This window comes from Glycine max, chromosome 7, assembly GCF_000004515.6.
Source record: "Glycine max cultivar Williams 82 chromosome 7, Glycine_max_v4.0, whole genome shotgun sequence".
Classification (NCBI taxonomy): Eukaryota; Viridiplantae; Streptophyta; class Magnoliopsida; order Fabales; family Fabaceae; genus Glycine; species Glycine max.
In genome coordinates, this window is record NC_038243.2 from 8529574 (window position 1) to 8591552 (window position 61979).

The window sequence follows — 61979 nt, forward strand, 5'->3', positions numbered from 1 at the left end:
AAATAAATGGACTTTTCTTAGGTCCATACCCACTCCGTCAAGCCCGCGAACAAACAGACTGGTTTACGGGTTCAATTAATAATTACAAATATAAATAAATTTTTTTGATTGTTTGGCATGACCACAAGCAAGAGAGAGATGTGAAGTAGGGAGGCACAGCGTGCAAGAGAGGTGTGATGTGTAAAGAGGGGTAACACGCGCGAGCTAAGGAGGAGGAAGTGACCTTCTCGCACAGTGTTTGACCGGGGTAAGGGAAGTGCGATGCGGTGTTGATTGGGATAGGGAGGTCGCACCCAAGCCAAGAAAAAGAAAGTGATGTCGTGGGCCTCACAATAGAGTGAGGGTCGGGAAATGAGACATGCAGCAGCGTAAGAGTTTGAAAGGGAAGACTATGGAGTCTAAAGGCTTAACTCTCAACTCAAATACTTAATCTATATAATTTTTATTTTAAAATTAATTATCTTATACAGGCTACTCGCGAGCCCGCAAATAAAATTCATTAAGTCTTCAAACTTAACAAACTGAATTCAAGTATTGCTTATAGTTGTATGGGCTTGTAAAAAAAGTATCTATAACTCGTCGAGTCTCCAAGCTTAATGAACTAGCCTATAGACCTGAGACCTGAACCTATATACCAACTCCTAATCACTAAAAGTGACAAAACTCTCCTTCCAATTATTAATTTGAACAACCTTATATAATATTTTGAAAACTAAAATTAGCTTTCTGAAAATAGAAAGAAATACACCCTAATATGTGGGGGTTATTTTTAAAATATACTTTTTTAAAATTATTTTTAAGAATATGTTAGAAAGAAAAACTATATCAAACATATTAAAAACAATGATTAATCGAACGGCCATGATACATAGTCTCTCGCGCGGAATCCTAACCGTCAATGTGTACTAAACACCCAATCTGAGTCGTTCATTTAATCTTTATAACCTAATCTAATCCCCAAATTAGGGTTTCACTGCCGCGAAAACAGAACAGGGACTCACTCTCTTCGCAGCGGCACTCTCGGTGGCTTTCATCTTCTTGGGGTGAGGTAGGATTCTGACACCCTTTTAAGATTTAAGTCACTCTGCAACTTCTCAACCAAAATCAACATAAAACGGAACAAAAATTATAATTTTTAGGTTCTTTGTAAAATTTGTACATTTGCGCAATGTCTGCCATGAAGAATCAATTGATGATTCTGTCTTGTTTTGTTAGGGTTATAGGGAATTTTCTCTAGAAAAAAAGGGTTTTCTTTTTTATTTGTGTTTCCGTGAATGAGATTCAGAGACAAGTAGCACCTTTACCATTATCTGGCAGTGATAACAATTCTTAATTTCTATGTATTCGTTAACTGTAACCTGACATAAGTGACATGAATCTTAGTCTTAATTGCTATGTCATGCTTTATGCAAACTATTAAGTGTTGTAAGTTGTAACCATGTTTTTGGCATTGATTCATAGATAGATGGCTGTTCATTTTTGTCCCATTATGTATTGTTTAAAAGGGATAAGCATATAATATAACTTTCAAATTAATGATTTAATTTAAAAATCAGTAAATGACAATTTTATAAAAGAAAGTGTAAGAATGTTGTATCATTAGGGCTGTTGTTGTCATGACAATGCTGAGAATATTTGGCTTATTCATGCTGGATATGTTCTGTAATCTGGCTGAAATTGATGGGAGATGTAACTAGGAATTGATGGCGTCTCGTGATCAACTTGTTTCTTCATTATTTTAGAATCAGTGTGGTATTTGATGTAGTTTCAATTAATCTATTAACTTGATGATTAGGCTTGTGCTTGTTGTCTGTTTACATATTGAACTTTCATTTTGTGAAACTTAGACTACAATATTCACCTAATTCGGTTTTTTGTTTACAGTTGTCAAGATGTACACATCGAGGAAGAAAATTCACAAGGATAAGGATGCTGAGCCAACTGAATTTGAGGAATCAGTTGGACAGGTTTATTTTGGTTCTTTATAGTATTGTTGTTGCTGTAGTCTGGAGTTGCTAATCAGTTTCAACTTTCAAGTGAAATGACCAACTAATTTGTTAATAATTTGTTGCAGGCATTGTTTGATCTAGAAAATACCAACAATGAGCTGAAAAGTGATCTGAAAGATTTATACATAAACTCAGCTGTGTAAGAATGTGTCTTAATGGTTGTTTGTGTGAAGATAATAAGATCTTTGCTTGTCTCTTGACTATCATCTTTCATGATCTACAGCCAAATTGATGTTTCTGGCAACCGAAAGGCTGTGATTATCCATGTCCCCTACAGACTAAGGAAAGGATTCCGGAAGATTCATGTCAGGCTTGTGAGAGAACTTGAGAAAAAGTTTAGTGGAAAAGTATGAAGAGTCATGTCCCTTTGTTTTCAATATTCTTTCACCAGACTGTTTCTGCACATTCCTGTCAGCTACTTCTCTGAAACACTATTCTACTCCTTGTTGGGGATGCTTGTTGAACTTTTTATTCTTTTCAATCACTGTATTTTACTCCTTATTTAGCTAGTTGTTTGGCACAAGAACATTAGCCATAAAAATTGTCTCTCTTTTCCAGTCACCTACAATTTTTATTTTTTTTTAAAATGTGATGCTTTATTTTGTTATATATTAATGACCCTTAAACTTGTAGGATGTAATCTTGATTGCCACCAGGAGGATAGTAAGGCCACCAAAGAAAGGTTCTGCTGTTCAGCGCCCCCGCACCAGAACACTCACTGCTGTACATGAGGCAATGCTGGAAGATATTGTATTGCCTGCTGAGATTGTTGGAAAGCGTGTTAGGTATAAAATTGATGGTTCCAAGATTATGAAGGTAAAGATTATAGCCATGGAACTTCTGAAGTTATTCTTATAGTCTTGTTGTGTTAAATCAGCCAGAGATTTGAATAAAACATCTCTAGTTAACTAAAGTACCAAACTAATGGGAGCATATGCATCCAATATCAGAAAAATACTAATGCTTAAATTGTTTTCCTTGTCTGGATAGGTCTTTTTGGACCCCAAGGAGCGAAACAATACCGAGTACAAGTTGGAGACTTTTGCTGCAGTATACAGGAAACTTTCAGGCAAAGATGTCGTGTTTGAGTATCCTACTACCGAGGCTTAGGTTCTATTTGTTAGCTTTGAATTTCTTCCTGAATTACATATGGTGGATGCTGGTTTTGTTAAGTTGGCTTTAATTCTGGATTTTCTTTAGTTACTTATAGAAAATACTGTGTCCTGGTTTATCAATGTAGAATTTGATATATTTTCTTGTAACATCCTATGAATCCGTATTTTTAAGATTTTGTCAGTGTTTTGTTCTGGAATGGAAGCGAATCTGTTTAGAAGTTGTATTCTTCACCATCTTAACCCCATGCCTAACTGCCTAAGGCTATGGTATAGATTGGTGGAAGGAGGTAAAATCAAGTGAAATGAATATTAGATCGTGAATAGCACCTTAGACCTGTTAATGTAGGTCCAAACTGGCAATGACAGGATAATTCAGTTGAGGATAAATGTTGATAGAAGGTAATTCTTTGAGCCATTGACACAAGCAAATAAGTGAGAATTGTAGATTGACATGGCTACATATGGTTTCTTAGTTCAAGATTTATATAATGATAATAGAGAATTGCAACATAGAACTCATTTTGCGAAAGGGCCTCCAAATAAACAAGATAGGAGGAAACTTAAGAAGAGTGAAGAGAGAATGAAAATCACCTTCGATTTCTTATGCGAATTGCACTTTAAAATGTTTACGAGAACGGAGAAAAATAACACGTTGGACAATGGATATGTTAATTTAGGTCTAAATCGAAAATGAGGTTAACTCAATAAAGAAGAAATATAGTAATAGAAGGTACGATTATTGAGATGTTGACACATAGGTAAATGAATTGGCGTGGCACCTAATAGTAGATTGACGTGGTAATGTATAATTCAGGATTTTTATATTACAAATAAATATACACATAAGATAATTTAAGAGTAAACTATATAGAAAAAAATTTTAAATTGCTGAGATGAAAAATAGACATTTCAAAATTAGAGAACAAAAAGTGGACAATTTTTTTTTTAAAGTAAACTTTGAAAATTTTAGAAGAGTAAAAAACATATTTTACCCATAATTTATTTAATCATGCGGAGGGGGAAGGGAATTAATAGAAGTTGCTCATTTACACAATATCCCCGTAAGTAGAGAAAAGAAAGGAGAAAAAAAAACTCTCCAAATTAACTATTAAAAAAGGTCTTGACATAAATAGGTTTTCTCAAAATTTATCTTTTTACGGATTAAAATTACGATTGATTCGTCTAACCAACCCCATTTAATAAAAGCACACTTCTATTTGTCCCGTGAACCTAAGGAATATTTTCTTGCAAGTTTTGATTCAATATGAAGCATCTCCTTCTCATTCCCTATTTCCATTTTTGAACCCCAAAATGGAGACCCCTTTGAGCTTAGTCCCCACTCTAATGATATATTAAACTGTCATTATATTATTGACTCATTTAACCAACCTATTTAATAAGAGCAAACATTTCTATTGTCCCGTGAACCTCAAGGAACATCTCTTATTCCATATTTGCATTTTTGGACCCCTTAATCCTAATAGAGAGATCCTTAGTCACCAGTCACCACTCTAATTGTCCACCCATCCGTCTTCCAAACTATAGTTAAATTTTTTTGTATTTGATTAAAGTTGTGCATTTAATAAGTAACATTAAAATTGCAAATCTTTCATGAAAATTTGCAGTCTCAAATTTTCTCCATCTGAGCTTTTCTCCAGTCTTTGATTAATTATTTGCGACTAGTCTATAGTCCGAGTAGGCCAACTCTGTTTTTTGGAATGTTCCAGAAGAATCATTGAAAGATGAGTTTCATATCATATTACAATTACATCCCAAATTAGTTCAATTATAATTTATAACATAAGCCCTTCATTGTCCGTCACAACCGATGATCCTCATGCTTGTTATCAACGAATTAATATTCAAAAGTAATAGGTGATTTTCAGAGTGCAATTAGAGTGTAATTAACAGAGAAATAAAACAAAAAGGAACAGAAACTAAATAAAAAAAAATAAGATAGTAAGAGAGAAATGATGATTTATGGAAGTAGTTATAGGATTAGAATAGGGAAAAAAATGTGAACACTAATCATATTTTTGGATGAAAGGATAGAAAATAGGAAGAAAAGAAAACACTAGATAATGATATATTTTATTTTGTGTGGTAGGAGAGAAAGAGAAAAAAAAATGAAAAGAAAGATTGATTACTATAGACAAAAATGAAAATTTTTCTTTCCTTCAATCCAAACGGAGGGTAAAACCTCATCTCTCTCTCTTTTTATATATAGTTATAGGTTATACATAAAATACATCAAACTATTTCTACTAATATAAAATCGATATTACAAAAAGAATACCCTTAAATAAATAGAGATCTTCTATTACACCCTATACAATATGAATGGAGATCATCTTCCTTCATCAAAAGAAGAGGTGGATATAGAATTTCTAGAATAATCCTCTACAAAACTACCACTACCACCTGAGACCCTGGTAGCACTACTAGCATTGGTATTGGTCAAAGCAGAAGTTGAGGTTGTATTCCAACGTCCTGCACGACCTTGAATTCCTGGTTTTCCTGGTCTTGGCAAAGTGAAGGAATCACTTGAGAGCATGAGATTAACATTATTCATGTCAGGTCTTTCAATTATGCTTGCTTGACAGCACAACAAACCTAGCTGAATGCACATTGCTGCCTCATCACCATTATATCTACCAAGGGTTGGGTCAATTAAGTCCATTATCTTCCTTCCTTGATAAAGCGACCACGCCTACAAAATATAATGGAAAAAAAAATGAAGGGTCAATGAAATGGTCACATATTATGCTTAATGTTCATGTAAATTCCCTTTGACCACGTAAGTCAATGAATAGTGATTGATATACACATTGTTCCATAAAATGCAGGTTTTGTTGTCCAGTTCATATGGAAGATACTCTATGGTGCCATGTCAAAGCAAAAATTTCACTTTGTTCACCAGCAAAGGGATGAACCAAATCATATATATGATTGCAGATGACCAATGACAAAGGGTCTTACTACCTTAGCACATGTAATTGCGCTAAGCCGCTAACCTTATATATAAGAGAATGTCAAGAACAAGTACCATTATATTACTAGCGACACAACAGTGACAACACACTTCCATTTTATTAATCCTTAGCATAAGCTTAGAAAATATGCATTTTTCTAGTTATTAAAAATGCATATTACACCAGCTGACCGGTTAATTTATAACAAAAATCTCAGTTCATGAGCTTAATTAGTCCATACTAGATTCACATTCATGCTTGCCATCTGATCAACTTACATAGCTCAGGAGATCTGCCTTTTCTGAACCAAGCTGCATATCATGGTTTTTTCTCCCACTAACTATTTCCAACAGCAGGACTCCATAACTGAAAACATCTGTCTTCACAGACAGATATCCATGCAATGCATATTCAGGGGCCATGTAACCACTGCATTAATCAAATATAAAAAAGCCATAAGGATACCTACACCTGAATAACAAACAACAAGAAGGGAAGAATCTACTCACTGTGTACCAGAAATCCTAAATGTCTGCATATAACTGTCCTCCCCAGGAAACAACCTTGCCAAACCAAAGTCCGAAATTTTCGGATTTAATTTCTCATCCAGCAATATGTTACTAGCTTTAATGTCCCTGTGAATAATTCTTTCCGGGGCCTCTTCATGCAGGTAGAGAAGTCCTCTTGCCACACCTGTAACTATTCTAAATCGCGTTGCCCAGTCCAAAGATGAAGACCTTCTCTTATCTGAAAATTATGTTATAACTGTTGTCAATCAATCACTGCCCACAAACAACTACAAAACAACGGTAAATAAATAGATAAATAAACGTCTCTTCTCAATACCAAACAGAAAGCGATCAAGGCTTTTGTTAGGCAGATACTCATATACAAGCATCTTTTCAGGCCCTTCTGCACAACAACCCAGTAATGTAACCAAGTTCTTGTGCTGAATTCTGAGTAATAGCCTGACTTCATTGGTGAATTCTCTATCTCCTTGCCTAGATTCCAATGACAGCTTCTTAACCGCCACTTCTTGACCATTTGGCATCAATCCCTGCGCAAAGCATGCATAATTTAATTAATTACATAAACATTTAGTCCTGAAATTTTAACAATAAGGTCTAATTACTGATCTTTGGCAATCTCATGACTATAATATTTAAGAATTTAACTATAGTAAAGTGGTATGTTACTAATGGAATTAATTTGAAGGGGAGAAAGCAGAAGAGGGTACCCTGAAAACAGGACCAAAGCCTCCATGACCTAGCCGGTTGATGTCGGAGAAGAAGTTGGTGGCGAGTTGGAGAGTGTGGAGGCCGAAGATTAGGTCGAAGGAGTCGCCGGGGTGGTTGCGATCTATGTCGTCGTCATCGCCGTCGTGGAAGGCTGCGCCGCCCTTGTGCAAACAGGGGCACAACCTGCGGAGGAAACTCATGGAGGACAAGGCAACGTTGTTAATTTTCCGAGGTGTCAGCACAGACTGTGAGGTTGACTTTGTCCGGTCATAATACTAGTAATATCTAGCGCTAGTCGAGTCCTTAATCTCAATGTTTAGTTTACCAAACCAAAATGTCTTGTCTATCACAACTTCATCAAGTATACGTTGCTTAGTTGTGTTCTCGTACGAATTTTCTGTCAACTACCATGCAATCTACCGGTAATTTTAAAAATAATAAAATTAAGTATACATAAAGTAGAAACTATATACTTAAAACTTAAATAAAAGTATTAAAAAAGAAAATTTTAAAAATAATTATATTAAAGTAATTCAAATAATATTTTTTTTATTGAAGGATAATAACACTACTATTTTACATGTACAAACATTATTTATATTTATAAATACTTGTATAATGTAAAATGTTATTGTTTGTATATTATTTAAATCCATCTTAATTACCTAAACTATTATTTTATGTTAGAATGTGAGGGGAAAAAAAGGAGTGTGTAAGTGTAAATATAGTTAATAATGTATTTTTTTATTTAGCTAAATATAAAATGAAAAGATGATTTCTAAGTTCTAAAAGTAAAGCTTTTGTAATAATAATAATAATAATAATCTAAAAGTAAAGCTTCAAAATATCATTTTCGGTCTCCTCTTTTTACTTTTTAAGTTTTATATACTTCCCCTCAGCAAACAGAACATCAGAATATTGCAAGTCTGCGATGCTCTTTTTGTCTGCTTCTGAATTCTTTGTTGAAATGCGTGGTCGTAGTTAAATAAATAATCAATTTTCTTAATGATGATATTGATTCAGTCAAACATGATTAGTACGTTTGGAAATAGTAGTTGCCATACGGCAATTGCCCTGATAAATTGTTTTCCGATGCATGCTTTTACAAAAAATATCAAAAGTTCCTGTGACACATTTCGATAGAAACTAAAAACATCCAAGGGAGGTGCATGCGAACACAAATAAATTTTACTTATAATATTATATTATGGCTATTTGAGTGGAAAATTACCTCATACAATGATCTTTAAGTGTGTGTAATAATTTAATTTACATGTAAAATTTACTTATTTGAGTATTAATAATAATCTTTAACTCAAGGATTAATTAACTTTACAATTTTGTATGTTGGGTGAAAAAAAATGGAAAGAGAATATGCAAGTAGGAATTTAGAAAGTATGTGATTGGATGAACGTTATCAAAGATTTTGAAAGGAATTAATCAATTTTACAAAATTTATTTCCAAGTGAAGTAATTTATATTTAAATATTTTTACTTTGAAAGCAAATTTAATATGAAACTTAGTGTAAATTCTTCAATTTAACTCAAAAGTTGCTTTTTATCACTTCGAATGAAATCAATATTTGGAGGGAAAATTAATTTTATCCAATAATAACTAAACATATATATTTTTACTGAAATTAAATTTGATGAGAAGCAAAACTCAATTTTGATATTTTGTACTGTAAAACCAAGTACACACTAATTCATTTTGTCCCAGTTCATTAGTCTTTTGTGAACTTCCTTTGACCCATTTCCACAAAGGGTGCTCCTTTTGATATCAAAGTATATATATTGAAACAAAAAAAATACATAATAATGTATCGCATTTTTTATATATTGAAAGAAAAATAAATACACAATGAACAATTTTTTAGTTATTTTTTTCCTTCAGAATTTCAACTGGCGGGACCATTGTTCAAAGAGTTATTTTATAGAACAATTTCTTGAGGCACTGGAATTTTTTTATTAGAGTTGATAATTTTTTTTTCATATACACGGATATAAAAATTAAGCATATGTTTGGGTCTTCCTTCAAATTAAAGCACCTTGAACATACACCCTAAACATACATTTGCAAAAGGAGCCCTTTGTAACTTTGGGATTCAATGTACTTATAGAGGTGGCTAACGCGGGTTTCTAAACATTGACTAAACCCTTGCCTTCTTTTTACTTTTTTTTTCTATTTGTATTCTTTTTTAAAAACAAAAAAATCTTTATGTGTCAACACATTTATTCAATTTACTGAAGTTTTACCTAAGAAAAATTGTACAAGATTCTTCAAAACTGAAAAGATCAAATGAATTGATTGACCGTTCGCGAGGTTGATTATCTCATAAAATCATAGAAGTTTCAACGATTCAATTCTCAATCCAATAATCAAGATTATTAGTGAACGAAAGAATGCAATTAGGCTATGTTTCAAAGTGATAATTCTTAATTCGATGGTTAAGATCAGTAAAAAAAGAAATTGATGGTTAAGATTATTAGTCAATGAAAGAATTCAATTTGACTATCTAATTAAAATTATGAAAACGTTCATTGGGTCATACGGGGTTGTTCGTACTTCTTTCTAAAATTTATTTTGATAGGAAGTCGTGTTTTTCCTTTCCTTTTTCTTTCCCCTCTTTTTTTTTTATACATTTTAGTGTTTTTTTTATAAGAAAAACTATAGTCCATAAACCATATATAAGACTCTCAAGAGTAAGTTCATATGTAAAGTAAGTAAATAAAATGATTTTAAAAAAGTAAATAAATAGAAGACATTTAATATTTATGTGATTTAATTCAAGACACTCCAAGACCCTTTAACTCTAAATTAAATTCTCTCATTTAAAAAATTTCAGCATTCTCTCTCTCTCTCTCTCTCTCTCTCTCTCTCTCTCATTCCTGTTGAAAGTGATTCTCAACAATTAAGTAAAAACATATATCTCAATCCTTTGAAACTATTCTCCATCTTTCCCCTCCCCCCCCCCCCCCCCCCCTCTCTCTCTTTCTCCCTTTATACATTCTTCCTTACTTGTTTTAAAATTATTATATTGTCTACCTTTACAAGAAAATTGTTGTAAAAGTTTAAAAGGCATAGAATAAAATGCAATCTTAAGAAAACTCAAATGGTGTTAGTATACTAATATGTAATTGGTTTGAATGACACTAGATTTGGGTACTTTAAATAAAATTTCAAGTTTAATTTTTATGTATAAAAAAATATTATTAAATGAAAAAACTTATTAAAGATAATTAATTAAATTTTTCATAAAGATTAATTATTGACGAAATTAATATATATTTTATAACAATGTTATGATAACCTAAAAAATGGTGTCAACATAATTTACTCTTTTTTATCTATTAAAAATAAATAAAATCCCCATAAAACCAGCATGATAAAGTTTGCCTTTTTGATAATAATCTATAAAATTTATATTCATGATCCTTGGTGTATGTTTTTGGAGATGAGAGAGAACTTTTTTATAGAAATAATGAGAGAAAAGATTATTATACAGATAATATATGATAGATTTTTGAATTGGTATAGAATTAATGATATCTAAAAAAAATATTTATACTCTTGTTGTTGCATGATATTGAGTATTGATCTAGTTCAGAGGGAGATGTGGACGTTTTCAATTGTTTTGCCGAGGTTGTTACTTATTATTGGATGGCAACGTTCTCCCATAAAAACTCTAATTTCCAAGTCATTAAACCAATAAAGTAATTACTAGTGTTTGGGACAAAATGTATCTGAAAAAGATTATGGGTGTATATATCATGTCTAAAAAAGTGAGATGTTTGATGATTAACTAAGGTGACGCGAAACTTATATGATGGTTTGGGGATTAAAGGAGAAGGAAAAAAAATAATTATAGGTTCAAATATTTTTTATTAATAAAAATTAATAAATTAATAATTAAAATTTTAGCTCTATTAAGAGAAGTAAAATTGTGACTGATATTTCATTTTTTTTTCATCTCTTCAGTTTAGTTATCATGATCAATAACCAAATTGAATCCTATCATATGATCGAAATCTATGCCATATTTAGAATAAAAACCAATACTAATTTTATTATATATTTATAGTTCAATAAGCTAAGTTAATAATTTTCCACTCAAATAATTTTTTAATCCTCAAATCTGAACATTAATCTGTACCAATCATAACTTAAAATATTTTACTGAACTCCAGCATGTTGAAAATTTATAATATAAAAAAGGGTGAGAAAATAAGGATATGGCGACGCGGGAGCAGCCAAACAGAGCCTGAAGCAACCCCGCGTTGCCATATTTACCCTCACAACAATCACAAATTACAAATACTTTGCATTCATTCACCCTTCTTCTTCATCCCCTCAACTCGATCTACGCCGACATAGATGATCGATCACTGATAACTTCGTCCTCCCTCACCTTGCGCAGTGTTGATGTCGTTGTTGCGTTTCTAGGAAGAAGAAGACGACGACGAAACGCTGCGTTTCGAGAAACGATGAGGTCTTCTTCTTCGGACAGGAACAGGATCAACATCGCTGCCAGTGCTCAGAAAGTCGATGTCGATAACCGAATCTCTCTCCGATTCTACTACCGCATCGCCGATAACATCCTCCGACAGGTCCTTCTGTTCATCTTCGTGCTATTTTAATGTCTCATCCATGAATTGGAAAGAAGAACCCTATATTTAGATAGATAGAGTCTAATTAAAAATATTGTTTTTGTCTTTTAAGAAAAACTTTAACAATTTTTTAATAAACATGCTTTCAATTCATAGATTTTATTGTGCGTGGAATGGAAGGATGAGAGATTGAGAGAGTGAGAGACAGTGCAATCTGCACTGCTGAATAGCTTTTTATGAGATACTTTATATCATAAAATGCAATTTTAAATTTGAATATTGTTCACGTGGATTTGGTCTTTGAATGAGGGTGCAGAGACTTTGATGCCAAAATACCAGAAGAGTAGTGGTATCAATGAGTGAAAAAAAGAAAAGCGTACTTGAAAGGGGAGGGGTTCCCCGGTGTGCATATAGAGGTTTTGAAGGCAGCATGTTTTGATGGGTCATAATGTGCCATATGTTCGTTAACTGTCGGATGCTCATGCTAAGAATCAGCAATAGGCAAGTGGATCACACTTAGGTGATGATGGGATGCAAGGTCCATACTGGATTACTGGTGTTAGAGGTCCATGTAAGCAGTTAACCCTGGGGTGTGGTCAGAAATCGGTCATGTCCATGGTCTACTCCGAGCTATGTAGTTGGCTGGCAATTGTGCTGGGGTGCATTGTTGGCCAGTGGTAGGCCGGACTGTTTAGGCTTGGTCCACGTCTGGAACAAATACGTAGGCATATTAGGTTATGTTCATCAATTTTTGTTAGTATTTAGAATTTAACATGAGATAGCAAATGAGATTTCGAGATAATGTTAGTGATATAAAGACTGACGTGCATGAATGTCATTATCGTTCATTGCAGTTATTTTATAGTATTATGCGGGATAGTTGAATAATTATGCATTTTCTTTGCATATTTTGTGCATTTACTAATTGTCACTTGTGCTATTTTTTTTTCTATTCCAGAATTTATTGTCTTGCTTTAGTTTTGATTTATATCTGGAAAAGTTCACGTGGTCATGATGTGTTCTTGATTGTTTGGTTGCTCTGCGTGACCCTAAGCTTCAACTATTGGTTTTAACATTGCAGGCCGATATCTTTCGTGCAGAGAAGAATATTATTGACCTATATGTCATGCTTTTAAGATTTTCTAGGTAACACAAGGTGGCTCATATAATTATTTGACACATTATATTTGTCTTGAGTTTAATGGCTTAAAATGGCTTGACTTTATTATATTTGTTACTTTGTCATTAAACTGCATTGAGGGGTCATTCCTTTTGTTTTGTTTTAGTTTGGTGTCGGAGACAATACCACGTCACCGAGACTATAGATCATCTCCACCAAGGCAGAAAGAATCATTGAAAAAGGTTAATTCTTGACACTCTTCTCCAAATGAAAATTTGTTGTTATAAAATCTTATTTTCAATTTGCCACTGTAGAAATTGTTAATTTCTTTGAATGAACTGGAGAACTTGAAACCAGTGGTCCAACAGAAGATCAATGAGCTTAACAGCAAACTTGCATACCAACAAAATGGACAGGGAAAATTTAGTTCAAATAATTCACTGGATTTTTCTCCCGTGAAAAAGCAAACTTCGGCTAGTTATGGCCTAATAAAGGTAAAATTTGTTGCATGCAAATTTAATACAATAAAGGTTTCCATTCATAAGCGATAATCTTTCCCTAAAATCTTTTCTGTTTTTTGCTCCTCCTGAATAAAAGTCTTGCATCCATATGTTATTGTATATTTGACCAGGCTGTCAGGCCTACTGCTGGGGAGTTTGTTTACCAAGGATCAAGGAGCCAACCTTTCTCTTATGTCAGGCCTGTGGAAGAGCATGCACGAAGACTGTAAGTATTGGATTCATACTTTCTAATGGTGATACGTATTGCATATATTATTGCGGTTTCTTTTATCATAGGAATGAAGTTACATGAAACTATCCTTCATCTTTTGGTTGCTTTCTAATATCATATGATAAAACTTCTGTTTGAAAGTCAAGTGCTAGATGGTCTTGTGCAATGTTAGTAGTGTGACTATCTACTTATCTGAATTTTTGTTATGAGAGTAATTCAGATTTGCTTGTTTCTTTTACATTACTCTGTTACTTTTTCAATATAAAATTTGATCTAGTTAAGTAAGCATGAATTGAACAGTTACAATATTTCCTTTTCCTGGGTTATACCGGCCATGGGAGAAGAATTGGGATCAAATCGTGAATCGGAAGGCCTATTTTCCGAATCACGAATTGAACTGTATCGTGAAGCTTAGGATTCATGATCGATAGTAAAGAACAGTATCGTATTGTGATTTGTACGATACTGATAACTATGATACTACCAGCTGGTTGAAATTCAATTTATCTTGTAGCAAACAGAACAGAGTATTTGGGGTCTATTAGCGGATACATTTTGAAATCTTAAGATGTCGGGGGATATGATTTCCTGTTTCTGAATTTCATTGAAAACCCTTGAAAAAAGTTATGTCAGTCAAAAACTTTAAAAGTAAAAAGAGATTTTTACATTTGTAAATAAATTAAAAAAGCATATATACCAAAGGATTATGGATTCGGCTCATCTTTGCCTTTGTATTCTCTTGATTGTAATTCAGTACACCTAGTACTGTCTTTTATTATAAATTAAATTCTATTTTTGCTGTGCAAAAAAAACCAAAGGATTATGGAAATTTTTGTTCAAAAATGAGTTAATGGAAACATATATATATATATATATATATATATATATATATATATATATATATTTTTTTTTTTTTTTTTTATCTTCAAGAACTAGCAACCCAATAAAGCAAGGTTCAATGGTAAATTCAGTTTAAGAATTGCTTATCACATTTGATCTAGTAGCACTACTCAAAATAAAATTTTAGGCCATGCCTGTCTTTTCAGTCATTTCATATATTACTTCTCCTGCATTTTTTGGAAAAACATTGCTGGACTAAGAACTCCCTTGCATTTTTTCTAACCTTTTGTAGATCTCTAACTCTTCCACCTCCAAAGGAAGAAACTCTCTCTAGACATTCTATCCTTGGTCCCAACGGGCTAAAAGGGCAGTGGAGACCACCTATCATTGATAAAGGGGTATACTAGTTTTTATCTGTATGTTTCGATTCTATTCTATTTGAAGATTGTCCTGACTTCTCTCTCTGAATGTGGATGATGTAGATCAAGTATCCAAGCAACATAGATCTGTCTCCTGTTGAATTACCAAGGTTATTGTCTATTTTAAGCTTCTACAGTGCTTTTCTCTATTTTGGCCTTGTAGTTTTTCTAAGAAAAAAGTGTTGTATGTCAATTGTAGCCTTTTTAAAAAGGATGTAACTATGTTTTAAGTCATTTTTTAAAAGGATTGTTTGGTTCATTAGAGCTCAATGTTTCAAGAGAGTGTTGTCCATGATGCATCTTTAGCTGGTTTATCTATTTATTTTTATATTGATTATGTCCATCTTACTCTTGGAACATACAGCCTACAACATTCCTTGGAAGATGAATCTCTGAAAAAGAAGGATAACAGCATTGCAGAACACCATAAATCAGAGTTAGATTCAATTCTAACCCAAAGTGAGGACTGCCAGCCCCATCCCCAACCTCAGCCTCAGCATGATCAGGAGCCTCCTTCTCTTATTTCTTTTGAGACAACTGAAACCTCTGCTCGAATAGAAGTTATCAGACAACCTTCTCCTCCACCCGTACTTGCTGAAGTACAAGATTTGGTCCCTGCAGTGTCACCTTGTGTTAATGAGGCAGGATGTAAGACAGAGATTCCATCATCAGATAGTTCTGTTCATGTCGAGGCTCCAATGCAATTGCACATTGTGAGTCAATAACATTTTCTTTTTTTATGTATGATTTTAGATTGATACTTTTGGGAGGAGACATAGCTAAGTTTGTGTTGAGTATTTAGTTTCTTCAAAAATAGTTACAATTTCTAAAATATTAATCATTGACAATTTGACATTATCCTCTGTTCTAATAATTGTTTCTAATTTGCAGTCAACTGCTTTAATGGAGAGTTTTATGAAGCTTGCCAAGTCAAATACAAAAAAAAATTTAGAGACTTGTGGTGTCCTTGCTGGTTTGCTTGTAAGTTTTTCACTTTTTCTTTGTCTTAAAGTAAATCTATAAGCAAAAATAGATCCAAAAGGGTTTTGGGATCCAAAAATTGAATTTTGCATTAATTGACTAAAAAAATTATTAACTACGTTTTGTATGGTTATGATCTTGTGCTAACACGATGGCACTTTTCTTTTAACTTTTTCTATTTGTTATGGATCAACCTGTCATATGCATGGTATATTTATATGTACTAGCTTGTAAAATTTTCCAGAGTTTAGTTGGGCTCCGATGGTTTAGTCTCTCTTGTCTTCTATATTTTATGTTCAACTGTTAGATACTGATTGGAATTTTGTTTAACACATGATCTGCAGAAAAACAGAAAATTTTATATTACTGCCCTTATAATCCCAAAGCAGGAGTCAACATCAGATTCTGTAAGATTTCTTTCACTATAAATCTTTTGGGAGATATGTATTATTATTATTATTTATTCTGTAAATGTTAAATTTATTATTGTCCTTCCTGAGCAGTGTCAGACTACAAATGAAGAGGAAATATTTGAAGTGCAAGATAAACGGTCTCTTTTTCCCCTTGGGTGGATCCATGTGAGTTTTCAAACTTTGTGTTTGGTGAAACTTATTCAGGTTGTGGAATGTAGAATGAAATTTATCACTGGGTAACTGCAGTCTCACTTGATGTATTGTAAAAATACAATGTTTATCTGAATTTCTTATATGTTAACTTTGTTAGTCTTCCATTTTTGTAATGCTGAAATATATTATTCTGAATTTCCAGACACATCCTACACAATCTTGTTTTATGTCATCAATTGATCTGCACACCCATTACTCCTATCAGGTGAGTTCATTAATTTTAATTAATTTTTATGGACATTATTTGCTTTGCCTTTGGATATGTATAATATTTGCTGTTTTCTTTGTAAATGGTTGAATTGAAGAGAAAACTGGAGAACTACTAATGATGGAAATGTTTTATACATTAGTTATATCTCTAAATTTCTGTACTATTTTTTATGGAATCCTATTATTGTAACTAGCCATCCTAGAGTCAGTTTTTTTTATCTTTATTTACCGAACATATTAATAATTCATATAGAACAGTTAAAATATATATGCAAAAATCGTTTTCTTTACCTTTGCTTTTTAATCAAACTCTTACACATTTGTAACGCTTCATTCTTCTATTGTTTCTTTAGATTATGCTGCCAGAATCTGTTGCAATAGTTATGGCGCCAAGAGATAGTTCGAGGTAAGATCACATCTCAGAGATGTTTTGATGTATGGATGATAACAAAAAAACATCTCGATAACAGAATTAAGTTGGTGATATCAAATTGACAAATTCCAAAAATTATCACAAGTTTGCTTTATTGAAACATGACCTTATAATTTAGGAAACCTAAGCCGTAATAAAACTTGGAAAGGAAGCGAAAGCATTTTGGAATAATGTAACATACGTATTTTGGAAATGTTAGCAGAACTCTAATTCTATGATAGTTCCTAAAAATACTTAATAATCCATGTTCCAAGCAAAGAGTAAAATATTTGCTATGAAGAATACATTTAGAAAACAATTTTAGTCGCTTCCCTATTATTTGGCATATTATCATATTTACGCATAAAACTGGAGATAGGTATCTTATCATATTGACGCATAGAACTGGAGATAGGTATCTTATCATATTTACGCATAGAACTGGAGATAGGTATCTTATCATATTTACGCATTAAGAGGGTATTGAATTTCGAACATTCTTTCAAATTTATTTGAATATTTTGGTCTCTGAATATTAATGTGTTATCTGTCATTCAGATATTTTACCTACATATTTTGTAACTACTCTTTGTCAATTTGCATGTACTTCTACAGAAACCATGGCATTTTTCGGTTGACAGCCCCTGGTGGAATGTCTGTGATTAAACAATGTGATCAACGTGGCTTTCATCCACATAGTCAGCCTCCAGATGGTGGTCCGATTTACAAGACATGTACAGATGTATACATGAACCCAGATTTAAAATTTGAGGTAATTGATCTTCGATGATAAGAGTTATGCTCTCTGTCATTGTTTATAGACCAAGCTTTTCTCCTATATAGGTTTTACTTTTACCATTAATTCAGCCGTGGCCATAAAGAATGGCCCGGCTGTGTTTGTAAAAAGAAATCTTGCTGGTTAGCTGTTTCTTTTTTGGGTTACACTGATTTGAGCTTTTAACCGCTGTGCTGCATGCATGGTCATTTGTATTAATATCAAACTGTTTTACCCATTGGTGTATATCAAACTTGTGAAGATCTAACCGGTTTTTGGTGATTCTGTTTTTTTTCCTGCTTAATATAGGGATTTGTGATTTGATAACAATTTAAAACAATAGTCTTTTTTAAATAAAAGAATTATATTAAGTTAATTTGTTATGTTTATAGTTAATTTTACTTTTTTTAAGTATATATATTGCACAAGCTGGCTGTTTTAAGTACAACACAGATGTAAACTAAGAAAATATAACCTACCTATTTTGCAAACTAAACCAGTCCAACCTGTTAAAAATGTAAGCCGACAAACCGTAAACAGGCCAGGCCAGGCCATTTACCCACTCAAGTGTTTTTTTTTTTTTTACAATATCGACCAATTAAAAAACGGTATATTGTTCTTCCAATGTTATTTTCATTAATCTTCTTAATATTTTATAAGAAAATAAAAATATTCAATATCTTAAAATATTAATACTTGCTTAATTTAACAAATAAGAAAGCTAATAAATTATTACAAAATTTAAAATAATATGATTACTTAAAGAGAGATGGAATAACATGCAGTTCTAGAGTCTTAAAACTTAATGCTAAAACAAAATTACTATTCTCCCATCATATAAGCTAACAAAAAATCATCTGTGGTTCTATATCTAACTAAACATTTTTACAGCTTTGTACATTCTCATCCTTCCGTCTGTCATGGTTAAAGTCTAGGAATCCTCATAAGTCCAGTTGGATGGATGAGACTTGGTAAGTTAAGAACATACGAATGCCTGGTACAACGTGACAATACCTGCATATTGAAAAGATGGAGCACATAAAATATGATCGAATGATTGATGAAAGGTTGGCTTTCATGGATTGAATGTATTGTTCCCAATCCACCACCAGCTCCCAGTTAAAACAGTAAACTATGGAAGTACCGTTGAGGTTGTAAAAAAATGTAACATACCATGCTTCCAACCTCGGTTTATCAAAATTCTCCAGCATAAACAGTATACATGCATGTTTTAGTTTAGTATCATTGAAATCCTCCGACATCTTGTACATTAGTGAAACACTTTCCACTGAAATATCCTACAAGCATAGGTTGATGAGCTGTGGGGTTAAATTAAGCCATAAAAAAGCTTTCTCCGAAAGCAACAAAAAAAAAACAAACCGTGAAACACAATTTTGGTCTACCCGAGCAATAGCATTTTCACAAATATCAGCAATTCAATTTCAAAGAGAATAATAATTATACTAATTTAAGTAATGCAATAATGACAACATAGAACAAACGGTTCAATAAATAAGGAAAACAAATCAAAATAAACAAACATGAAAAGCGCACACATACCTGGTGAGATGTCGATGGAGGAGCAGCATCAAAAAGAGAGACAGAAGAACTGGCTTTGCCAGCCAATTTGTGAAGAGCTGCTGAAGCATTACCCTTCTGCTTTACGCTTGTAGATTCAAGAATATCCAGCAGCAATTCTAATCCTGAATATTTTGCAGCATATTGATTGAAAATACTTTCCAAGTACCGTGAGTAGGAAATTACAAAAGTGTACAGATAATTTAATACCATTGTTGTCAACATAGTTGTGAAATCCGGTTTGGCTTGACCGGTCGGACCGGTCCAACTGGGACCTGGTGGCATAACCGGGTCGGTTTCGTTATTTGACCGGTCATGCATGTGATACTGGATGGTCCAGTCGGTTTTGTGAAAACCTGGTGACCCAGCCGGTTTTTAAAACCCGGATTGGGTTTTACACGTTAAAAAAAAATAATGGGAGTGTAGAAAACAATAACAGGAGTACAGAAAATTTATCTGCACTCTTATTGATTGGAAAATTGGACTTATGACTCATTTTATTTATTAAAAATTGGACTTGTGTTTTAATTTAGATAGTTGTTATTTACACTCTCTTTATTACTAATGCACTTCACTTGTGCTATCAACTTTAATATTTCATTTGTTATTTTGAATTTTGGAGTATAAAATAATGGATGAAATTTTCTTAGTCAAATAATGTTAGTTATATACTTATATATAATATATACACATATTTTTAAATTTTTTTAATATAGACTAGATAAAATCGAACCATTTATTGATCTAGTGGTTGGACAACTGATCCAGTGACCTATTACTTCGATCAGCTCAATGATCGAACCGGATTTCACAATTATAGTTGTCAATGAATGTAGTTTTACAATTATGAGGAGAACATAAATAAGCAAAAGCAATAGCTACACGTCTTTTTTCAGCAAAGCCCATTAGATATATTAGGCTTTCAGTACCTGCCAAAGAGGAATAGAACTGAAAATCATCAACAATATCGTAAAAAAGATATGAACAAAATACAGTTAAAACAGGTTATAATTCTCATCTATGACTAAACTAAATCAGCCACATAGAATTTCCAAGAAAACTCACCTACCCTTGCATCTTCTCCTCTAATCTTTTTAATGTGATGATTCCTGCACACTCTTTAGTAGGCTGCAAGTTAAACGACAATCACAAGCAGCCCACTTAAAAAATTGGTGAGAGAAAGGTGTTCTTTAAGTGAACATTAATAACAACTAATTTTTCATTAAGAAATGCAAGTATGTTAAAACTGAAAGTCTATTGCTACAATTACAAAGAGTAAATGAACATACTTGATCTTCGAAATGTTCACCCTTCAATGTTTGAAAACCACCAGCCTTAATAATATCTGCAACAATGTCCTATCATAGAAAGCTGTTACGTCAGTGGCAGAGTATAGCACAATATCACTGCGTATCAATGATTTCTAAAGGGCAACATGCAATGTTGACCAAGTAAAGAACAAGGAAGCTAACTTCACCTCATTACCAGCAAGACAATAAAGAGTAAAAACAGCAGGGAGTTGGAAGGGTGCATTGTTTGACTCAAGAAGATTTAGCAGTCTCTATACCTCCGTTATGAGCAATACTGGCTTGATTATGTGAGTCCTAACATTTGAGTTTTATGTTCAAAAAAAGGTTATGCCAAAAAATATGGGACTAAAAACACGTTAATTTTACAAATACTACAAACATATTTAAGTTTATATATATTTACCCAATAAGGGAGCATAAATTTTTGCACCATTTGTTGCGATTTATATACTATAAACTAGTATTCTAGTCAATGTAAAGCATAAGATAAATATTTATTTTATATAAATAAAATTGACTTAAATATATATTTTATATCTAAAAAATATATCATTTTAAAGTTATTATCTAAAATTCATTTTTGATCAATTATATATTTAAAAAATTTGTATTTTCAACATAGTGTTTATTATTAGTATCATTCATAATGCGACAAATAGAATGTCACGTTATCAAACCTAATTACTTGACATGTAATAAAATTGAAGTCATATCATTATTTTTTATTTAATATATAAATAATAAATAATGACATGGAACCGTCCATCCATCATCTTCTTCCTCAACTCCAAATCCTTCGACGAATTCTCTCTCCCCATGAAACAATCCATTGCCTCCTCTTTCTTCTTGACATTCTCTGAAATACTTCGCACGGAGAAACAACTGCAGTCCTCCAAAATCGCGGCGTCTAGTTCCTTTAGTAACCGCTCTTGCCCATTCAACATGATCGTTAAGCCGTAGCTGAGCATATCTTCTTCCTCCTTGTCGGGATCGGAACCCTTGGGGATGCAGAAGGAGAAGAAGTAGTGCAAATAGTTGACTTTCACGACGGTGGCGTCCTTCGTGAGCAGCCATTGAATCTCGTCAGCGACGCACGTATACACGACGACAGGTTGTCGCCTTGTCAGAGGCAGATCACGGAGAAATCGTCACATGCGAGCTCGACACTATAGTCCTTGCCGATGAGGTTGAGGATCGCGGCGAGGATTCGGAGGACGGCTTTCTCGGTGGCCTCTGGTGGCGCAGAGGGGGATCCGACGACAGTGGCATCCTCAGGGAATATGTTTTCAGCGAGGTCGTTGTAGTTAATGGAAGGGTAGAGACTGGGTTGCGAGGAGGATGAACGATTGGGATTATGGAGTGGCAGTGGAGCATCGGGGTTAGAATTAATTACTCACGTTTTCCAAATTCCAATCACATTTTTTTATTTATTTTATTACCTAATAAACTATAAATTGGATTTTTAAAATAAATTAAATAATAAATAATGACCGATGACTTTAATTTGATTAAGTGTTAAATGATTAAGTTTGATGACCTGATATTTTTAATCACTTAACAAAATGAGACTAATGATTTATAATATATTAAAACAAAAGAAAATTTTAAATACCTAAATCATCACAACTCATAAGTGAATTTTAGATAATAAATTAAAATCAATTTATTTTCCAGATATGATAAATATATTTAAACTAATAAAATTTATAATAAATAAATACTTTTGAATATATAAATTATATTATAATTAAAATTTGAATTAATCACCTTTGCCAACCTCCAAAGTGCAAAAGTTGACACTTCCTGAAGTAGTGCATTTGGAGACTTAAGCAAGTCAACCAATAGTGGAATAGCTCCTCTTTGTGAAACATGAACCTGCGTGAACCACAAAGTATGGAAGTCAATAAAAGGATTTCATAACACAGGTTTATCATATAACAAGTTTGCAACACAAAACTTAATCCACCTTACAATCTGAATCTGTTGCAAATTGGCATAGTAAAAAGGCTGCCATTGTTTGGATCTCCGAACAGCGGGAACTACATTGAAATTACGAACTTGCAAAGATTAATTGGGGGAGAAAAGTACAAAATTACTAATATGGAAGTAGTGGCTTACTTTCAGAAAACAATAATCATGTTCAATAAACATACCATTCATCAATAGGTTGCTCACAGGAAAAACCATGACCGAAGTATAATGTTACCTAAGTAAACAAAGGACAGGTTGTAAATCCCTGGCTAGAAGAACTTCTTTCTTAATATTTGGAGAAGAGTTGACCAGTTTTCTAATCACATCAACCTACAAAATGCACTAATTCAGCTAGTGCCAGTAATTTAGAACTCTGCAAGCAGTAAACTAAAAAATACATGGGATTCTGTGAATTCATAGAAGCGTCTTACCGCCACGTAATGTATTGTAATATCCTCTGATCGAAGCATTAGTACAAGAGTGGGTAATGCCTTGCATTCAACAATCTGCAAAAAAATTTCATTGTTGTAAACAACTACAACAACAGAATGCATCACACCAATTTACAGCAGAAGGTCAACTACCTGATTTTTATTGTCATCATTCTGAAAAGCAAGAGTTCCCAAGGCCATTGCAGCTGGAACCTGTACCTTGGTGTCCTTGAATTCAAGCAATTCAACAAGAGGATTATTTTAAGGTATGTAAAAAAAGAGAAAAACCTGAGAAGGGTCTGAATGATGGTATTTTCATAGGCAAGATGGTTTATTGCATGAGCTACTCTGCTTAGAAGATGAATAAGTGGTTGAGAAATGGTACTGATCTTGTACCTCCTTAACAAATCTACAGGCAAGGCTCCAGCATATATAACGAGTTGCCCATGATCTGGCTTTTTGATGATAAAGATAAGAAAAAAAAAATTAGAATTAGAGTTATAAAAATCTGAAATAAGAAAAAAGAGAAATGGATTCAGAAAACATAATAATTTTCCTCTAAACAAAGGGCCACACTGTTCATATAGTAGTACTAGAAAATTAGTGTTACTAAAAGTGTAACACTAACACATCCTAGGTTAAAACATTTTAAAATCCCAAATTCTATTATTTGTTAGATGATTTAGAACAGTAAGATACTAATAAACAAGCATTCATTCTATTACCCAAATTGAAATCATTTTACAGATTAAGATAATTCCAAAATCCCAATTTCAAACAAAAGAATCAAAGCTCCATTCATTTTCCACAAAATTGCCCCCCCCCCCCCCCCCCTCCTCCTCCTCCACATTTTCAATTGAGAGAGAGAAAGAAAAGCGTAGGGCTTAATTACTTTAGTGGCAATAGACTGATGGATTAAGGCACATCCTTCCTCCACCTCATGCTACTGGCAAGGTTGGTCATACGGCCCGAAGATTCTTCACCAGAGCAGGCGGATATTCCCAGCATAAGGAAGCGTTTGGTTGACATGAAAACAAAAATAAAGAAGAATTTCTTCTTCTTCTTCTTCTTCTTTTTTTTTTTCATTTTTTCTTCGATCAAACAAAAGAGAATATTTACTTATCCGTGTTTTCATTTTTTATTTCATTTTCCCAACCAGATATAAGGTTAGAGTATGCTTGCTTCAGAAGATAAAAATATATAAGATAGAAATAGTTGATTTTTTTTTAATTAAAGTAAAATATAGGAAGTGTGAAACTTATATAGGATTCACAAAATTTTTTCTTTATATTTCTTCCTCAACTAAAGACATCCTTAAATACCAATCAGTAGAATGGAAAAAAAATAAAAAAAAGTTAAATAAAATGAAATTTTTGAATCAAAATAGAGTACAAAAGTATAAGTTCTCGCCTCATTTTACTATTTGTTTCTTTTCTTTTTCATTCTTTCTATGCAAGCGAACAAAACCTTAGTGTTTATTCTGATTTTTTATACGCTCATCAATATTAACATTGATTTTGATAAATGAATTGTATTTAGAATCCAACTTTAATATTACTCATTTTATGAATCAAGAGCGGTCGAAACCAAAATATTATGATAAAAAAACATTGAAGTGAGGAATGTAAAAATTATGATAGAAAGTAAAGATGAATTATGTGGTATCATAGCAAAATAATTCCATGCTCATGTGGCTTGATAAACCAAAATGTTCAAACTGATGTATAAATTCCATAACTTATGTTCAATCATATGAACTAAATCCTCTTGTTTTAAGTTTTATATATTATAAATAGATTGTATTTATCTTAAAATTACAAACTATTTTTATTTCTAATCATAAAAAATATTCTTATTTTCTGTCACCTCACTTTTTTGTACTTTATTGATCTAACAAATTATTCATTAAAAAAACAAATTAATCTAAGAAATTATAAGTTTGTTGTAATTGCAAACAAGGTTATCAAACTTGAGAATTTATTTAAACTCATCAGAGTTTTTATAAACTCGACTCAGACTCCTAAGAGTCCACTTCATATAAAAATAATAACAAAATATCTATAAATAACATATTAATTAAACATTTTAACAATATAATAAAACAAAATAGTAAATCATAAATTTCACAATAATACTTAAATAATCAAGTCTAGTATTACTGTTAGATAATAACTTGCAAATGTATTCTCATCAAGGGTTTGCTGTTATTAGAGAACAAGGGTTTGATGTTATTAAATGTGAGAATTTTTTTATTCGAGAACAACACACTAAATGAAGGTATGTTGCACACTAAACAAACATAAAATAATCCAAAATAACTTACATTTTGATCTAATTTTTTTAACTTATTGTCTCGTTGACTCGGTGGTAAATTCGAAAGTCTACTTACTTTACTTAGAATTTATAAAGTCTACTAAAAATAGACTTTACACACGAGTCAACTCGTAAAGAGTAAGTGAACTTATAACTCGTAAGAGTTAACGAGTTAACTTGAGAATTTGATAATCATGATTGGAAATGTGATATGGACAAACTGTCTAATTAATTTCTCTTAAAAAATTTGAATTATTACTTTTAGTATCATCTCTCTTATTAATTACTTTATTACTTTTTTTTATGTACTCAAATTTAAGATTTTACTCATCGGAATAGTGGCCCTCGATACTTGCCTTTTTTTCTCCCATTGATAAGCAATTTTCTTCACAAATAATAAGGTATCTTAACGTGCACCACCATGACCACCTAGACAATCTATTTATAATACATAAAAGCTGAGCTCCTCATTATTATGTTGTCAAGTAAGCAAAATTGATGATTTGGAGAAAGAATAACATTTTCCTTTTGTATCTATCACTTTTCTTTTCCTTCTTTCTTATTCAATGTTACTCACAACATAACAAAACATATATAAAAATATTTCAATTCAATCTTACTCCTCACTATTACGTTGTCCCGTCAATAAAATTGATGATTTGGAGAAAGGAAAACATTCTCATTTTGTATCTATCACTTCTTTTTTCCCTCTTCCTTCTTCAATGTTACTCACAATATGACAAAACTTATATCAAAACATTTCAATTCAATCTTTCTGACCTCCAAATGCTTCTCATGTTCACAATCTTCAATGTTCTATATTACATTCTATAACCATTTTCTTTTACATTTTATATACCATTCAATTTTTTCATATTAGTAATTTCTAAATCCTAATATATTTTCTGCTCTATAAATATAAATGAAAATAAATATTTCACATCAACAAAGTTCATGATCTAAAATTAGTTTTCAAACTAATCTATAAAAAATATGTTGGTTAAACAAAATTGAAATTTATTTATTTTTCACACTAGTCTGTAAAAAATATATTTCACATCAACTTTAACTATTAAAAATATAAATTTATTTATTATCTCCAATATTACATATCACAAAATGATTTTTTTAACATTAAATAATTTAAACAAATTTTATATTGATTAAATTTATTTAATATTTTTAATTTTAATCCAATTTACATTTTTAATTATATTGCAACTGGAAACTCCACCAAATGTAGCGATAGAATATGATTTCAAATTCAATAATATTTGACAAGAGGGAAACTTATACACGATACATAGTTTAAGAATTGTCTCAACAAATGATGCATACAAACTTGTCAAAGGAACATTCAAAGGATAATATATAAAAGAGTTCATCACTACTATGCTGTCACATATTGTGAAATTGAAATTATTTTTCTAAATTTATTTTTTATATTAAGTTATCTCTCCCTCTCTCTCTCTCTCTCTCTCTATCTCTCTCTCTCTCTCTCTCTATATATATATATATATATATATATATATAGTCCATTCAGGAGAAAGACTATATATATATATATTTCAAAGTTTAAAAAAGAGCACACCAAAAAAAATAATTGAACAGGTCACCACCAACAAAAGGAAATAAATACAAAAAAATTATTTAAATGAACAATTTTCGATGTTTTATTCACATCATTTTTATGTTTTTAATCATTATGGTTGACTATTTTTCTTTCATTAAATATATTTCTTTGCCTACTTTATTATGTCAATTTCACTTTATTCTTGTATTGGTCTTAAAAAATTTATATATAACACTTATTTTTATCTTTACGTTAATCAATTTTAGTTGAGTGATCAACCTCTAATTTTAGAATATTTTTTATAAATATATTGATGATAAAAAATATCTTAATTTATATATTTTTTTATTTTCTTTAACAGAAAATAATATAAAATATTATTAAAAATTATATCTTTAAATTTAATTTATCAAACAAATAATTTATTTATAAACCCATGCATCGGACGGGTCTATGTGTAGTTGAATTATTATTGTACGCGAATGATCTATTTGCCGTATGCATGATATATTTTCTTCTGTTTGGGACTCAGGGTCCACTAAAGCAATCACAGCCAAGTCTGGATATGTATGGTTTATCAACTATGATGAGGATAGGTCTCACTATAGAGTATAGAGTGCATGGCATTTCTAGAGCATATAATATTATAGTTTTGGTTACATTCATAACATCTTTGCTTGCACCAAACAACTGTTTCTGCCTTTCTGGTGATGCCAATTCTGGGTCGAGAGATGCTTTAGGGGGGCCTTCAAATAGTGGTTGGGTAGGGTCCCATGTTGTGGCAAGTATTGAGCACCCCAAATAAGGGCTTAAGGACTGTTTTGTCATCAAGGTCATTAGCCTATTCGTTCTTCCAAATTGAGAGATTGCTCACATGGCAAGTTGACAAAAATGGGTTATCTGTCTTGGTTAAAAGAAGAAAATAGTAGTTATCTGTTGGAGACTTGGGGTCCATCCTCAAATGCAACCCCCACATCCCATGCTATATAGAGTATATATGCCCATCAAGAGGCTCCAACCTATTTTTCTTTTCACCCTTATTAATTTATCTTATACTTAAATATATTGGATCAGGGGTAGACATAAGATATTCCCACAACTTATGAGACTAATCTCTAAGGATGTAGAGTACCAGTTAAGAGTTAATTTCTCTACCTAATACTACTCTATCAACATAATCAGAAGTTAAACCTTGTCATATGCTTAATGACTCGAGTGCTCACAGCCATGAGACTGATCTCTAAAGAAGTAAGTGTCAGATAAAGAATGACTACTCTATCTATACATATTACTCTATTCCCATAATCACAAATCAAACCCTGTCATATGCTTAATCACTCAAGCTACTGGTAACTTGTGTCACACTTTGTGGGTTCTTATACCTAATATTTTAATTTTTAACCACATTTTCCTCCAGTCACTGAAAGGAGGAAGACATCATTCTTTCTATGTATCACATAACTGTAAAGTGCCCTTTTAATCTTTAGGCTAAAAAAATTAAAAATGTCTCTGTCATTTATTTATCAGACCAAGTCACCAAGTAAAAGGGGATAGATAGCATGTCACGTAAACTTACAATACTCTTTAATATTCATTAATTAAGGTGGCGTCAATTGTCAAACTACACTTCAATGTGACATTTTCAGAAATAGGAAGATTGTAGATTCATTTTAATTTTCTTTCCGGTCCTATACCTATAAGTTTTGTAGTTAGGTGGTAATAAGGTACTATTGAGTGGACTAGCACCTTACATCTTATACTTTTAGCAGAGTTGATCCTTGTCAAGTTCATCATCATGTGAAATTTGTAAAGATAGTAATAATCGTACCTAATGAAGACGAAGAGTGGCCAATTGTAACATTTTTGCAGTACTAACCCTCCACTATTTGTTGAATATATTGGTAGGCAGATGGGAAGTTCTTTTATGGCATCTGCTTCCTAGTAATAGGAGATCCAGCTTTCAATGATTTTGAACTAGGGGAAGTTTATTAATTAATTAATTGATTTCCTTGGAACTTTAATTTGATCATGCTTCAATAAATCAAGCAGATTTTTGTTTACTTTCTAAGATAACGATAATACTTGTTGCCTTAAAACTGATGATAAGATGTAAGAGAAAAGAATCAGGATTATATTGTTGGGGTTGAGTTTCTCATTTTCTTACATACTTTTCAAAACCCATGTTCCGTCTTTTCCTTTTTAATCACATCATCAATCTTATTTCTTATTTTCTCTCTTTTTCCTTTTACTCATCTCTTGCCTTATTAAGGGATGTGTGTCAAACATTATTGGATAGGAAAATGATGAACCTTTACCCCATTTTTGGAGTGTATGAGTCAACGGAAGAGACATAAGAAAAACTAATGAAGAGAAAAAAAAATGATAGATGTAATAAATGATGTGAGGCGAAATAAAGAGAAAGATAAGAATAAAAATGAGATAATAATAATAATAATAACTCAATTGGATATGAATATGTTCATTAGTTTTATTGGAACCTCGTACTTGAGACACATGATTTACAGGCTTCTAAATTGATTGATCAGTGGCAAGAAGAGCAGAATTTTATGAAAACTACGAATCACCCTACCGTATATGTACAATTTAACTGTAGGGAAATTAACCCAAAAAGTATTGCAGTCCGATTCACCCAAATCATTTGATTATTTTAATTCATTTTTAATTTTGTTATACAAAATGGTCATGGGAAAAAGTGTACTATTTTTATCAACATGTGCTTAAGAAATCATTCTCATATATAAGAAACAAAATTAGATGAAAGATCAATATAATCTTGATTGAAATGTGTATTTGGCAGTACCTTTCTCTCTAATTGATTTTTGTTATTATGATTGTTTAAATTAGAGATTAGAGATGAGACAATGTCCCTTTATCTTTATATAATATGATATGATAGGGGAAAAGAACAAAAGGTTTAATCAGTAGTTAGGATGACAACACCCAAAAAAGTCTATATCTTATAGAACAAGTCTTGATGGTTGGCTGTTTTATAGACAAAGACTCCAAACATTATTCCTTCAAATCAGCAGAATTAGATTGTGATTGAGTCACTTTCCTCTAATCAAGCATCACCTTTACTGATTTTATAGAGTGCAACATTTTTTACAACAACTTATCACATAACATTTTCTCTTTTAAATCATATGCTTTGTCTTGCTCCTATGTTTCTACTCTCCAACAGTAATAGACAAAATCCTCAATTTTTTCTTTAAAAGAAGAACATTAAATCTCCTTTGATCTTCCAATTCTCACAGAATCTCTCTTCACCTCGAAAATTGAATAAATGCTTATACACCCTCTCTTTTTTATCTTCTTATATCTGAAAGATTATGAAAAGATTTTTTTCTGTTCCTTTGTCTTCAAAACTTCTGAATCAAAAGCAACCTCATATTTTCAATCCTTAAAGCCATATTATTTTTCTGTTCACCTTTGAATTCTTTCATTTTCCCACTTTTGTTTTCATCCTTTTGTGTCTGTGGAAGGAACCTGTGTGGTTATGTGCTCAGAAACAGGTCCTCCCCGTCTCTCTTTCTCCCATGATCTCTCTGAACTACAAGTTTTACCAATGAAACAAGGTGTTCCTTGTAGTGACACACTGTTGCATGACTCAAATTCTGACTTTGAGTTCAGCACAAGCACCTGCCTTGAGTTCGAATCATCTTCAGCAGATGAACTCTTCTCTAATGGGGTGATCCTTCCAATTCAGATGCAAGACAAAACCACAGCTAGAAAACTCACTCATCATGTGAAATATCCTCACACAAAACTTCCTCCTCGTCCGTGTGCCTCAAGTGTTGACAAAGTGAAGAAAGAAACCATTAGAGAACTCCTAGATGTGAATCCTGATCATGAGAAGAAGCCTCATTCCAAATCCTTTTGGGGATTCAATAGAAGTAAAAGTCTCAATTGTGATACAAAGAAGAACTTGGTATGCTCTATACCTCTTTTGTCAAGAAGCAACTCAACAGGTTCAGTGGCAAATCCGAAGAGAGTGAGTTCAAACAAGCATCCATCAGCAGCTAAATCATCATCATATTCGTTTTCTACCTTAAATATGTATCCCATGCAAAAATCTCCTTCAGGTAAGAGTTATGGAGGGTCTTATCCCAAAGGCCTTAGGATTAATCCTGTCTTGAACGTACCAACACCTTGTGTTTCAAAGGGAAGTGCACATCTGTTTGGTTTGGGTTCATTTTTACGTGTTGGGAAGGTTAAGAAGAGCAAGAAATGATTTGTTCATATTCTATCATCATCATCATGTCATGAATTCATCTTGGTTCAATTTCATAATCATTGTTTGCTATTGATCAGACAAAGAAAGTGAGAATTAATAAAGTCTAGTACTCTAGTTACTAATTAGCATGGTAATCAATGGAATTGATTAAGCTATACGAAAGATTGAAGATAATGATTATTAGTATTAGAAATTAAAAGACTATTGTAACAGATTATGGATCTTCTGAATGCATGTCCATGCACATAAAAGGGTCCACCTTGGGAGACAGAACAACGGGAATCCATCTTTAGTGTTTTGTCCCATTTTGTTTTCTTCTGTGATTCCTACCAATTCCTAAATATAGAACCTTGTGCCTTTTGGTACTTATTTAGATAAGCACTGGTTTTTATTTTATGAGTAATATTGCCCCGTCTATTTAACTAATATTTTGTCTCCAATTGCATAAATATAACAAGTAAGGTGTCAGTTTCATGGGCAAACAAACAAATCATTGATGAAACCTTGTGGAAATTTTGGTATATGAATTAGCTTTTCCCTTACTTAACCTACCTAATCATGGACCATCCTTTGGTTTATCTTAAAAGACATTAGGCACATGTAGTCTTAAGAGTTGATGTGTTTCACATAGAAATATATTGAACCGTCCCAGTTTCTTGTGTTGTGTATTGGACAGGCAGAATTTGTGTCCATAAATGCTTGGTTTCCAATTTCCAAATGGAGAGGTTTCATAAGTTTCTCTAGTAGTTGAACTTCTAATGAATTTTGTTTCACATTAGAAAGCTTAAAGTAAATTAAGTAATGTCAAGTTTCACTAATGCACTTTTATAATTCCTGGTGGTTTACACACCACTTTCGAAATCATATAAATTAATTTACTAATACAAGAAACTTCTATTCATTTACTTTTCTTTTCCATGATGTGCGGGGTTTTGCATTGGCGCAATAATTACCAACATTGATCAAGTTAGGCTTTTTGTGATGATTTTTTTTGGAGGGTACATTTGTAAAGGAATTTGAAGTCAGCGGATTATGGCATTCATGATTATATTAGGTAGTCCTAAACAAAGTGAATTATTGGGATCGTGAATAATAAATGTTCTTCAAAGCCCGAATGAATTTTCAGTGCAAGGTTGGAAAAGATTAATCAAATTGTGAGTGAGGAAAAATGAGAGGATTGCACGCAAATCTTCAGTTAACTATCAATCTTGTAATTCAATTGGGTAGAGGTTGACATTCACTTTAAGTACGAAAATCAATAGGGATTGCTCATAGATATAACGATAATTTGGTCTAAAAATTTCAATATTTGGAATTTACATTGATTCCAATTAACCTGAATTGAGCTAGGAAAATTCACTCAAGAACCAAAGTTAAATAGATAAATAGTGATAACAAAACGTTTTTAAGATTGCTCTTAATTTAAAATTGATAATCTCTATTCCTCCAAAATTTTATTACTCAAAATACACTTACTCCAACATTTTTCTAAAATAATTATCAATGCTATTTTTAGTGATTTAATAAATTAATTAAATTTTTTATGACAAAAATAATGTTCTTCATTTAATTAATTTATTTGATCATAAAATGTTTTTAAGATAAATAATTAGTGATTGTACGATAAAACATATATATTTTAGTTTAACTTAAATTTAGTATGCATAATATAATATTAGCAAAAATTTATTTAATAGTTTGATTACAAGACTTAATCATAGTATTATAATGGTGATTCCCTCACAAATCAATTAATAAATTATTTTTCAGTAATTTTTTAAACAATTGGTTTGAAATTCAATGAATCACCATAGCGTGTAGATTAATTAGTGTGAACTATTTTAGTTTAATCAATTGTTTCAAGTTTAGTCTCAAGAGGAAGTGTTTGTCATCCCTAATGATACTATTCAATTTGAATATGACTCTTTCCTATAAAAGATATTTGTATAGCCTATAAATAAATAATTTTAATCACTAAAAATCAAATCATTGTTCAGACATTAAATGTTATTTTGTTGAACTTAGAGATAAAAATTATACTCAACTCAATTACTTATATTAATGGATAAGGTATTTACCTATTAAATAGGGTTGGATCAGGGTATAAGTGACTAGTGGCGGATCCAAGACCCTAAATTAGTGGGGGTAAATTATAAAAAATAAAATTAGTGAGTTCAATTATATAATATAAATAAAATAAAATATAAAAATATAAAATTTTATTTACAAATTTGATAAATTTTAAAAAATGAGGGGGTGCAAGTACACCCCCTCATTTGAACGTAGGTCCGCCACTGCAAGTGACTATTAAACAAAATATGGATATGTGTGGGTATAGGTACTATTTGAAATACTTTATGGTTAGGAATTGGAATATCCTTAACGGTATGTTGCAAGAGGGAAACAAATAAGATGGATGAAAATATAGAAGAAAAAAATAGTATGAATAATTGTAGGTGAGAAATAGGGTAGAAATAAGGAATGTTTAGTTTGAGAGGAATAAAAAAGAAGAACACAACAGACAAATATGAGAAAGAATAAAAAAAATTACAAGATAATCAATTGTTAGGAAATTGAAAATTGATTTTGGTTTTTGAAAATCAATTAATTTATTGTTTGCAGATTTAAATGTTAGTAAACACTCTCAGTATTTGTAGACATGTTGTTACATATTTTACTTGTTCTAATATCATTTTAGATTATGGATGTTGATCAAATCCAATCTCATAAAACTATTTTGTAAAGTGAGAATTGTTTCTCACTTACGTATACTATTTCGATTTTATTACTAATTGATGTGAGACTAAATCTCCCTTAAGGCCGCAACTAAGACCATCACCAAAAGAGGTCACAATTAAAGCATACAAAGATATTCATTAGAAATTTAATTATATAATAATTATATATTCACATATAAATATCAAATTCACATTTTAGATAGGGGTGCCAAAATCGGCAGTCTGATCCACACGAGTTGGTTCGCTAAGGGCTAAAACTTAAACGGGTTGAGTAAGACTGACTCAATTTTAAATGAGTCACAAAAATTATAGCCCAACTTGGCCACCACGGGTTGGTGGGTTGGCTCACCAAATTTTTTATAATAAAAAAAATCCAAAAATAAAATTTAAAAATTAAAAACATTTTTTCTCTATTTTTTATATTTTTAAAAGTAACATTTTTTTCAACCAAAGGCATTCTAATGATTTAAATAGAAATACAAACAACAAACAAAAATCTTAAATAACCATTTAACACTAATGCAAAAAGAGGTTTCTACATCAATTCTACGACATATTCAAAGATATTTTGAATCGTCTATGTAGTCAACATCGTAGAAAGTAAAAAATTTTACGATGGTTCATAAAAAACCCATTTTAGAAAAATTACATATTCTAAGACGGTTCTCAAAAAAATAACCTTATTAGAATTATCACATTCTAAGACGATTTTCAATGAAAACTGTATTAGAATGTATTTTTAAAAAAATATATAAAAATGGGGAATTCTAAGATGGTTTGTCAAATAACCGTTTCAGAATATCTTTTTAAAAAAAGAAAAAATAAATTTAAAATTTTAAGATAGTTTTCCAAAAAACTATCTTAGAATATCTATCATTTAAGATGATTCTCGAAAAAAAATCATTTTAGAATGTTTTTTATAAAAAAAAATTAAAATAATTTTAAGATTTTAAGACGGTTATGTAGATATTCTAAGATGATTTTTGAGAGAATCATCTTAAAATGTCTTTTTTTATATAAAAAAAAAATTTGAAAACCCAGTTAGTACTTTTGATTTTCTACCGGGATAGAATATGTTTTTTTAGGACATTCATCTGGTCCTCATCTCATGGTCTCTTCAAGAAGTCTTCCACCATCCATCCCAAGAATGCAAATGGAACAAAGCTTAATTCTATTCACAAGTTTGTTTCTAATCTAGCTTTTTTTTAAAATATCTATATCAAAAAAGAATTTCAATCAATTTTTACAAAAAATTATAAAAAATTTCAATAATCTTGCATCACAATTTAAGTTTTTTATATAATTTAAATTATTTATTGTAAATTCAAAATATAGTTTATATATTGAAAGACATACATTTGTTATGAATTTTAATCATAATATAATTTATATATTAAAAATATTCATTTTTAATAAATTCTAATTATATAAAAATAATATCCTATTAAATACTAGTTAAATATTATTCCTTAATCCACTAACGTTAGTTTAGTTTCCAAAAGGTTAATTTCACACTATTAATTATTACACCAATTTTAATTTGTTATTTTTTTTAACAAATCATATATGCTATTTGTTTTATGAGTACATATCATATACATTACGATGGATCCTAGTTTATTTCCCTAACTTTATGTAATTTCAAATTTCAAAATTAACACGCACACGCTAAGCATACCATGGTACACAATGTATGAAACTAAGTTCTAAAGACGATATAGCCATATAAAAACTTCAACACTCACTTCAAAATATTCTATTAGCAAATGTTGTTTGGTTCTTTGGGTAACCTCAGATGGTAATACTTCCTTCAATGTATCCACCTATTTTTCTTCCAGCAAATACATCCACAAGTGTTGTCAAAATTCCTGGTCTAAAAGCACCACTAACATCTTGCAGTAGTTGAAGTTGATCTTTATTGATTCATTGACTCCTCATTTCCTGATGTAATAGAAGTCAAAAAAACAAAATCAGAAGATTTACTATGAAGAAAAAAATAGGCTTGAATTAAATTTATCTTTTTCTAACAATTTTGATAAACATATAAGAGCATTGAATTTTTCAAGAATAATTTACATGGCCTTAAGAGTTGAACAAGAGATTTTATATTTATTCTGTTATGTATTCAAGAAAGCTAAGCTCTCGTGAATTCAAAGAGGTGGTTAACATGATTGATTGATGCTACAACACCAAACATCTAGGGACAGATAGAACATCTGCAAGAAGGAAATTTTTGTAATCATAACATGCCAGTGTAAGGAAAGCATATGCGAAAGCTGACATATCTACATAATAGCTAATATGATTGAATGCAAGTGAAAGAGGTTGAAATGGTAGAATCATTCCCTTTCTTGGTTCTTGGTTCAAAGAACTGGCCATTTCTGAAGATTCTTTCACTGCCATGTTTGTATCATCCTTAAAAGCAATAATGTGGAAAACACTTGACAAGTGAATGCCAAAATCCAACAAATAACCATCCTCCCATTTTATTTTACTTTTCCCCTCACAGTTGTTACAGTTTGGGTTTGGATCTTATTGAAATTATCCCTCAGTTGCTCGATGGTGTGATCTCCAGCACAAGGAGTGGAGAGAGTTAGTGGTAATGCAATATGAGAGTAAAGCTACCTATTGGAAGCTCTTTACAGTTTTGTCGATGCTACGCTCGACTTCAGGCAATTTCTTGGGCACGCCGACAATAACGACCAGTTTGGGCACACCCAAATCGAACATGGCGTTGCAACTCAAACCTTTGTTTCTTCATCGACCATTCACTGCTACCCTTGCTGAATTGAACAACTTGGGTGTGCCGAAACACAAAGATGAAGAGGATCTCACACTAATAGCGCCTCTCATAACTGAACTCTGAAATTGAAACGCAGCTCATCATCATCATCGTCTCCATCTCCTCCGCTTCCTCTACCTTTACCTCTGCGTCTGTGGCTAAGATATTTTAGATTTTTTTATAACCTAACACCGTTAAGGCATTAGCCCCAAAAATAAAATAAAAAAAAAAAGTAAAAGATGAATACAAAATAGTATAAGACGATTTTTATTGGGCAAAGAGAGGCACCGTGGAGAAACAAAGAGTCAAGAGTCACCAGTACTCAGACTGCGCTGATAGGCTGCTTGAGACGGTGTCGTTTCTGTTGAAAACCATGGATGATTTTTGGAACGGGAATGGCAACGTCAGTGAGGCAGAGGCGGCATTGGAGGCCATGAAATCAAAAAAGGAAGAGATGCAAAAAGAGACTAACGGGAGGCTTTACCCGACGCTGAAGGAGGGAGAGGAAGGCGCTGTGGAAACAGTCCAGGAAGGCAAATATAGTGACGAAGGAGAAGGCGAATATGGCAAAGAAGGAGAAGGAGAATGCACTCTTAACCCTAGTTGACATTTCAATTCGATGACTATGCCTTTGCCATCTTTGAAGATTTTTAACAAAGGATTGAGGAGACAAAGACGGTTTTCTTTAAAAAATCATAGTTGAACACTTTTAAGACAGATTTTAATAAAGCAGTCTTTGAACACTCGTATTAAGATGATTTTTATAAAATCGCAGTTGTATGTTTCCTATCATTTATAAAATTATCACCGTTTGATATTTTAAAATGGTTTTTGAAAATAGTCTTAGAATGTGTGTGGTAAAAAATTATTTTTGTAGTAGTGTAAGCATCTAATAAAATTATGAAAATAACCATTCAAATTAAATATCTCAATTCTAAAATATATAAAATACCATTCAAAAGTCTTAAAATCCTAAAGTTTTAAATCCAAATATTAGTCTTAGTGATAGTTCAACAACATCATAATACCAACTTGTTAAGACAACATAACCAATCTATTATTAATTTATTATTTTGTATTAGCTATTCCTGATTTTTTTTCTTTGCTCGTGCTATTTACACATCGGTTTTACTAAGTATACCCTCATACCCCTCCTTTCCACCTCTCAAGTATCCATTACACCCTTTCTCTTATAGAAGTACACTCCTTTTGCTTTCTGGAAATGTCTTTCTATATTTCATATATCTATTCCAGAAATGTATCTCCAGAATTATGATTCATAGTTCTAGGGGTATACTTCCAAAATAGTTATATATTTTTTAATAAAATATTACTTAAGAATTAAAATGGTTGATGAGAAACAAAAGAAAAGATGATAAATGCTTATACCCATGTTTGTTAATTTTATTTTCATCCTATCATTAGTATTCTTTAAATTCTATCTCAAATCTTATTTTCATCTTATTTTTATTATTCTTTAAATCCTAATTTTAAACTATTTTCATCATATATTCATTATATAATACTGCATTTTTATCATTATTTCATATAATATTTTACATTTTCTTTCATCTAGTACTGCATTTCAAGGTACATTGAAACACAGTGTCACATGAAGGAAAATGAAAAATATTGTATAAAATAATGATGAAAAATGGTATTATATAATGAATATATGGTGAAGATAACTTTAAAATTATAGTTTAAAGAATAATAAAGATAAGACGAAAATAAGATTTTAAATAGGATTTAAAGAACATTAATGATAGGATGAAAATAAAATTAACAAACATGAGTTTAAGATAAACGTTTATAATCTTTTTTATATATTTCTTGTCAACCATTTTAATTCTTTAAGTGATATTTTATTGAAAAATATAGACTTATTCCGAAAGTATATCTCCAATACTGTGAATCATAGTTCCAGAAATACATTTCTAGAATAGATATATGTAATTCTGGAAAGACATTTCCAAAAAGCAAAAGGAGTGTACTTCTTTATGAAAAACGGTGAAGGGTATGAGGGTGTACTTAGGAAACTGGTGTAAATATCAAAATTCCTTCTTCACTTGATTGATTAAAAAAGAGGCACAAATCAAAGCAACAAAGGCTCCAAAATTAGTGGCCCGACACGATAGATAAAAGGGAATTGCTATATCCAGTTCCTCTTTTTGCTAATACACTCCCATTTTAATTTTTATTTTCAAAAGTACCCCTAATAAATACACTCCCTGTACCATGACATCATCATCATCCAACCTACGAGCCCTTTTTTCCTCTTGCCTCAAAGTCACCTGTTTGAGTCTGGTGTGATGATTCCTATTCCATTTTAGATAGGTTTGGAACCTTGGTGTACAAAGGGACTGTTTCTGTTGTTATTGATTTAAAAATGGGCTGTTAGCATCAAAGTTATACAACTCATCGACAACACCATCAGAATGATGGCATGAGGCATAACTCAATTTGGCTTGTTTCAAAGGAGCAGTCAACAGTGATCAAAGCTTGCAAAAAGCTTCAAGGAGTGTATTCCCTGGCTTGGTCACGGGTAGGAGAAGCAAGAATGTTGTGGCTTTTGCCTTTGAAATGTGAGGAGCACTTGGTTTGATGGAAACCACGTACAGAGAGGGGGGTGTAGCTGGGAGAATCCTCCTTCGATGATCATAGGGTGTGTATTTTATTGGATATTATTGGAAAAATAAAATAAAAAGGAAAGTGTATTAGTAGGAAGGGAGTGTAAATAGAAATAACCCAAATAAAATCATAAAATCCACCAATTCATATATTGACCCGGTCGAGGTAGTAGTTCAATGGTCCAACTGATAGATCAATAATTGATCCGGTTTAATCCGATATATATTAAAAAATTCAAAAATACATATACATCTATTATATATAAGCTAACATTATTTGAGTTAGAAATGTTCATTTATACTCTAAAATCTAAAATAACAATTAATAATATGAGATATCAAAACGATGTCGTAAAGATGATCTATTTTTATTTTTGTAAAACTGATTTTGTCGGACCAGTTCAACCGAGATTTGGTGACCTAATCTATTGGGTTTGACTGGGTCATTTCAAGTCAATTGCGTGACATATCCAACAATGGAATCGGCCCGGTTAGACCATCAGGTCCCAGTTGGACCGGTCCAATCGGCCGTGCCTAACCGGATTTCACAAGTAGGCTAGTGGGACTATGAAACTCATCAGCATATCCTCAATTAACTCGTAAGTTAAAGAAAGCAGAAGAACCCTTGTACTGGATGATTGAATAAGCTGTTTTTAAAATAAATAAAAAATAAAAAAGTTTACCGAGTGAACTTTTAAAAAGGAAAACGATTATTTACTTAATGAGATAAAAAAGAATGGCACCTATTTAGAGTGTTTGATTGAAAAATAGGATTATGGTGTGAAAATTAGAGTAAGTACCTTTCCAATTACGTAAACTTTCTTAACTAAACCAAGCAGTGGGTCATTATGATAATTGTTGATCCTTTAAGAGATCTAACTTTCCTGTAAATGGAATGTGGCCTCTAACAAATATGCAATGTCTGAAAAATAAGCATGTTGAACTAACTGTTATCTTCGGCTTAAAGACTAGCTTTGTAGGTTCATAGACTCATAGTAGTAGAATCCTCAAGAGATATACCACTTTTCGGTTTATCCATGGCCCAATTGGTTTAAAGACTAGACAGATATTTGCTCATCATTTTTGTTTTACATTTTTTTTTACTTTTATTCCAATGCAAATATAATATAGAGCCGACATGTCAATGGTCCTACTAGGAACCATTCCCTGTAGAGGGAATTTGATGTACAAAAGTAAAACGAAAAAAAGATCCAATAATTAATCATTACTGTTAATTGAATAGTATAAAACCTGTCAGATGCTGCCTAATTTGGACGGCCACAAACACAATTATTTCTCAACAACCCATTTTGGCAAGTTCAATGCCAACTAGGACAATCCAATGCTTGCTGATATTTGACATCACAGTATAGGTACAGGAGATCAATATGGAATGAAAAATGCTACACAAGAACTCTGATCACTAGCAGGTACTTGAATTGCTAGATAGTGAGAGTGAAAAAGGCTGTGTAACATGCCAATGACAACAGAATTCAAGAATTATCATAGCCACAGTTGCAACTGCAACAGGCATATTATTTGACCTGGAATGAACTCACACCTAGGTGAGCAAAATATTGAGCAAGTTTATGAATGGCAGCATAATCACAGCAAGTATTTTTTTGAACAAAATTTCAACTATTTTCGTGAGTTAAACAACTTGTGCAAATTTTACCTGTCCCTTCTTGGGGCAACTGGTCTTACCTCTGATGGAAAGGACCCTCTTAAATCACTTTAACAATGGCATTGCTTTCCAAATTTAAACAGTCACAGATGTTACTATTACAACTAATTTTTTCATTCATTTCATTTATTTGTTCTGGAGTTGCATTTGGCTTCAATATTGTCACAAACTTTTGTGCTAGGTTTTGTGGAAAGAATAGGAACTTTAGCAACAGAAGTGGACAAGTTTTGGGAGATACATTACAAATCTTTCAGTTGGCATTTTTTGTAAGTTTGTAACTGATGAAGTCAATCAAACCATTGTTTCCCTCCCTTTATTTCATAAAATACGAAGGAGAGAGGATTACCTTTCACCATATTTCTTTCAAGAAAGTCACGCCATTGCATTAATATGCATATTATTTTAGCAGCAAGTCACTGTTGCATGCTAAGGAAATCTCTGTATGCCAAATTTTCTCTATCATTATACCTTTTAAAACTAGTACCACATCCAACTTCCCATAGTACTATATTAATAGTAGGTTAAATGAATTCTAATATTGGAGATCTTAGATTCATGAAGCAGATTCACGTAGTGCCTACAGAAAGAATGGCTCAATAAATTTTATCACCAACACCATTCAAGATTCTGCTAAAGAGAATATCGAATTTGCTCTGTGATGGGTGAACAAATGACATCTCCAAATTTTGTGCAACATCGGAAGATTTACTACAATACAACAAAGGGACTGTTTACTATCTTAACAAGTAATGCGGGGTTAAATAAACAATTGAGAAATTAAATGGTGAACAGATGATCTTCAAAGAAATGCACAAAAGAACGTTGATTCATAGAATCTGCAAGCTACAACATTCAGACAAGTACAACTAATTGCAAAATTCCAAAATTTCATGATTATTGAATTAAACCTTTGATTTACATAGATGATTTGGAATTTACCATTATTTATGTCACAACACATAGAAAGTCAGCAAGCAAAAATAAATGGGGGATCCATTCAGAGTCACAATCAGTGTTTGCCATTCATTTCAGCCCCTGCACAGCATAACCATTGACCACTCATGAATTCTAGTTAAAGAGCAAATTGAAATTCACAGTTGCTGTTACACAGATAGAGAAAGAAAAGCTATCACCAAAATTCACCTCACTCAGGAACATCAGCCACTTTGTAGGATTCTGCAGTGATCTCAGCCAGCCATAAACCAGGAAAAAGTGTCTGCAATAAATTGAACCAAAAAAACAATGTGAGAAGAGCAAAATGACAACACTGAAAAAAAACCTAATTGAAATACACTAACAATATAAAGATTTTTTAAGTTATAATTCAATCACAAATAGCTATGGTAGGTTCGCTGACTATTATAATAACTAGTAACTTCCTTAAAACTCAGGTTTTCTACATTATCATTTAACCACAGATTGGTAAGTGTTCTGGACCAGCCTTCAACGGTTCAACCTACTGCCTTCCTCCGCTCCACCGCCTTACATGTTGGCCACGAAAGCCAGATTCAGGACATTGTTAAGTCTTGGATTCAGGAGTGACATTGAAGCAAGTTCGTCTTCTTTGGCCGACCTTTCTGGCCAACATGTGTCTTACCGAGGACCCCAAACTGACCTCGACCTATTCACGCATCTTGTGTGCAGCCTAACCGTCTTGTCACGTGGCCCCCGTAATTTGCGGTAACTGTCTAAGCTTTTACCGTGCACTCGGCATGTATGCCACGCCTTCATGTTTGCATCTAACCATTCATTCTCACTCTCCTCTTACGGTTTCGGACTTGAGCATCAAAGTTCTTGCAGGTAGAAACACCCAAGCTGGTGAGTTCCTCCTAGCACCGCCAACCGGAAACCACATTGGTTGGTGTCCAACCAGCTAGCAAACAGTGAATTTACCGCCTTTTATAATAATTACCTTAAAAGTCAGGTCTTTTATAACATCATGATATCATCCAAATACCCAGATTGCCATGTATAGTAAATTTGTTGACTATTCTAATAAAACTACCTTAAAAGTCATCTCAAGAATGAATAATGATCGGTAGGCAGCATAGAACTTATTAAACTGAAAATGCATGAGCATGACAATTAAACTAAAAAAATCCAGAAACCATGAGAACCTAAAACAAGATATATATGATTTCAATTCATAAATCAACAATGGAACCTCGAAAGCATTAAATTACTTAGAACTACTTACATTCAACTGCCTCTGCACAATCCTGGGCCTCTTCTTGGGCCTTCTGGGGGGCCTAGCTCCGAGCAGGGCCCAGAAATCCTGCTCCACCTCCTCCTTAGAGAGAGAAACAGAGAACTTAACTTTCTCATTATTATTATTCCCCGCCACCACCACCACCTTCTTCTTCTCCTTCACCGGCGGCGAAGAACACCTCGTGTCGAAAAGCCTTCGCTCCTCTTCGTTGTTCTGTGGCGGCGCCTTGCACGCAGCTCTTCTCGTCCTCAAATTCCAAGGCATCATCGCATTATTCGCGCCACCAGCAGCACCACCGGCAGCAGCAGCTTCTTCTTCTCTGAGACCCCCCACCTCGTCGATTTTACGCTTGTTGGTGATTCGAACGGCGTCGTTCTGAGGCGCGTGGAATCTGGAGGATCGGCGATGATCGAGGTCGGCGTTGACGCAGCGAAGTAACCGTTGGGTGCCCCATTTCAAACAGGGCAAGGAGAAGTTGTGCAGTGGCTTCGATCTTTCGGGGCCCGTGGCCATCGACGAAACAATGATCACACACTAAGAGAAAAGGAAGAAGAAAGAAGAAAAAAAGCAGTGAACTTTTCGATTCCTCGTTGAATTTTTCTTATGATCGTGTGTGAAGTTTTGTGGGTTTCTTTTTTTTTTTTCCTCTTTGTGTGGTGTGCTTTGTGGGGTTTGGTTGATGAAGGAATGAATTGAATTTGCAGAGTTTTTTTCGATTTGAGAGAGAATGGAGAATGGTTTGTTGTGTTATGTATGCATTATGAAAGGGAGGAAGAATGACATAGACAAACACAACACAGACAAGAGAGAGAGGCTCAGACCACCGGATTCAGATTAACGTTCGCTAACCATAATTCTTTTTCATTTAACCATTTATTTCATCTGCAATTTTTTTTTTTCACGTTCAATGTAGCAAGAATGTCGATTAATAAATAGATAACTTTTATTATAATTTATTGAATTATTTCATATGGATTTTTAAAAAAAAAATAGTAAACTTATAAAATTGATATAAGATCCATTTGAGGATGACTCCTTTGTTTATTGTGTTTATAGATTATGATAGTGTTTTATATCAATAGGATATGATAAAAAAAATCCCCACTGTCCGTGTTATGTAATATATTAAAGGTTTAGTATTATTTCATAATTTTTATATTTTTATTTCTTATAATTTAAAATAAAAGTGGTTTTTTTAGTTCTTATAGTTTATATTTTAAATATTTTTTAATCTATGTAATTTAAAAATATTTTTGTTTAGAATTTATAGTTTATATTTTAATTCTCCATACTATAAAGACTAAAAGAGAATTAAAATATAAATTAAAGGATTAAAAATATTATTTTTAAATTATAAGGATTAAAAAAGTAACAATCATGAAATGATAGAAATCAAATAAGTAATTTAACTTATATTAAATATTAAAATAACTATAAAAAATAAAAATATATTTTAATTTACATATAATTTAATATGTTATATATATATATATATATATATATATATATATATAATAACTTTGACACCTAAATTTAAATTATATTTAATTAAATTATTATTATTATTCAAATATGTTTAAAGAAAATATTTTAATAATAACATAAATTTAAAAAAACTTATATAATTTGTTTAAAATTTTAATAAAAAGTAATTGAATAAATAAAATATAATTTTTTAAAATCTAGTTAAAATTATAATGTTTTTCTAAGTTTCATAATTTGTAAAAATAAATTAAAATTATTTTATTTAACGTCCGCTTCGCCTAAATACTTTTTTTTATTATTTCATCTGCAAATTTTTTTGATTGTCAATGTGGCAAGAATGTGGATTAATAAATAGATAGTTTTTATTATAATTTATGGAGGAAGTATGTTAATGATATTAAATTATTTTTTTATGAATTTTTTTTTAAAAAAATAATAGACTTACACGGTTAATCTAAGGTCCATTTAAGGATAAGTATTGTATTTTGTTGTAATTTATTGTTGTTACATCAATAGAAGAATATGATAGTGCTGTATTATTTTATATCAACATGAAATAAACTTCTCTCTCTGTAATATATTAAATATTGAAACAACTATAAAATATATAATTATATTGTAATTACATAAAATTTAATATGTTATGTAGTGTATATATATATATAATAAATTTTACACATGAATTTAAATAATAGTAAATTAAAATATTATAAATTAAATTATTATTATTATTCAAATTTCTTGTAAATAAAAATATTTGAATAATAATTAAAGTTTTTAAAAAATATATAATTTTTTTAATTTTAATATAAATTAATCAGAAAATAAAATATAATTTTGTATAATTTAGTTACAATTATAGCATTTTTCTAGGTTTCATAGTTTGTAAAACTAATTTTATTTTGGAAAGTTAAATGTAATTTTTATGAAATAATAACTTTTTCATTTAAACATAATTTATATTATATATCCTATTGTTATCCGATACATATCAAATATTGGATATGATTAAAGTTTATCAAATTATGTTCTTATTTTACTCTCATATTCTATACTATCTTGACCCAAATAAATTCTATTGATGCATGCTTTTTAAAATAATTGTCATAAAAATAACTAAAGTGACCATATAGAAAAAAAATTAGATTATAAATGAATGCATTATTCATTCATATTTTTAACTTTTAATATTGTGATTTTTATCTTGGAAATATTTGTTATCATTTCCTTTTCTTTATTATTTTTTAGGTGTGTCATGTGTGAAAAGGGTTAGTTAAAAATTAATTGGTTCAGGTTTAGAAATTGGCTGTCTATGTAATTGTTATTATAAAAAAATGTTTTTAAAATAAAAGAGTGAGATTTTTATTTTTCCATAGTTATTTAGGTATTAGGCCCGGGAAAACAAACAGAAAAGAATTGAAAAATATAGAATTATTTTCTACTTTTGAGCATGATGTAGCGTCGATGCTAAGGTTTCGCCATTTTTTAAAATCTTTTATTGTCCAAAGGTTCCGTGGATTGAGTTATACTATGTTTGGTTGTTTTTGGACTTTTAAGATGAGGGACAGTAAACTTTGTATATTTAAATAATAAATTTTAAAACAATTAATTTTGATATAACTCATACGAAATTTGTATATTTTTTATAAATAAAAAATATTTATTATTAAAAAATTTAATGTATTAATAAATTAAAAAAAAACATATTTAAAAAAAATAAAAAAACACTTATGGATCATGTAATCCGTATGAGTTAACTCATACGGATTAAATAATTCCTATGAGTTAACACATATGGATCACGTAATCTATAAGTGTTTTTTTAAATTTTTTTTCAAAAATATGTTTTTTTAATTTATTAATATATTAAATTTTTTAATAATAAATATTTTTTTATAGAAAATATACGAATTAAATAATTCATGAGTTATATCAAATTTAATTGTCACAAAATTAATTATTTAAATTTACATGTGCATTAAATATACATTAAAAAGTTTAGTGTTATGTATTATTTATTTTATAACATAATTGACCTATTAGTTCAGTTGGTTAAAATATTGTACTAATAACCTAAAACTCACATGTTTGGTTCTTGCTTGGGCCATTAATTTAAAATTAATTCGTAAGATATTTTTTAAAAAAACTTTCAGATTGGGTTTATACGGATTAGTTAATCCATAAGCCTCATAGTTGATCTGTATGAGACCCACAGATCCGTGGGTCTCATACGGATCAGCTGATCTTCGTATCCTTTTACGAAGGACAAAATGGAAAATTTGCAAAACTGTTGGGTGTACCAACAATTTTGTTGGGTGCGCGTAGCAGTCCCCTAAAATGAGATGTATACATTTCACGGCCCAAAGCAATCAGTCTTAAAATGCAACCTTTGTTCTGATGAACAGTTACCACTCTTTGAAACTTGACCAAAAGCTATAATAAAAAAAGGATGGATGAGTTTGACCAAGCTAGAGCTAATGTAATTTTATTGTTAAAGAATTATAGAGCAAACCAAATAAAACCGTTTTCATCTTATCACTACATTTTTTTTATCTGAACTCAACAGTTTGCATATGTTCAGTTTTGTTTATTTTATTCACCCAAAACGTTCAGTATATATTTTACCACAACGTGCTTTTGAAAAAGATATGTAAATTGCTACGCCAAAATCATGGCCGTTACAAATGTCCAAAATTTTAATGTAACTTCTAACACGTGACGACTATACTGAGATTTCAATCTAAATTGATAGAATAACCACACAAATGTGCTCAAAATGATATTCTGTTGTTTATTAAGTAAACCCCATAAAATCATTTGGTATATATCGTCACATCATAAAAAGAAAAAGAAAAAGAATCTAATGAAAGCCGGCATAGTTCATTTAGTCTCCCTTCTCCCAACGATTGCTGTGTAAAGCAACGCTAGTGCGCACTTTAAATGAACTTTCAACTAAAACAAGCAGCAGCAGATAAAGAGGAAGAGGTAAAGTATCCACTGCAAAACGAAGTTTGGAAGAAAGCTTATCTATACACGACAACTATGGACTTGGTTTGGTGCTTCTATGTCCGGCTTACGAGAAGACAGGTTAACTCATGAGAGGTCTCATTGGAAGTGACTCGCATTGTGTATAAAATGAAAGGTAACCAGTTTCCTGGTTTGGGGAAAATTGGATTGGCTATACAAATATTTACAAGCTCTGTACTTTCATTACAAAAAATAAGCATACTAAAGGCAGCTAGAATTTGCTGCCTCACTCTTGATTACCCGGGTATTGTATGAGCCACAAGATCCACATTTGTGATATAACCAGTGGAAGCGTGAAGTGCCCTTTCTATCACAGTCATGGCAGAGTATATCCTGCATTGCAATTATGAAAATGAGTAAGAAAAAAAATACAAGAGTTGAAAAATCACTACTGCTAGTGAGCTAGCTGTTCTTTCTATTTTATTTCAGTTTGTTTTGTTGGAAATCTTATTTTGATACGATGATGAAAATAACACCAAAAAAAAATGCAGCATATGGTCAGTACAAGGTATTTGAGGTGGTTCATTCTATTGACATTGGTTATGAATCGAAGAGGAAAAAAAAGACAAAATGTTTTCATGTCATGAGTCAGTGCAACTTCAATTTCCTAAGATGAGGAGGAAGTTGCATGACTACCTTTGTTTAGAGCAATATGGCTGCTCTTGCAGCTTTTCTTTTTCTCGCTCAAAAAGCTATTTTAATTGTGAGAAAATGTCAAAATTAATTAAACATAATATATCTTCTTTGGTCACATCAAAATTTAATGTCATTTTATTCAAAATATTGGTTGTTGAACGTTGCACAAAAAAATTACAATATGTGAAAAATATTGGTAGAGAAACCAAAAAGAAAATGGTATTCATGTAATTATTCCCACCATCACTAAGTAAAGTAAATACACCAGTCATTATTTGGGACATGACTTTTATACACACACAGAGACAAGCTGGACATGACCTTTGTATAATAATTATTCTTTTCTAAATAAATAAAAAAAATCATAAGAAATAACTAGGTAGGCGAGGGCAAACAAAATTCCTCGAATGCTTAAAAAACACAACATAAAACACACTTTAATTTCTCATTTTTAGATTAAATTTACAAATTCTTTGAACAAATAAATATTTAACAGATAAGTAATACCTGATAGCGGTCCCTGTACTCTTCAGGAAGCTCCTCAGCAGCCAATAAAGCATCAAGCATACCAAAGTAAACCTGGATAGGTAAAGAAACAGCTAAGTGAGCCCCCAAGAGTAGAAGTGAACTCCCAACAAAATGGTTCCCAAAGGAACTCCCTCTCTCAAGCACACCTTAAACATGGGATAAAACAAAAATTAACTTTGTACAATTACCTCTTTAGTTAATTTAAGGTATTTTTAACATGTGCATTGTAAATTTGTAATTATATTATCTATTCACTGAAGCTTCTAATCAAGTGCCAATGGGATAACATTTACTCTTAACACTTTTTTTAGTTATCTCAAATTCCTAATAATGTTCCAACACATGCATAGAATAGAATTGTTAAGGATCAATAAAGGTATTGAATTGTATGCCTATCAACAAAACAACTTTGGAGGATTCAACTATTTAAAAAGAAAATATTCTTACCGCCATATCTCCCAGTGATTTGCTGCAGATTGGACATGTGTAGTGGCTACAAGTGTATGCCTAACATTTTACAACAAGGTATAAGATTGAATCCAAAACCTTCTTTCAGACTAAATCGAAGAAGAAGAATGAAGATTAAAGACAAATGGTTCAAATGCAGGTTTTCACTTTCTATGTTTTTTTTAAGCCTGCAGTTACTAAACCTTTAAATGGGCATGACATACCTGAAAGCAAGATGAATGCATGTAATGCCCACAAGGTAAAGCTCTCACTGTTGCACTTGATGTGAACAAGTCGTCGCAGCAAATTGGGCAGTTCATTTCTAAACCTTTCTCCAGGCACTTGTGAGATGCTGATTTTATCCCCAGGCAACAATTGCATTTCATACAATGAAAATAATCAATCCCAAGCCCTTGTCCAACACGGCATATATTGCAAAATGGGCAATGATAAACATTCCTGAGAAAGAATGATGCAAAGTTAAGAATCAAAATACAATGAAAAATAAAATTAATAAACTAACAAAGTTGACAGATTAATAATCAATTAAATCAGAGAGGACAAACATTTTCAATTGTTTCTTGCTAAGACAATCATATAACATTAAACATACCAAAGTATTTATGTTTAATAAAAGAAGAAATTTATTGCGATGAATGTTTTGAAAATTCTGGAGCATGAAGAAAATAATGTTATGAAACAATTTAAGTCCAATCAAGAGAAGGATTAATGGTTACTGTAAACTACGATTGTGCTAACTTCAGAAAGAAAGTACCAACTACTATGGACATTAGAATGCAAGTATGCAAAATACAGTAAGAAGTAAACGAAATGTACCTTTCATCATCAAAAAATTTGCAAATGTTGCAATAATACTTTGCCATTGTAAGTCCATTACATGAAGGTGACATGCATATCGGCCCAACTGGCTGTATAGTTAGGCACTGCATACACATCATTTCCAATGTTGCTTTTCTGCAATTATCAAACAGATATTTAGAAATACATGCCAATACTAAATATTAAGAAGTCCATGAAAAACTTACCTATCCATTGAGTGATCACTTGCATTGTCATGACAAAATCTGCAAGTAAATAACTTGCCACAACAAGCAGCTCGAAGCTTGCAATTTCGCTTATAGTGCTCACAGCCAAATATTTGTTTCTCTGGGTCTCGAAATGATGGTGAGCATCCTTCTATTTGTTTACTAGACTCCCCAGATGGAGCCTTAGGTAACTTCTGTTGGGAAGCTATCCAGCGACTACAGTAAACAAAAAACTAATCAACATAAGCCCGAAGACAATTAGTAAACTGCTATCAAATGAACATGCAATTTATTATGTTGTAATTATATAACAACAAGGTAACTATGGTCATTGGAACCAACCTTGTCATTAGATTCTGCACAAGGTATGCCTTTCTCCTTGGATCAAGAGTTGAGTCGCGATAAACCTTCCGGATTTCTGACTCAAGTTCATTCTGATTCATACGGAATATGTCTTTCCAACCTGGCTTGAACATCTGCTCATTCAGGTTCAAGCTTTCTTGATAATCACCACCTAGTATAAAACCATAACACATTATATGTTTAGTTATCCATCCAGCAATTTCTATGAATGAAAGAAAGTAAGAAACTAAAAGCAATAGAAACCTCTTTGAGAAGTGCTACGCTCTGACGCTTCTGTCTGTGATGTAGATACAGGACTTTCTTTCAAGCATTCATTTAGCCATTCATTGAACATGGTGTTTTTAGTTGCCTGTTTCCATGTGTCCATCATTTTGTTTTGTTCATCCTGTGTAAGTGCAGAAGTTACCCACGGTAACATTGATTGGAGAACTTCAGCACCCGTAGTTCCAATTATCCGGCCCACTATCTTGTCTTGTTCTTCCACAGTGAAATGTTTTCCAAACAATGGCCAGAGCTCGAGCTCTTCCCTAAAAATATGTTGATCCAGGGTCACTCTAATAGATTTGCACATCCCTTGAAGCTTAGTTGCAAGCTCATTGTACTTTTTGATATTATCGTCATCATTGGCATCAGAAATTCCAAAATCATTTTCACTTAAATCCACTGACATATGGGCCCTTTGCAAGTTTTCATGAAGGACAGAAAGCTCAGAAAGAACGCATGAAATATCTTCAAATAATTTTTCTTCTTGCTTATGATCCAGCGTGTAAGAATGGCTCACATTATGAAGTGCCTCTTTGGATTCGAGGGCAGGAAATACTATATCATCTTCAGCATTACTATGAGCTCTGTATAAACCCCACAAAAGCCGGAATCTTCCACTAAATTGCCGAATAATTGTTTCATCACCATCACAAAGCTTTCCAGATTCAATGTCTAAATACTCCAAGTCTTTGCGTATGGCTTTATGGAATTTAAATATGGTATCAATTGGTCTTTCTGTAGAACCAACTTCACATGAACTGTTGTCTGTTTCCCATATGAAAAGACTAGAATTAAGGGATGGGGCAGAAGCTGTGAAAGACAAAGAGCGTAAGGACTTGGTTGTAGAGAGTGAACCCAGCCCCAAATTATTCTTGTTGACTCCTAAAGCTGGCACACAACAAGACTGGGCACTACAACATTGTTTCTGAAAACTTTCACTTTCTGAAGTTTTAGAGACGTCTTCATTCTTGTGCACCTCCGATATGTTTCTCTTGACTGATCTTTGTTGGGTCCCATCTGATTCAGCTAATACTGAGCAAACTCTACCAGACAATGCAGAAGCAGGTGTACAGGAAGAATGGACAGTATTTTCTTCAATATCAGTAAATCTCTGGGCCGGACAGCAACCTGATACACTTGAAGACAAACACAAACCATCTTTACGAGCCTTGCAAGCCCAACCACAGAAAAGTGTGACTAAAGCAGAATCTATTGCTGGAGCTGGAACAAATTGACAAATTGTCAAATATAGAAGACATGAAAAAAATTCTTAAAAATATAATTTCCTTCAGAAGCAAATTCAAAAATAGACATAGAACCTGTCGATTGCATGTTTTTCAAAAACATCTGTGCTTCATCTTCAGTTAATGATCGAATCAACCATGGCAGGACACGCTCAATCAATTTCAAAGGCATCATGCATAAGCTTTGATAGAGAAGTTCACGTTGCCTTTTGAAGCTAAAGTGCTTCCGTGCAAGAGGAAGAACCTACAGAAATGAGGAGTTAGGTATATAGAATAAATATGTTAAAAGGTAGCTTGATAAAGAAACTATTTTGTCAAACTCTTGTTATATATATTCAACTTTGAATTAAGTAGAGAACTTCCCTTCCTATGTCAAACTTTTCTATCAATATAATAATAATAACAATGAAAATAATAATAATTAGGTAATACAAGAAATGCTCATGAGGGCGAGCCCTGGTGCAGCGGTAAAGTTGTGCCTTGGTGACTTGTTGGTCATGGGTTCGAATCCGGAAACAGCCTCTTTGCATATGCAAGGGTAAGGCTGCGTACAACATCCCTCCCCCATACCTTCGCATAGCGAAGAGCCTCTGGGCAATGGGGTACGAAGTTTTTTAATACAAGAAATGCTCATGTTTATCAAGCTTTGATAAGCTGTGATGTGATTTCTACACATAGGACAAAAAAAATACCCCAACCAATTTATTAATCATCCTATTGTAACATTAACATTTAACAATGTATTTGCTAACACCTTCACATCTCAAAATAAGGAACTAAGAAAATTTATTTCATGACGAATCAAGAATCACCTGAACTTCTTCATTATGGAAATGTCTCTGTATTGTTTCCAATATATGATCAGCATGTGAACACAATGTTGAATAAAATTCAGTTTCTGAACTAGATGTTGCTCCTTCACTTTGAATACTTTCAATCAAAGACCGGAACTCATTAAATTGGCTTTCTTCTTCAGCATGTTCTTGAAAGAAAGAAAACTTTCCATCTACTGCTGGAAAAATAACCTTGTCCTCAGCAATACTGCATTCATAGAAATAATAAATTAACCATCCCTTGTTGCACATTCTAACTCACATAAAGAATGAAGTATAGAGGATAACATTTAAGAATGTAGCTAACCTTTTTTGTTTGACAATCATTTTTTCAATCTATATACTATAGGATATCATGAGAGGATCCTCTAGCAAAAAATACTATATCCATATTCCATGGCAGCTTATCCATTCATTGTAGTTGTCACACACTTCTAACACTAAATAAAGAATGCAGTACAGAGGATGGCATTTAAGATAGTACTACACTTTAATCTTTTATGATAATTGTTTTGTCAATCAATATGTTATGGGACGTTAAAATAAAATATGATCATGACAAGTTCCTCTAATAGAAAAATACTATATCTGCATTCTATGAAAGTGTCTTGACAACCATTGTTTCACTCCTTTAGGATGGATTATTTTTCTTCTTTTATTCATTTTAGTATTACTAATTACTAATGTTATAAAGGGAGCCCAGAGACTGAGAGTATATATACACAGCCTTACTTCAGCAAGTGAAAAGGTTGTTTCCAGAATTTGAACCCAGGACCTCAAGGTCACAAGGTAGTAGTAACCTTATCATCGCACTAAGGCTTTCCCTCTCAATATTACTAATCCAAATATTGGCACATTTTACATAAGTTGGAGAAAGTGAGAAACAACAAATGAATTCTTGTATTAGCATCCCTACAGGTTGCACTTTAATATATAAGTGGGAGAAAGTGAGGAGCAATAAAAGTTTCTGTGCTTCCAATTGAATTTTCTGTAATCATTGTTTCTTCTTTTCCTATGTGAGAAGTGAGAACAAGAAGATGGAATAAGACTGAACAGGGGAATAGTAACAGTTAAATTAAGTTGATTGAAAAACAAAAGAGATAAGCCCTAAAAGAAATTAAAACAAGCAAAATTTGAATTGAAGCAAGGCAAGATGCTTCCAAGACAGAATCGTAAAAAAAAAGAAAAAAAGATACCTGTGAAATATGCAAACTTCAGCAATGAATTGCAACCTTTCATTGAAAGCTGACAGGTTAGTAAAATCTCCAGAGAGTTGTATCTTTCTAGTCTGTGCTGCTATCTCATTTAACTCTTTTTTTATTGCATTATGCCAGAGCAATATTTCATCTATAGGATGTGTTCTCATGGTATCAGAAACATCTATAATAGATCCAGAATATTTCCTTTTCCCTGTTGCTGTGGACTCACATGCACATTTTATTTTCCCATTCTGATGGGTTAAAGGATTAAGACTACATCGCACCTGAGAATGATCTAAACAATTTTCAACTGTGTTAGCACTACTTCCCCCTTCCATCCAGGTGAAAACAACCTTCAATAAGCAAGAATATAATCAGATACATTACCATGATGATCAAATGTACATAAATTGTGTCTAATGCATGAAGTAGCATATAAAATGAAAAGGAAAGAACAATTATGTTAAACAACATACAAAACTACACCTTTTGAAGAAGCTTTTCCTCTGGCACTATCTTGCTTAAGCACTTCCGCAAATCCTGAGATTCATCAGGTGATATAGATGTTGAAAGCCATGGAAGAAATTCTGTCATCATATTCACAGGAATACTGCAGAGAAACTGCCAAACTAAAGATGCCTGTTCCTCAAGAGAGAACTTCTCAAGAAGCAGTGGAAATACCTGAAATCATCCAACAAACATAAATATCAGACACATCACAATCGGAACAAGATTTTTCAGCCATTTAAAATTAAGGGAGTCATTACCCCAATGAACCATTTATTATATTGTTTTGTAAACTACCTCAAGGTCAACACTCAAACATGAATATGTAAGCATGCCACACATGATAATTGTTTGAATTTTCTGCTTGATAACCCCACCAAACAGATGCACAATTCTTAAAAAAAATTATCATAAACATACACAAATCTGCATGCTTGTTTTTCTCCTAAATGGTATTCTCATGTCAACAAATAAAACAAATTAGCAAAATTTAATCTGAATTCTGTCATATGTGATACGACCAGCTACTCTTTTTTTTTCTAGACAGAAGATATAAAGTTATTAGTTGTAAACTAAGTATTCACAGCAAATGAACGGTGTAGGAGAAAAACCTGTAATTGCTAACATTAGAGACAGCATCTGATCAATCTATTGCTAATAAATTTTATAATATTGATAGTATTGCTGAATCACTATTTACTACTTGAAGACCTCATGGTTGGGTTAAGAGAAATTTTTCAATACCAGAATATTTTAACCCATCAAGTAAGCAAAGTATATATAGAAAAGGGAAAATAAAATTTTTGTAACTATGGCACGTAGAATTCAGCACCTGGCCTAAAATAACCAAATAGTAAATAGTAGGACTTTTAGCTTGTAGGGACGAAACAAAGTCCACCATTCTGTTATCTTAAACTTTGCTTTTATCTCATAATAAAATTCCAAGGGGAAATCAATGAAAGAATTATTCATTAGACTTATACCTGCTCCTCTTCCTTAGCCATGTGTTGACTAACAGACGTCTGCAGAGCTCCTGTGCAGGATGCTAACTCCTTTGGGAAACTTTCGTCATTATGGATGGAAGAGTTTAACAGCTCAAATAGATGATCAAAAAGATCACTTTCACCCTGGTGTTCGAGGGAGTATGTTTGTGCTACATTCTTCACTCGTATATCTAGAGCTGGAAAAATCACCTACATTCCAGAACAGATTTCCCTCAGAATGTTTGAACAAAGCAAAAAAAGCAGGAGTGATATATCCATATTAATAGAACAATGGTTTGCGAAAGTAGGAAAGATCCTGACGAGAAGCATATAGCCTTAAAATCAACAAAAGAAGTCATTGGACTCCATCAAGAAATCTATAGGATGTTCTGCAAAAGATATATCAAATACAAAGGGAACCATTAGAATATAATCCGTAATTAGCAAAGTTCACAGCATTCCAGTCCATATATTTTAAAAACATATTACAAGCCCTACGGTTACAAATGCCGCAAAAAATTTTAGGCACGCGGAAAGCCCAATCATTTTGCATCAACCATAACTAGAAACGGAATAAATTTATGCGCCACTAGCTGATACAAAAGCTCAGTTCAGTCATGAATCGGAATACAATCAATTTGATTGCAGCTATTTAGTGACATCCAGATAGCTCAACCACCACAGACGTTACATAAATAATCAGTTAATCACTTCACATAGTGCAACAACCAGAGCCGCATGCACGGTTGAACACTACTTGTGATAGTAATTAATTAATTAACAATCTATAGAGAGAGTAAAGAAAAAAAAAGAGAGAGAGAGAGAGAGAGAGAAAGGAACTAGGAACCATATGCGGATTCTCTAATCTATATATACATCTAGTTCATCTTATTAAAATCAAAATATGGGGGGGGGGGGGGGGGGGGGAAGTAACGAGAATAACGAAAAGATTATATATTTATATGTAACTATATACTAGAACAACGCACTGAAAATTAAATTAAAGCTATCAAACATCAACCATCACTTTCTAAACCATATTCATTCCTCAGAGAATGAAACTCGATTACGCAATCGAATATGAACAGAAGAAAAATAAAATTGAGAAGGAATAATAACGATTCCGAAACTTGCACCTCATCTTCGGCATTGGAATGGTGTCTGTACATCGATGTGAGGAAATGGTAGCGTTGGAAGAGGGGCTGGATGTCGGAGCAGTTTCCGGTGGCGAACGCCATCGCCAATCGGTGCAGCGCGTCGAGCTCGTTCCGAATCGCCTTGTGGAAGAACGAGAATATCAGAATTGGCGACTCCGACAGCGACCGGCCGAATCCGCCGCCGCCATTGGCGGAGGAATCCACCTTGCTCACAGGATTCGCCAGCACCGCTACTCCGCCGCCGCCGCCGACGCCGTTCAGCCCCGTCAGCGGCGTCGCCATGCGCTTTCAATTTTTTTCTCCTCCGTCGGGAAATTTTCTCGCGGCTCAATTTTCCGGGAATTTTTTTTCTCTCTCTAGGTCTGCACTGCAGGGCGCGTCGATTGGTTAGTTAGAAACGGCGTGTGCGCGCGCGTGTAAGAGAGAGATAGGGTGTGTTTGTTTCGCTCTCGCTGATTGAAATTGCAAGAGTTAACGTTTTTTGTTGTTTCGTTTCGTTCTAACTTCGGAGCGGAGAAGAAGGGGCTGTTTGGTTAGTGCGATAAGATTAAGAAACCTGCGAGGTGATGTTTTCTGACTGAGTGAGGTATATCATGATGTTTATATACTTGTGATTGCCACGTGGCTAGAATGCGCCACATAGGATGATGATGTCATACTAGGCTAACGAGTCACGACCAGGATTGCTCACATTTGCATTTTTCTTCTAGCTACAAAACGGGAGTTAGTATATTTTATTAATTCTTTTAGGTTTGATGTCATCTATATTTATCTGTTCTATAATTTTTTATTAATTAAAATACACAAGTTTAAAATATAAGACCTTCATTTTTCCCATTATTTCAATGAGATGTTTTTAAACTAAATTACATACATGAAGATTTTCTAATTTCAATACTCACTAAGCACCATTTTGGGATCAAAGATAAAATTGTGATTAATACATAAATTGAATTATGTAAATAAATTTTACTTAATAAAGTCAATATTGCAAATTTGGCTCTTCAACGACAGTTATTGATTGGAATAAATAAAGCTATAGTTTTCCATTTTTAAAAAGGTGTTTATATGTGATTTGTCTATCTACAAAGAAAGTGGCACTCAATAATTAATATTGACATGAAAGAAAATTAATATTTTGTTCAAATCAAATCAGTTAGCGCAATAAATTTTTAAATGATTTATAAAATATTTCGTACTATAGTTTTTATTTATATATTTTTTCGTACAAGAGGCAAATAATTAAGAAACAATCTTTTTGAATCTGTTGAGAAAAAGGAAGGAAGAATAAATTTTGCCTTTGCCCCAAATCCAAATGAATAATCAATATAAATTGCTATTATATAATGAGTGTTTTGTGTTTTATAACTTTCGTATTTTTAGTATTTGCTTCATTGTTTAAAATACACTCAACATTTTAGATGATCAAACTCTAAACACATTCAAAATATTGTCGACTTTAACTCACATATTTTTCACAATTTTATTCCTAAAGGCATTTCTATTGGTAAAAGGAGAATGTTTATAAAATATTTTTAGTCTCAATATTTAAATAATTTGGGACATTTTTTGTGAAGAGGAGTGGTAACAATATCCAACACACTCTTTTTACTAAACACGTAACTAGTGGTTTAAATTTATTAAAAAATTAAAAAAAATAAAATTAAATAAGTCGTGAAATCCATCAAAAGTGTATTTTTCTATGAATTTCATTTAGTAAAAAATATTTTAAAAATATGTTAGAAGATATATTGTTAACATTTTTCTTTTGTGAATCAGAACAATAATCCCTCACTTGAGGCTAAGGGAAGAGAGTTTTGTGGTTCCCCTGAGTTGCCTAGGTCATTCTTCTACCATTAATAATTCGATCTTGATTTTATTACATGGTTAAGCTTAATGCATTTGTTTTATTATCCACTTACATGGATCTTGCCATTTTGTTCTTAAAAATCATTTCAATGAGTCAAGGGAGAGAGTATTTATAAATTATCATTAATTTTCTATACATATAAATTATCATTAATTAACTCAAATATTAAGAGACGTAAGACTTTTTTAGCATACCAAAGAATAAGCCATCAATTTCATTTCTAAAACATTATTCTGTTTCCTAAATAGTCCTTAAGGTAAACGAATTGCATAAGTAATCATTCAAATATTATAAATCATATTAAATAATCTTCTTTCAAGTATTGAATATATATATATGTGTGTGCTTGTGTGTATGTATAAAAAAAAAAAAACAAAGACGAAGAGAGAGTAGAAAACTGAGTAAACAAAATTTAAAAAACTGTTCAACGTACCGACATGTATAAGACGTTGACCAGTTTTTACAATATTATTGATTAAATTTTAGATTGATTTTAATAAAATATATCAATATAAGACTATACGTTGATAAATGTTTAATACTTTATAAATTATTTATCTAATCTTATTATTTTAAGAACTATGTAGGAAATGGAATAATGTTTAGGAGCCAATTATATAAACAATTTTTTTATGTCATTACCGTATTAAAAAAAATTGTGGAGTTGGGTGGGGGAAGTAAACCGAGACGTAAACCTGTGAAGGAAGAAAAACAGGGAAATGGAAAAAAAAAAAAATATATATATATATATATATATATATATATATATATATATATATATATATATATATATATATATATATATATATATATATATATATATATATATATATATATATATATATATATATATATATATATATATATATATATATATATATATATATATATGGACAGTATTTGTTTATAGTTCGTAATGGTTCAACGGGTTCGAAAATTTGTTTAAATGATATGAACGGCAAAAAGCGGATAACTATATGAGAGGTTTGTGTAATAATCGAAAGTGTTATATCCGTCACGGTTGAAAACATGAGGCTGGAAGTCGCATTAGAAGACAAAATTTAAAATTGAATGAATTAAAGTAGTGTTACATTGTTCCACACCATACATCATCACTCACATAAGTTAACAACTTGGAATATTCATTGTTTATACTTTATATTATAGGGGGGAAATTAGCATGAGCTTAGATTTTTATAAAGAATTAAAAAAAAAGTGTTATTCTGTCGGTTATTAGAGTAAATAAAAGAGTTTTAGAAGAAAGAATATTGCTACCTTTATTTTCTATATAAATATATTGTTTTTTATTTTTAATTATTGTAATTATAGTATTTGATTTTGAGATTTTCTAATAAAAATCCGCATAAAATTTTATTCTTAATTATACTTAAAAGCTTCCTTCTCATCTAGAAAATGAACTAAAACTATTGAATACTCAATATTGATTTTTTTTTTTTGTGTGTGTGTGTGTGTGTGACCTCTTTTAATTTTATAAACTACACGCATGTTCCAAAAGATTCTTCAGTTATGCTTAAAAAGGTTCAGTTATTGTTATGAATTTATAATTGGAAAATGTTCATAATGTAAATATTTTCTATATTTTTATAAGAATTGTCACAAAAATTATTAACTTTTAATATAATTGTATTAAAAGTTATATTTTGGATAATTATTAATTTACTCAAAATTCTTTACAACAGTGTATCAAAATTAAACTTTATTATTACTCATGGAAACGTATTTGAACTCACTTTTATGACACAACAATAAACAAATATAAAAAATTAATTGATTAAACATAAGTAAGTAATTAATGTTCTAAAGTTAAAATTGAATTGTTTAAAATATTATTTAAATTTGATCTTTGGTGAAAATATTTTTTTTATAATATTTTATTTATTTCTGGATCGAATTGTGAATAAGTTAAAGTCTTTTCCTTTAATAGATAGGAGGGTTAAGAAAAAAAAGAAGTAAACAAATATAAAAAATTTCTCTACTTTTATTATCGTAAAATTCAAATAATTATACTTTGCAAAGTCTTACTTTTATTACCTAATAAACAAGAAAAAACCTTGCGTTGTTTTGTTTGACTTGATCTCTAATATAAAAATACATATAATAGGAAAGTTTGGAAAACCTTCTACATAAGGAATCGATTGCATATACTCGATATTTTAGTTTAGAGAGGGAAGAAAAAAAGGAGCCGTGATTGTCATTATAGAATAGCATCCAAAGAAATGGACAAAACATTCAGAAAACGGAAAAATAAAAGAGAAGAATAATGCTTGATGCAATATACAGAACTAGTACCAAATTAAATTAAAAGAAAAAAGAAACTGAATATAAAAATAAAGAAAGAAAAAGTAGTTAAGATATAAGAATATTTATCTATCTATTTTGGACTAATTGTTTGGTTCCAAATGGGGAAGTCACGTTCAAGGTGTTATGTTAGTTTGAAAAAGAAGAGTGGAAAGAGAAAGGGTAAAAGAGTTGGCAGAGGATAAGAAAGGCACAAGGGAGGCACGAGCAGAGTGTGTGGCGTGGATTAGTTGGCACTTGACATCCCCATGCCTGTATAAGCCTAAGCTTGTCTTGGCTTTGCACGACACATTCCTCCTCCAGGTTTCAACTTTCATTCATTCTTTTGGCCATGTTGTCCATAATATTCAATTCCCCCATCCCCTTCTATTTAAGATGTGAAAACAATGGCACGATTTCATTGCCTCCTGGCTCGTAAATTCAGGTTACAAGTCAATAATCTACATAAGTCTACTAACCTACAAATTTAATAGGCAAATATTCAAATACAGGGTAATACATTAGAAAACCTGATCCATATTCCATAGGATTTTGTAAGTT

The 61979-nt window shown here is 31.9% G+C and overlaps 8 protein-coding genes and 1 long non-coding RNA gene across 14 annotated transcripts; 3 read left to right on the top strand and 6 right to left on the bottom strand.

Moving 5' to 3' along the window:
- The first annotated feature begins 972 nt into the window (after positions 1 to 972).
- LOC100527642 (40S ribosomal protein S7) lies at positions 973 to 3338 on the top strand. Of its 2 annotated transcripts, none has more exons than NM_001248424.2 (6): positions 973 to 1048; positions 1885 to 1967; positions 2075 to 2148; positions 2233 to 2356; positions 2643 to 2825; positions 3000 to 3338. In NM_001248424.2, exons 2-6 carry the CDS (start codon positions 1893 to 1895, stop codon positions 3117 to 3119), a joined length of 576 nt encoding a protein of 191 aa, NP_001235353.2. In that variant the 5' UTR covers positions 973 to 1048; positions 1885 to 1892; the 3' UTR covers positions 3120 to 3338. The 2 variants fall into 2 exon arrangements, with proteins under 2 accessions (NP_001235353.2, NP_001349190.1); NM_001362261.1 differs by having other exon boundaries at positions 973 to 1043.
- A 1980-nt stretch (positions 3339 to 5318) lies between these two features.
- LOC100790304 (putative receptor-like protein kinase At4g00960) lies at positions 5319 to 7665 on the bottom strand. Its single transcript, XM_003529971.4, has 5 exons — positions 7334 to 7665; positions 6943 to 7153; positions 6606 to 6843; positions 6375 to 6525; positions 5319 to 5834 (listed from the first exon to the last, which is right to left on the bottom strand). The coding sequence occupies exons 1-5, from the start codon at positions 7532 to 7534 to the stop codon at positions 5472 to 5474; spliced, it is 1164 nt and encodes a 387-aa protein (XP_003530019.1). The 5' UTR covers positions 7535 to 7665; the 3' UTR covers positions 5319 to 5471.
- A 3909-nt stretch (positions 7666 to 11574) lies between these two features.
- Positions 11575 to 18303, top strand: LOC100804754 (AMSH-like ubiquitin thioesterase 1). Its single transcript, XM_003528904.5, has 14 exons — positions 11575 to 11942; positions 13024 to 13088; positions 13229 to 13304; positions 13377 to 13556; positions 13694 to 13788; positions 14927 to 15032; positions 15117 to 15163; positions 15418 to 15766; positions 15945 to 16034; positions 16379 to 16441; positions 16538 to 16612; positions 16803 to 16865; positions 17224 to 17276; positions 17898 to 18303. The coding sequence occupies exons 1-14, from the start codon at positions 11820 to 11822 to the stop codon at positions 18070 to 18072; spliced, it is 1560 nt and encodes a 519-aa protein (XP_003528952.1). The 5' UTR covers positions 11575 to 11819; the 3' UTR covers positions 18073 to 18303.
- A 123-nt stretch (positions 18304 to 18426) lies between these two features.
- Positions 18427 to 19910, bottom strand: LOC121172644 (uncharacterized). 2 transcript variants are annotated; one of them, XM_041016951.1, is made up of 3 exons: positions 19618 to 19910; positions 19231 to 19355; positions 18427 to 19071 (listed from the first exon to the last, which is right to left on the bottom strand). In XM_041016951.1, the coding sequence occupies exons 1-3, from the start codon at positions 19858 to 19860 to the stop codon at positions 18999 to 19001; spliced, it is 441 nt and encodes a 146-aa protein (XP_040872885.1). In that variant the 5' UTR covers positions 19861 to 19910; the 3' UTR covers positions 18427 to 18998. The 2 variants fall into 2 exon arrangements, with proteins under 2 accessions (XP_040872885.1, XP_040872884.1); XM_041016950.1 differs by having other exon boundaries at positions 18427 to 19355.
- A 1089-nt stretch (positions 19911 to 20999) lies between these two features.
- On the bottom strand, positions 21000 to 24460 carry LOC106799437 (ARM REPEAT PROTEIN INTERACTING WITH ABF2). Its single transcript, XM_041016952.1, has 8 exons — positions 24240 to 24460; positions 23744 to 23798; positions 23501 to 23575; positions 23348 to 23422; positions 23152 to 23246; positions 22912 to 22984; positions 22713 to 22820; positions 21000 to 21239 (listed from the first exon to the last, which is right to left on the bottom strand). The coding sequence occupies exons 3-8, from the start codon at positions 23546 to 23548 to the stop codon at positions 21177 to 21179; spliced, it is 462 nt and encodes a 153-aa protein (XP_040872886.1). The 5' UTR covers positions 23549 to 23575; positions 23744 to 23798; positions 24240 to 24460; the 3' UTR covers positions 21000 to 21176.
- Positions 24461 to 30313: 5853 nt separating this feature from the next.
- On the top strand, positions 30314 to 31554 carry LOC100790825 (uncharacterized). The gene has a single exon (XM_003529972.4). The coding sequence runs from the start codon at positions 30751 to 30753 to the stop codon at positions 31483 to 31485; it is 735 nt and encodes a 244-aa protein (XP_003530020.1). The 5' UTR covers positions 30314 to 30750; the 3' UTR covers positions 31486 to 31554.
- Positions 31555 to 35954: 4400 nt separating this feature from the next.
- LOC106799439 (uncharacterized) lies at positions 35955 to 37810 on the bottom strand. 2 transcript variants are annotated; one of them, XR_001389145.3, is made up of 3 exons: positions 37297 to 37725; positions 36852 to 37160; positions 35955 to 36167 (listed from the first exon to the last, which is right to left on the bottom strand). It is a non-coding gene; the product is annotated as an uncharacterized lncRNA (long non-coding RNA). The 2 variants fall into 2 exon arrangements; XR_001389144.3 differs by having other exon boundaries at positions 35955 to 37160; positions 37297 to 37810.
- Positions 37811 to 42099: 4289 nt separating this feature from the next.
- On the bottom strand, positions 42100 to 44421 carry LOC100805289 (uncharacterized). Of its 2 annotated transcripts, NM_001254230.2 has the most exons (3): positions 43520 to 44394; positions 42466 to 42538; positions 42100 to 42357 (listed from the first exon to the last, which is right to left on the bottom strand). In NM_001254230.2, the coding sequence occupies exons 1-2, from the start codon at positions 44042 to 44044 to the stop codon at positions 42467 to 42469; spliced, it is 597 nt and encodes a 198-aa protein (NP_001241159.1). In that variant the 5' UTR covers positions 44045 to 44394; the 3' UTR covers positions 42100 to 42357; position 42466. The 2 variants fall into 2 exon arrangements, with proteins under 2 accessions (NP_001241159.1, XP_025984853.1); XM_026129068.2 differs by having other exon boundaries at positions 42121 to 42538; positions 43520 to 44421.
- A 3363-nt stretch (positions 44422 to 47784) lies between these two features.
- Positions 47785 to 57827, bottom strand: LOC100791354 (zinc finger protein BRUTUS). Of its 2 annotated transcripts, none has more exons than XM_003529973.3 (14): positions 57230 to 57827; positions 56094 to 56303; positions 55090 to 55284; positions 54601 to 54956; positions 53384 to 53612; positions 52647 to 52815; positions 51307 to 52548; positions 51043 to 51214; positions 50701 to 50916; positions 50492 to 50629; positions 49879 to 50113; positions 49655 to 49714; positions 49187 to 49258; positions 47785 to 48376 (listed from the first exon to the last, which is right to left on the bottom strand). In XM_003529973.3, the coding sequence occupies exons 1-14, from the start codon at positions 57530 to 57532 to the stop codon at positions 48245 to 48247; spliced, it is 3729 nt and encodes a 1242-aa protein (XP_003530021.1). In that variant the 5' UTR covers positions 57533 to 57827; the 3' UTR covers positions 47785 to 48244. The 2 variants fall into 2 exon arrangements, with proteins under 2 accessions (XP_003530021.1, XP_040872887.1); XM_041016953.1 differs by lacking the exon at positions 57230 to 57827 and adding an exon at positions 56415 to 56477.
- Positions 57828 to 61979: the final 4152 nt, after the last annotated feature.

What these genes read in the sequence shown, in the direction of transcription:
- LOC100527642 (NM_001248424.2), top strand. Translation starts at nt 1,893, where the DNA reads ATGTACACATCGAGGAAGAAAATTCACAAGGATAAGGATGCTGAGCCA. An exon ending in TTGAGGAATCAGTTGGACAG is followed by an intron (nt 1,968 to 2,074) that starts GTTTATTTTGGT and finishes AATTTGTTGCAG; the next exon opens with GCATTGTTTGATCTAGAAAA. An exon ending in AGAAAAAGTTTAGTGGAAAA is followed by an intron (nt 2,357 to 2,642) that starts GTATGAAGAGTC and finishes TTAAACTTGTAG; the next exon opens with GATGTAATCTTGATTGCCAC.
- LOC100790304 (XM_003529971.4), bottom strand. Translation starts at nt 7,534, where the DNA reads ATGAGTTTCCTCCGCAGGTTGTGCCCCTGTTTGCACAAGGGCGGCGCA. An exon ending in GCTTTGGTCCTGTTTTCAGG is followed by an intron (nt 7,154 to 7,333) that starts GTACCCTCTTCT and finishes TGCTTTGCGCAG; the next exon opens with GGATTGATGCCAAATGGTCA. An exon ending in AGGCAGATCTCCTGAGCTAT is followed by an intron (nt 5,835 to 6,374) that starts GTAAGTTGATCA and finishes TATATTTTGTAG; the next exon opens with GCGTGGTCGCTTTATCAAGG.
- LOC100804754 (XM_003528904.5), top strand. Translation starts at nt 11,820, where the DNA reads ATGAGGTCTTCTTCTTCGGACAGGAACAGGATCAACATCGCTGCCAGT. An exon ending in AGAAAGAATCATTGAAAAAG is followed by an intron (nt 13,305 to 13,376) that starts GTTAATTCTTGA and finishes TTGCCACTGTAG; the next exon opens with AAATTGTTAATTTCTTTGAA. An exon ending in AGGAGTCAACATCAGATTCT is followed by an intron (nt 16,442 to 16,537) that starts GTAAGATTTCTT and finishes CTTCCTGAGCAG; the next exon opens with TGTCAGACTACAAATGAAGA.
- LOC121172644 (XM_041016950.1), bottom strand. Translation starts at nt 19,860, where the DNA reads ATGTTGACAACAATGGTATTAAATTATCTGTACACTTTTGTAATTTCC. An exon ending in CTCCATCGACATCTCACCAG is followed by an intron (nt 19,356 to 19,617) that starts GTATGTGTGCGC and finishes CTATGCTTGTAG; the next exon opens with GATATTTCAGTGGAAAGTGT.
- LOC106799437 (XM_041016952.1), bottom strand. Translation starts at nt 23,548, where the DNA reads ATGGCCTTGGGAACTCTTGCTTTTCAGAATGATGACAATAAAAATCAG. An exon ending in CCTGTCCTTTGTTTACTTAG is followed by an intron (nt 22,985 to 23,151) that starts GTAACATTATAC and finishes ATTTCAATGTAG; the next exon opens with TTCCCGCTGTTCGGAGATCC. An exon ending in CACTTTGGAGGTTGGCAAAG is followed by an intron (nt 21,240 to 22,712) that starts GTGATTAATTCA and finishes CTCAAATGTTAG; the next exon opens with GACTCACATAATCAAGCCAG.
- LOC100790825 (XM_003529972.4), top strand. Translation starts at nt 30,751, where the DNA reads ATGTGCTCAGAAACAGGTCCTCCCCGTCTCTCTTTCTCCCATGATCTC.
- LOC100805289 (NM_001254230.2), bottom strand. Translation starts at nt 44,044, where the DNA reads ATGGCCACGGGCCCCGAAAGATCGAAGCCACTGCACAACTTCTCCTTG. An exon ending in TTGTGCAGAGGCAGTTGAAT is followed by an intron (nt 42,539 to 43,519) that starts GTAAGTAGTTCT and finishes AATTTATTGCAG; the next exon opens with ACACTTTTTCCTGGTTTATG.
- LOC100791354 (XM_003529973.3), bottom strand. Translation starts at nt 57,532, where the DNA reads ATGGCGACGCCGCTGACGGGGCTGAACGGCGTCGGCGGCGGCGGCGGA. An exon ending in AGGAAAAGCTTCTTCAAAAG is followed by an intron (nt 54,957 to 55,089) that starts GTGTAGTTTTGT and finishes TGCTTATTGAAG; the next exon opens with GTTGTTTTCACCTGGATGGA. An exon ending in AGTGATCACTCAATGGATAG is followed by an intron (nt 50,630 to 50,700) that starts GTAAGTTTTTCA and finishes TGATAATTGCAG; the next exon opens with AAAAGCAACATTGGAAATGA.